The sequence below is a fragment of the Bos javanicus genome, chromosome 5, assembly GCF_032452875.1.
Source record: "Bos javanicus breed banteng chromosome 5, ARS-OSU_banteng_1.0, whole genome shotgun sequence".
Classification (NCBI taxonomy): Eukaryota; Metazoa; Chordata; class Mammalia; order Artiodactyla; family Bovidae; genus Bos; species Bos javanicus.
This window is the reverse complement of record NC_083872.1, coordinates 113,979,619-114,034,644: the sequence shown is the minus strand read 5'-3', so window position 1 is coordinate 114,034,644 and position 55,026 is coordinate 113,979,619. Positions and strand designations below refer to the sequence as shown.

At 49.6% G+C, this 55,026-nt stretch overlaps 2 protein-coding genes and 1 long non-coding RNA gene across 15 annotated transcripts; 1 reads left to right on the top strand and 2 right to left on the bottom strand.

Moving 5' to 3' along the window:
- Positions 1-2,912: 2,912 nt before the first annotated feature.
- On the bottom strand, positions 2,913-8,361 carry LOC133248485 (large ribosomal subunit protein uL22-like). The gene has a single exon (XM_061418765.1). The coding sequence runs from the start codon at positions 8,274-8,276 to the stop codon at positions 7,707-7,709; it is 570 nt and encodes a 189-aa protein (XP_061274749.1). The 5' UTR covers positions 8,277-8,361; the 3' UTR covers positions 2,913-7,706.
- Positions 8,362-11,634: 3,273 nt separating this feature from the next.
- A4GALT (alpha 1,4-galactosyltransferase (P1PK blood group)) lies at positions 11,635-36,873 on the top strand. 13 transcript variants are annotated; one of them, XM_061418759.1, is made up of 4 exons: positions 13,069-13,149; positions 18,363-18,440; positions 33,416-33,490; positions 35,014-36,873. In XM_061418759.1, exons 2-4 carry the CDS (start codon positions 18,367-18,369, stop codon positions 36,119-36,121), a joined length of 1,257 nt encoding a protein of 418 aa, XP_061274743.1. In that variant the 5' UTR covers positions 13,069-13,149; positions 18,363-18,366; the 3' UTR covers positions 36,122-36,873. The 13 variants fall into 13 exon arrangements, with proteins under 13 accessions (XP_061274747.1, XP_061274738.1, XP_061274746.1 ...); XM_061418751.1 differs by lacking the exon at positions 13,069-13,149 and adding an exon at positions 15,197-15,321; XM_061418760.1 differs by lacking the exons at positions 13,069-13,149; positions 18,363-18,440 and adding exons at positions 30,574-30,667; positions 33,165-33,261.
- A 1,727-nt stretch (positions 36,874-38,600) lies between these two features.
- On the bottom strand, positions 38,601-54,512 carry LOC133248486 (uncharacterized). Its single transcript, XR_009736728.1, has 3 exons — positions 54,320-54,512; positions 43,792-43,886; positions 38,601-40,293 (listed from the first exon to the last, which is right to left on the bottom strand). It is a non-coding gene; the product is annotated as an uncharacterized LOC133248486 (long non-coding RNA).
- Between the last annotated feature and the right edge of the window lie 514 nt (positions 54,513-55,026).

Sequence of the window (55,026 nt, the reverse complement as noted above, 5' to 3'; positions counted from 1 at the left end):
ACTTTTCACTTTCCTGCATTGGAGAAGGCAATGGCAACCCACCCCAGTGTTCTTGCCTGGAGAATCCCAGGGACCGGGGAGCCTGGTGGGCTGCCATCTACGGGGTCGCAGAGAGTCGGACACGACTGAATCGACTCGGCGGCGGCAGCGGCAGCGGCATAGTCCTCCCGTGTAATTTCGCTGTGCTTTGTTGCTCAGTCGTATCCGACTCTTTGCGACCCCAAGGACGATAGCCCGCCAGGCTCCTCTGTCCATGGAGATTCTTCAGGCAAGAGTTACTGGGTTACTTGTCCACAACTGCTGCTCTTTCTTTGACTGAGTATGTAGAGCACTTGGGTCTTATCGCTTCTCTGGGCCTTTTTGCTGTGAGGGCTCCCACTTCTATGTAAATAAAACTCGTCTGCTTTGCTACTGTTACTGTTTTATGTCAGTTCGGCTGGCAACCTTAAGAGGGTAGATGGGCCATTCTTACTTTCCCTACACTACAGACGGAATGTATTTCAACATGGCTCGTGTATTTCAGAATGTGTTTCAAAATGGTTGGTTTCCTCTCTCCCTGCCCAAAGCGCCGTGTGAGTTCCTTTGAGTCTTTAACTCCCAGGCTCGGCTACGCTGAGCTCCCTGCAGTGTAATTGTCTGGCTCCAGCTGCGGGCTTCTGTTCAGATACAGCTGTGATCCTCTGCATCCACCTCTCCCTCCGGTTTTCAGGCCGCTGCTTTGCCCTGCGACCTCAGTTCTCTGACGGATCTGAGAAGAGTTACTGATTTTCAGCTTGTTCAGATATTTCTTCTTATTGTGAGAATGGGAATGATGACTTCCAAGTTCTTTACATGCTTGACCCCCAAACTGGAAGTTCTCATTATTTCTAAGAGAGAAAGAAAAAAACCAAGTTACCACCCTGATGGCAAACATCCGGCAACTCTCCTGACGGACCTTGAACCTGATGTCCCTTAGGGTTAGGCCCAGATGTCCATCACTCTAAGCCAGTGACCTCTGACAGCCCAGACCCATGCGTGGGGCTCTACACCAATGTCCCTCTGCCTTTGCCCCCCACCTGGATGGCACCGGTGCCTCAAACATGCCTCACACACGCGTTAACTCAAATTCACCAGCTCTCTCCCCCAAACTAATCCACAGCTCGGGATTCCTGTCTCAAGCGGCCGGCACAAATCCCAGCTTCCTTTTGGATGCTCGTCTCTCCCCACCCCCACAGTACCTGTGAGCCACCGGGTTTCATGGAGTTTGCAGAGGCTGGTTCGCCCCCAGCCACCCCCAGGTGGCTCTCTTAGAGTCCTCAACGCCTCTTCAGTGGGTCGTCTCAGACACCTCCTCATCGACCCCTCTCAGACATCCTCTACTGCTACTCACTGCTCCCTTCAGAGAGGGGAGATTTTCAGGGTAGATCTGCCCCCCACAGTGTTCACTGGGAGCCTCTCCTGCCTGCGCACAGCCAGTGGCCTCCAAGTGTATGCGGGATGAGCTCTGTTTCTCCTGGCTGGCCACACAAGGTCAGGTGACCCTTGCACCTGCTCGGTCCTCCCACCAGAATCCCTTCTGCACTCCCAGCATTCTTCTCCTCTGAAACCTCTTACTTCCTTTCTAGGATAGACCAAGGGTTCTTGCTCACTTTTGAGTGAGCTGTAAGCAGAAGGCAGGTCGAATGTTCCAGATGAAGCTAACATTCACCCACCTCTCCCCCCACTCATTCTGCCAGGGTCAGCTAGGAAGTTGTCTCCTCCAGGAGGCTGTCTCCATCTCCCAGACCTGGGTGAGCTGCAGCCGCGTGTTAACCACTTGCTCTGCAGGGAGTGCTGATTTGCAGCGTTTGCCAATATCCATGGTGTAAATATTCCCAGCATAGCCAATTTCACGCTACCAATGTGGTGTCACTGAACTTGAGCTGGGAAGAGATGCTGACATCCGTCAGCTCAAGCTCGTACCAGGTGGATAAGCCTCTTGGGGGTTCACATCACACCTTGTATAACCCTCCATCAAAGTAGGGCTCACTGGCTTCCCAAGTGGCTCAGTAGTAAAGAATCCTCCTGCAGTGTAGGAGACCCTGGTTCCATCCCTCGGTTGGGAAGATCCCCTGGAGGAAGGTATGACAACCCACTTGTTTTCTTGCCTGGAGAATCCCACGGACAGAGGACCCTCGCAGGTTACAGTTCATAGGGTCGCAAAGAGTCAGACACGGCTGAGCAAATGAACATACATGCGTGCTAAGTCGCTCAGTCGTGTCTGACTCTTTGCAACCCTGTGTACTGTAGCCTGCCAGGGTCCTCTGTCGATGGGATTCTCCAGGCAGGAATACACACACACACACACACACACACAAGTATGGCTCACAAGAAAATGCTCAAAAACAAAAACTCTGGTGGTCCAACAGAAGATAGGTCGAAAGGCTTAGCTCTAATCCCCACTCAATGCCTTCCTGGCTGTGTGACCAGAGGTAAGTGACCAAGCCTCTCTGAGCCTCAGATTTGTTGTCTATAAAATGGACAACATAACATGCTCTTCCTAAACCTGTATAGAAATTAAATGAATGTAAACATGTAAAATCCTAAGAAGTTAGAGGGTCAGTCGAGGAATAGGGAGGGACATTCATGGGGTGACGCCCTGCAGGAGAGCAGAGAAGCAGGATGTACTATCTTAGTTGGAGCCGACCTGGGAACCCTGGGTGGGAAGGCAGTAGGGAAGCCTGGGAGGGTGGTCTTTGGAGGGCAGTGTAAAGGGGCTGGGATTCATCCTCAGCCCTGGGAGCTTTGGGAAGCTCAGAAGAAAATTAAATCGGCCGTCTTAGAAGCAGGAGACCATTCGGGAGCTGCAGGTGGGCGAGGGGCACGGGGCTGGCCAGGCCAAGGCCCTTTCAGAGGTTGGGGTAAATACCATGAGAGGGAAAGGGGTTGAGGCCGCTGCGCTTTTTCTTCTCCGGAAATGGGGTAAAGGCCTCGCACATCTTAGTTATCAAGTTCAGGAGGCAAGAGGCTCACTAAGCATCATGGGAAATTCCCCTACCCAGCCAGGAATAGGAGAAGAACCCTGTCCTAGGGAAGATCATTTGATGAAAGAACCCAGATGACTGCATTTGTCCTGGAGACCTTAACTGTGTCAGAAGAACTCTCCACCCTGGGCCCTCCATGGCCCTCTGCCTACACTCTTTGGCAAGACTCAAAACCCCTGTGTAACCTGGGACCTTGTTAGTCAAAGAATAGGTCTGGAATCACTAGCAGCAGCAGCAGTACCTGGGAGCCTCTTAGAAATGCAGAGTCACAGGCCCCACCTCAGACCTGTAGCACCAAAATTTGCATTTTAACCTGTCCCCAGGAACTGGTGTGCTCAGCGAAGTTTGAGAAGGGCTGGCATAGGCTCCGAATGGCAGGACCTGGTCCATCTTGTGTTTCTAGGACCTTAAACACTGTGAGGGCTCACAGAGTACCGAGGGATGGACTGACAGCTGTCTGAGGGCTGTTGTAGGGGGACAGAAAGGAGAAGGCTTGTTTGAAAGAGTGAGAAGGTGAGTTCAGTGAGACTGAGTGAGAGACGAGGGCCCAGGGGGTTGATGCTGCCTTTTCACGAGGCTGACCAAGCGGATGCTCTGAGTACCTACAACTCCTTTGCGGTCTGAACAAGGTTTCAGCTTTGGAAGGAGGCCGGGGTGAGATGGAGGTCCGGCCACAGCTGTAGGAGACACCTGGCCAATGCGCAAGGCCAAGGGAGAAGGGGCCAGAAAAGGGCCCAGGGGCTCCGGTGTGTGGCAGGGGTAGATTGAGAAAGAAAAGTCCACCAGAAGATGACCAGTCCAAGGGGCAGGAGGCCAAGGGTACAGAAAATTCATGGTCAGCTATCAAATGCCACCAGGAGAATCAGAGAGGCAGCCTATAAACCACCCACTGCATTTATTGATGCAATTGTTGCTATCAAGACGTCTCATTCCCCAGATCTAGGCAGACGTGAAAGCTCTTCTATCTCACAAATAAAATTTAAAAATCCAATTTTTCTTGGGTATCAAATATGATTACAAACTCGAGTAAGTAACCCTCTGTCGATTTAAAGTGCAATTACACAATTTTTTATGGCTGCATCCAAGAACAACACTGTTATAACAATTATACTTAAAACTCTTGTAAAATGTCAAGACCACGAGCATCATTTCCATCCTGGCTTTTATTTCTTCCTAGGGATTTTGCCATACTTGTGGTTTCTCTCCAGGGCTTTGTTGATGAAATCTGGATACCCTCTCATGTTTGTGATAATCTTCCAAAACTAACTGAGGTCACTGTACCCAGATGTTTGACCTTGGTCTTTGGCTGGGACACTAGGGCTTGACTGCCTTTCCTGGAGAGTGTGCATGTGTGTGTGTGTGTGTGTGTGTGTGTTTGTGTTCAGTTGCCAAGTCATGTACGACTCTTTGCGACCCCATGGACTGCAATATGCCAGCCCTCCCTGTCCCTTACCATCTCCTGGAGTTTGCCCAAGTTCATGTCCATTGAGTTGGTGATGTCATCCAATCATCTCATCCTCTGTCGCCCTCTTCTCCTTCTGCCATCAATCTTTCCCAGTATCAGGGTCTTTTCTAATGAGTTGGCTGTTTGCAATAGGTGGCCAAAGTATCGGAGCTTCAGCTTCAGCATCAGCCCTTTCAATGAGTACTGAGGGTTGATTTCCTTTAGGATCAGCTGGTTTGATCTCCTTGCTGCCCAAGGGACGCTCGAGAATCTTCTCTAGAATTCAAAAGCGTCAATTCTTCTCCTCAGAGTGACACTTGGCTAATTAATCATTGTGGATATTTTCTGTGAACCTTTCTTTCCCGGGGCAACTGAGACTGACCCCATGTTGTGAACCTAAAGGAGCCTCACCTGTCTGAGGTTCTGTGCGGTCACATGAGTTACCCCTGTTTCTGTGGTACAGTTCCTGCCTCCCATACTCCTTCAAGATAATTACAATTACCTTGTAATTGCACATACAAAGTAAACATATCTCTCCAATTAGTTAACACTAATAAAAGAAAGAAGATACACAAAGTAACACATCCCAACTTAATAAGCTCCATAAAAATCCAAACAAGTCATACAGCAGTGTTACAGTCATGTTTCACTTTAAAGTGTCATTATAGTCCTGGCTTTTCAAGGAGTGAATTTATTCAAATTAACTATAATTATTTCCATTAACAACTTTGATGCCTGTATTGCTATGGGTTGACTAGCATTGGGGGAGACTTCTAATTGTTCCCTCATCTTTCCGTTGCTTCCCTAATATTTCTGAGAGTGGCCTTCCTTCCTGCCACTACAGGGCATTCTGGATCATTAATATATACATATATATATGTATATATTTATTTATTTGGGCTTCGCTTGTGGCTCAGCTGGTAAAAAATCCTCCTGCAATGCATGAGACCTGGGTTCAATCAATGGGTTGGGAATATCCCCTGGAGAAGGAAAAGGCTACCCACTCCAGTATTCTGGCCTAGAGAATTCCATGGACTGTATAGTCCATGGGGTTGCAAAGGGTCGGACATGACTGAGTGACTTTCACTTTCATATATTTATTTATGTTCCAAGGAATCCATTTTCCTTTGGTGGAGAAGGTCTTAGAAACCAAAGTCTCACCATTGGGGTGCCCCCTGAGACTTGGGGGTGGCAGACCAGAGGCTACTGTGGCTTTTGGGTCATTCTTGTCAGAAATAAGCCTGGAAATATTTTTTAATTTTGAGATCTAATTTGACAGTCAGTTCTTTCAGCTTGTTGTTTTGTGAACAAAAGTTAAGGATACTGTTGTTGATCCTATCTTGATGGGACTGGGCTACAAGCAGGAACCTCCATCCTTAGTAGGAATTCAGTTCAGTTCAGTCGCTCAGTTGTGTCCGACTCTTTGCAACCCCATGAATCACAGCACGCCAGGCCTCCCTGTCCATCACCAACTCCCGGAGTCTACTTAAATTCATGTCCATCGAGTCGGTGATGCCATCCAGCCATCTCACCCTCTGTTGTCCCCTTCTCCTCCTGCCCCCAATCCCTCCCAGCATCAGAGTCTTTTCCAATGAGTCAACTCTTCACATGAGGTGGCCAAAGTATTAGAGTTTCAGCTTTAGCATCAGTCCTTCCAAAGAACACCCAGGACTGATCTCCTTTAGAATGGACTGGTTGGATCTCCTTGCAGTCCAAGGGACTCTCAAGAGTCTTCTCCAACACCACACTTCAAAAGCATCAATTCTTCAGCGCTCAGCTTTCTTCACAGTCCAACTCTCACATCCATACATGACCACTGGAAAAACCACAGCTTTGACTAGACAGACCTTTGTTGGCAAAGTAATGTCTCGGCTTTTGAATATGCTATCTAGGTTGGTCATAACTTTCCTTCCAAGGAGTAAGTGTCTTTTAATTTCATGGCTGCAGTCACCATCTGCAGTGATTTTGGAGCCCAGAAAAAGAAAGTCTGACACTGTTTCCCCATCTATTTCCCATGAAGTGATGGGACCGGATGCCATGATCTTCGTTTTCTGAATGTTGAGCTTTAAGCGAACTTTTTCACTCTCTACTTTCACTTTCATCAAGAGGCTTTTTAGTACCTCTTCACTTTCTGCCATAAGGGTGGTGTCATCTGCATATCTGAGGTTATTGATATTTCTCCCGGCAATCTTGATTCTAGCTTGTGCTTCTTCCAGCCCAGCGTTTCTCATGATGTACTCTGCATAGAAGTTAAATAAGCAGGGTGACAACATACAGCCTTGACATACTCCTTTTCCTATTTGGAGCCAGTCTGTTGTTCCATGTCCAGTTCTCATTGTTCCTTCCTGACCTGCATACAGGTTTCTCAAGAGGCAGGTCAGGTGGTCTGGTATTCCAATCTCTTTCAGAATTTTCCACAGTTTATTGTGATCCACAGAGTCAAAGGCTTTGGCATAGTCAATAAAGGAGAAATAGATGTTTTTCTGGAACTCTCTTGCTTTTTTGATGATCCAGTGGATGTTGGCCGTTTGATCTCTGGTTCCTCTGCCTTTTCAAAAACCAGCTTGAACCTCTGGAAGTTCACAGTTCACATATTGCTGAAGCCTGGCTTGGAGATTTTGACCATTATTTTACTAGCGTGTGAGATGAGAGCAATTGTGCGGTAGTTTGAGCATTCTTTGGCATTGCCTTTCTTTGGGATTGCAATGAAAACTTTTCCAGTTCTGTGGCCACTGCTGAGTTTTCCAAATTTGCTGGCATATTGAGTGCAGCACTTTCAAAGCATCATCTTGTAGGATTTGAAATAGCTCCACTGGAATTTCATCACCTCCACTAGCTTTGTTCATAATGATGCTTTCTAAGGCCCACTTGACTTCACATTCCAGGATGTCTGGCTGTAGGTGAGTGATCACACCATCGTGATTATCTGGGTCATGAAAATTTTTTTTGTACAGTTTTTCTATGTATTCTTGCTACCTCTTCTTAATATCTTCTGCTTCTGTAGGTCCATACCATTTCTGTCCTTTATCGAGCCCATCTTTGCATGAAATGCTCCCTTGGTATCTCTAATTTTCTTGAAGAGATCTCTAGTCTTTCCCATTCTGTTGTTTTCCTCTATTTCTTTGCATTGATCGGTGAGGAAGGCTTTCTTATCTCTCCTTGCTATTCTTTGGAACTCTGCATTCAGATGCTTATATCTTTCCTTTTCTCCTTTGCTTTTCGCTTCTCTTCTCTTCTTTTGTTTTTACTTTTATTTGCATTTATTTTTTGCGGCATTTATTCCCAGCCGTAAGTGTTTGTTTCTTCAGTTTCTTCTGGGATGTCTTTTTCTTCTGTGCAACCTCCTCTTCTGGTTTAGGAACAATCTGTTCTTTTTCAGGAAGGATCATCTCAATGTGGCAGGGAGAGCTCCTGTAGGGGTTAATCCGACCATGAGCTCTGTAAGTCCTGCGCCGCATCCTGGGGGCTTTGTTCACTTGGATGTGCTCAATGACCAGAGAATCTACATCTAAGCCCTTAAGTTCAGCATTACTCTCTGCATTTTTGAGCATGCGTAGTAAAAATTCAGCACTCTTTTTGAGCCACCGACCCTGCGTCCAGCCCCGCTGTTTGGCCTGTGCACACCCACCAACTCCACCGTTGTAGCGACAGAATGGCACACATTGCTTCTTTAAAGTGGCATCCTTCGGATACTTGGTGGCTTTTCGGATATGCATACCCTTTATGGCCTGGGCAGTTTCACGAGTGTTCTTAAAGTGAACACGAAGATTTAAACCTCTGGATTTGCATGATTTTGTGGGGTTTTCTGGATCAAGTGAATAGCGCACCATTTTTAGGGGTCACCTCAGGCCGCTTACCGGAAAAGGCTGCTTTTCTTCTTCTCACAGCTATTTGTAAGGCCTTCCCAGACAGCCATTTTGCTTTTTTGCATTTCTTTTCCATGGGGATGGTCTTGAGCCCTGTCTGCTGTACAATGTCATGAACCTCTGTCCATAGTTCATCAGGCACTCTGTCTATCAGATCTAGTCCCTTAAATCTATTTCTCACTTCCACTGTATAATCATAAGGGATTTGATTTAGGTCATACCTGAATGGTCTAGTGGTTTTCCCTACTTTCTTCAATTTAAGTCTGAATTTGGCAATAAGGAGTTCATGATCTGAGCCACAGTCAGCTCCTGGTCTTGTTTTTGCTGACTGTATAGAGCTTCTCCATCTTTGGCTCCAAAGGATATAATCAATCTGATTTCGGTGTTGACCATCTGGTGATGTCCATGTGTAGAGTCTTCTCTTGTGTTGTTGGAAGAGGGTGTTTGTTATGACCAGTGAATTTTCTTGGCAAAACTCTATTAGCCTTTGCCCTGCTTCATTGCGTATTCCAAGGCCAAATTTGCCTGTTACTCCAGGTGTTTCTCGACTTCCTACTTTTGCATTCCAGTCCCCTATAATGAAAAGGACATCTTTTTTGGGTGTTAGTTCTAAAAGGTTTTGTAGGTCTTCATAGAACCGTTCTACTTCAGCTTCTTCAGCGTTACTGGTTGGGGCATAGGCTTGGATTACTGTCATATAGAATGGTTTGCCTTGGAAACAAACAGAGATCATTCTGTCATTTTTGAGATTGCATCCAAGTACTGCATTTTGGACTCTTTTGTTGACTATGATGGCTACTCCATTTCCTCTAAGGAATTCCTGTCCACAGTAGTAGACATAATGGTCATCTGAGTTAAATTCACCCATTCCAGTCCATTTTAGTTCACTGATTCCTAGAATGTCGACGTTCACTCTTGACATCTCCTGTTTGACCACTTCCAATTTGCCTTGATTCATGGACCTGACATTCCAGGTTCCTATGCAATACTGCTCTTTACAGCATCGGACCTTGCTTCTATCACCAGTCACATCCACATCTGGGTATTGTTTTTGCTTTGGCTCCATCCCTTCATTCTTTCTGGAGTTATTTCTCCACTGATCTCCAGTAGCATATTGGGCACCTACTGACCTGGGGAGTTCCTCTTTTAGTATCCTATCATTTTGCCTTTTCATACTGTTCATGGGGTTCTCAAGGCAAGAATACTGAAGTGGTTTTCCATTCCCTTCTCCAGTGGACCACATTCTGTCAGTAGGAGAGGAAGCAGAAAACAAGCAAGGGAGACTGGGAAGGGCAGGATCAGAAACAGCACGTGGAGGTGACTCTGGACAAACCTGGTTGGAGGCGGCAGAGAACTGGAGGTAATGGGGTAAGGGGCGGGGGCAGACTTGGCTTTTTGTTTTCTTGTCCTTTTTATTAAAATGGGAGAGGCTCCAGGTGGAGCGGAATGTGCTGCAATTAAGAGCTCTCCTAATTGAGAGCTGTATCAGTTAGGATTCTTCTGTGTTCAAGTGGGAAAGAATCCAGCCCATCTGGCTAAACCAAGCTGTATAAAGGGGAAGCCGAGGGCCAATCAGATCGAGCCCTGAAGGACGCAGAGGCTTCAGGGATGTTCCCCGGCCTGTGTCTAGCCTCCCTGGGGATGGGCTCTGTTCTGAGATGGACCCTCCCTTCTTGTGGTGGCCAGGCAGCAGCACAGCTGTGGTCTCCCCACTCCTTCTCCAGAAGAAAGAGAGTACACCCCACACCCACACAGAAGAAAGGATACCCTTCTCTCCCAGACTTCAACAAAAGCCCCTGGGGGGCCAGGCTGTACTTCTCAGGTAGCACTTTATAGATGGGTAAACTGTAGCCAGCCCTCTCAAACTCCCCCAACAGCTGCCCCAGCAGCCAGGTCAGATCAAATGAGAAGAGACTTGGCCTCCGAGGCCACTGAGGACTTGGGATCTGGCAAACTCAAATTCTAGTCTCTGTCCACCTTAATATGCTCTGTGAGCTTGGGCTGGCTTCCACCTCGACCTCAGTGTTCTCCTCTATAAGATGAGGGGGGTGATGACGGCATGATCTCAGAGGGCTGTTGTTCAATTAGTCAAGCTGCAAGGCGGTAGATTCCCTGGGGACATCTGAGCACGGCACTGGAGATGGCTTCCAGGAGAAAGCCATTGCCTTCTCGAGTCTGGATTTTTTTTTTTTAATTCTCTGCTAAGGTCCAGGTCCAGAGTTGGTGTCTACTAGGTGCTGGCCTGCCTTCACCGCCTTTCTACACCTTGTGAACCTCATTTTTTCACAGGAAGAGGGCAGGAAGTGGCTCAGCCCTTAGACAGGCGATGGGACCCCCAGAGCCTTAGAACACTGTTATTCTCATGTTTAAGCTAGTGATAGAAAGCATTGGCACCCCACTCCAGTACTCTTGCCTGGAAGATCCCATGGATGAAGGAGCCTGGTAGGCTGCAGTCCATGGGATCGCTGAGGGTCGGACATGACTGAGCGACTTCACTTTCACTTTTCACTTTCATGCGTTGGAGGAGGAAATGGCAACCCACCCCAGTGTTCTTGCCTGGAGAATCCCAGGGACTGGGGAGCCTGGTGGGCTGCCGTCTATGGGGTCGCACAGAGTCGGACACGACTGAAGCGATTTAGCAGCAGCAGCAGTGGTGCTCCACCTAGGGCAGTAACATAAAGTTTCCTTTTAAAATACGTTTATTAGAATCAAAAGGGGCTTTCCAGGTGGCGCTAGTGGTAAAGAACTTGCAGGAGACATAAGAAACACAGCAGATTCTATCCTTGGCTCAGGAAGATCCCCTGGAGGAGGGCATGGCCACCCACTCCAGTATTCTTGCCTGGAGAATCCCCATGGACAGAGGAGCCTGGCAGCTATAGTCCATGGGGTTGCAAAGAGTCAGACACAACTGAAGCAACTCAGCACACACACAAAGCCAACATAAAGGAAAAGTATTATAATAGCAGCGGTGAGGGGGTACAGGTTGATCCATTCCACAGACATTTGCTGAGTTGCCCAGTTACTGTTCCAGACACCGTTTCAGGAGGAAATCACAGCAGGGAACAAGTATAATAAGTCAGCAGGAACCCCCTGCCCTGGGAACTCACATTCTAGGGCACGGGGTTGGCAATAAAATAAGTGCAGGAGAGAAACAGGAAACAAGTGTCACACGGTGGTGATGCTGATACGGTGGTGATGCTGATACGTGTGGTGGGGGGGAGTCAAGGAAGAAGGCAGTGGGGAGTGCAAGATAGGTGTGTCTGGAGGTCAAGGAAGTCTCACAAAGGAGCTGAACACGAAGCTTGAACATGGAGAGAAGTAGCTGCAAGGATATGTGGTCAAGGCTGTTCCAGGCAGAGGAGTGGCAATAGCAAAGGCCCTGGAGGGGAGAGAGCCAGCAGGGAGGCAAGTGTGGCTAACCCGACCCATGGAGAGGAAGGGGATGTGGCTAGAGGACAGGGGTAAGGTGCTTCTTCGGAGTTCAGTGAGGAGCCTGAGGTGGACTGAATTCACTGGAGGGAGTGGGACAGAGGAGAGATGTGAGCTGGATCTGGTTCTGCCATCATCCCTCTGGCTGCTGTTTGGACAGGGGGCTGGGGGAGGCAGGTATAGGAGTGTGAAGAGGCCCCTGCACTGGGCCTGGGGAGGGGCAGGTGGCTTGGACAAGAGGGTGGGGCGAGAATGTCAGCTTCTGGGTGTGTTTTCAAGGTGGAGCCCATGGGATTCGCTATTGAGTGGATGTGGGGTGTGTGGTGGTGGGCAGAGCGAGGAAGCCAGGTTTTTTTTGCCAGTTGTTTTGTTGTTCAGTTGCTCAGTCGTGTCCGATTCTTTGCGACCCCATGGACTGCATGCATCCCTATCCTTCTCCATCTCCTGGAGCCGGAGTACCTAGAAAATGGGCTTCCCAGGTGGCTCAGGGGTAAAGAATCCTCCTGTCAATGCTGGAGATGTGGGTTCAATCCCTGGGTTGGGAAGATACTCTGGAGAGAGAAATGGCAACCCACTCCAGTATTCTTGCCTGGAGAATCCCATAGACAGAGGAGCTTGGTGGGCTCCAGTCCACTGGGTCACTCAAGAGTTGGACAGAACTTAGCGATTAGACAACCGCCACCTAGAAAATGGAGTTTTCATTAACTGAGAGGAAGATGCAGGATGCCAACTCTGGGGAAAGAAGACAGGGAGGTGGGATGGAGCAAGATAAGGGAGGTCTGCAGCACATGGATCTTTGAGCTTCGGAAGAGGGCCAGGCCGCCGGGCGTCCTCAGCAGCTAGAAGCCGCTGGTTGGGGTGACATTTAGAAGCTGGGGGCTGCTACAGAGGAGAATGGGGGTCACCGAGGAGGAGGAGGACAACCAGGCAAGTGTGGTGTTAGGGCAGCCAAGAGAAGAGGGTGCATCAGAGAAGAGGGAGTGGGCAGCAGGGACAAATCCTGCTGGAGGGACCACACGGCGATGGAGGAAGGGGGTACAGAGGCAACAGGCAGGCCCGAGTCCAAATGCCGCTACTGCCCTTGCCCAGCTGCTTGACGTGGAAGTCACCGCTCTGAGCCTCGTTTGGCTCATCTGTTAAATGGGGGAAAGGCAGGGAGGCACGGGGAGTGCTCCATACCTGTGGGCCCGCGGGCTGATGGGGGTCCAGCCCCGGGCGCTGGGAGCGGTGTGGACTCGCAGGACCCCCTCGGGGCGGGGCGGGGCGGGGCGGGGCAGCGCTGACGCAGCCCCGGGACTGAGGAGCGGCGCTCCTCCCGCAGGCCTCCCTGCCCTGCCCGTCCGCCGCCTGCCGCCCGCCGGGCCCGCGGGGCCGCGTTGTCCGCCGGCCGGAGCCGCAGGAGCCAGAGGTACGAGTGGCTGGGCTCCGAGGCACTGACCGGGGCCACTCCGGGCCCGGGCGGGGAGGCGCGCTCCGAGAGAAGGAAGGGGTAGGGGCTGCGGAGGGTTCGGCCGCCGCCCGCCGGGACCACCTGTTCGGGAGGGTCGCTCTCGTGCACACCGACTGTGCGCGCTGGTTCCCGACCGCCGCCTCCGCCCCAGAGGCACCCGAAGTTGAGCGCGGCGGCTGGGCTGGGAGCCCAGCCCGAGAAGGGAGCGCGCGCCCCGCCCGGGAGCCCTCCAGGCAGCGCCTCCCGGGCCGTGGTCCCCGCGGCAGGAGCAAAGTGGCCGTGGGGGCGAGAAGCCCGGGTCCGAGGGCCGGCTCCCCTGGCCCGCGCTGTGCCCTTGGGCGAGCCGCGCCGCTCTGCCTGGGGGCGCGTAAAAGTCCCGGAGGCCTCGCCGCCCGCCGCGATCGCCCTTGGCCCCGAGGGGCGCCGCTGGGGAGAGGGGTCAAGGGGAACGGCCAGCTGCGGGGCAGGGAGTAGTGGGGCGGGGGGTAGTCTGCCGGGGGATGAGAGGCGTCCCCCTGGGCCTTTGAGGATGCTGAGGCTTTGGACGGCGAAGGGGGGAAGGGCTCTCTCCAGATGGAGGGACCACCCGGGTCGGAGCTGGGAAGTGGGGAGAGCAGGGTCTAAGCGCTCCGTCCTGGGGATCCAGATCCGCAAACCACCCCCTCTTTCCGGCGTGCTTCTCTCCTCCAGATGGGAAACGTCGAGTCCCAGTGGGAGCTGTGGTGCCCTGGCAGAGGCTCTTTCCGGGAATGTCCAGTCTCAGTCCACGCCCCTGGGCTCTAGCCGAGTCCCCGGCCTCAGTTTCCGCTTCTGACACGTGCGGGGCAGAGGTTCCCACCTCCCGGCCGGACGCAGCCGAGCCCCCAGCTCTGAGAGGGTTAGGACCTCCCCTGACCTCGCTGCCCTCTCTCTGGAGGACACCCTTTTGGTCTCCGCCAAATACGGAGTGAGCGACGGCTCCGTGGTGGCCCTTTGGGATGCCCTCCTCCATCAAACCCCCCGGGGCACCTGGTGTGCTACCCCTCTGGCACCCCCTCCAGCCCCACCCCAGCTGCCCAAGGACTCTGCCTTTGTTACCACCTCCCCAAGATGGGGGAATCACCCTGCCCAGAGGGACAAAGCAGGGCCCAGGCTGGCGGCGACTGTCCCCTCCTGCTCGCATCCCTGTTCCCACAGCCAAAGAGCCCAGCAGACAAATCAGTCCCAAATAAAAAATAAAAAAGGAGAGTCAAGATGGAACCTTCTCAGTTGCTCCTTTTCCTTCCAAGCCTGTTTCCAGTGCCCCTCATGCCTGTCCCTGCTTGTCCGCTGTGGCCGCCCCGTATTAGAGCACAAACACCGAAGTGGAAATTCTTTACCATTTTGTTTTGCTTCCTTGTACCCGTTGAAGCCCTAGAGCTGCCTAGGCTAGAGGACTTGCTCCTGCTGTGTGCGAGGGCTGGCAGCGTCTTTCAAAGTGACTTGTGCTTGGTTGCTCTTCCGGATCCCAATTCTTTGAGACCCCCATGGACTGTAGCCCACCAGGCTCCTCTGTCCGTGGGGATTCTCCAGAAAGAATACTGGAGTGGGTAGCCTATCCCTCTCCAGGGGAACTTCCCAACCCAGGAACTGAACCAGGGTCTCCTGCATTGCAGGCTGATTCTTTATCAGCTGAGCTGCCTTGGGAAAGTGACTTACTTGGAACTTAAGGAAGTTGTGACACACCGCATCATCAAGTTGGCCCCCTTCAGCCCCTTCCATGGGGCCATGGAGGTCCAGCTCTTCAGGGACCCAGGGCAGCAGAGAATGCTGTTCCCTGTGGGTCTGAGTTGGTACCAGGGCAGAGTGAGACAAGGTGGCTGCCGGGGGCATTTGTAACCAGATGGGAAGAGGAGTGGATGAGAAAAGGGGAGCTTAATCTGTGAAAATAGCTCTTCCCCGCCCCGAACCCCTCCCCCTCACCCCACCAGCTGCTGCACCTCCCAGCGGGGATGGTTCCACCTTCAATCTGGCCACCAAAGCTGTGCTCATTACTACGCTCAGAGGTGCGCCCTTACCTCCTGTTGACTGACCTGCCCTGCATTCCGTTGCCTTCCTCCTCCTCTCCAGATTGGAAGCTCCTGGAGGGAGGAAACTTGCAAGCCTGACATAGTAGGTGTTTACTGCCTTTTGCTTGAATGAATGAACTGAAAGTTGGGGGGAAAATTCCATATTCACATCACTTGGAGATATGCTGTGCTTAGTCACTCAGTCATGTCCGACTTTGTGACCCCATGGACCATATATATGCCAAGCTCCTCTGTCCATGGGGATTCTCCAGGCAAGAATACTGGAGTGGGTTGCCATGCCCTCCTCCAGGAGATCTTCCAACCCAGGGATCGAACGACCATCTGAGCCACCAGTTATCACCTGGATATAACTATTGTTAAAATTTGCCAGACTTTTTAAAAAACACATTGGTACATATTTGAATGGGCTTCCCTGGTAGCTCAGTGATAAAGAATCTGCCTGACAATGCAGGAGACTCAGGCTCCATCCCTGGGTCAGGAACATCCCCTGGAGAAGGAAATGGCAACGCACTCCAGTACTCTTGCCTGGGAAATCCCACAGACAGGGGAGCCTGGTGGGCTACAGTTTATGGGGTAGTAAAGAATCAGACACGACTGAGCGACTAAACAACATATTTGGATACCTTGTTTATACAAACGTTGCAAATTCCTCGTCTTTCTCTAATTCTTTTTTCATATTTTTCAATGCTTAGACATTGTGACGTCATATTTAGTCAATGAGTTTCATTTGACATTTAGGTTTTGTTGGGTGTTTTTTTAATATTTGGCTCTTTTAGATTGTGTTACATTGAGTTCATAGATAAATTTATGCATTGCCAGATATTTTTTTCTGGAGAGGGAATTACCTGGTAGTCAGCGTCGCATCAGCTGGCTCTCCAGAGGAACTGTGCCATTGTGTACTTCCTTAGGCTGTGAACGTGCATTTCCTGTTATTTCCTGGAAATGAAATTACTGGGGTCAAAGAGTATGAACATCTAGTATCTTTGGGTGATTCCTGTTCACTTGTTTGAGTTCATCAGTGAGACGTTTGCCCCTTGTCTGGTCTCTTGGTGGCAAAGATCTTCTCCCAGGTTATGACTGGCTATTACTATTTTTGCTGCTGATGGTGTGTGTATTTGAGCAACACATTTTAAATTTTTATTTTACTGTATCTGTGCTTTTGGATAAGGGAGACTTGGCTGCATTTATAAGCTGATGGGAAAGAGCCAGGCGAGGGAGTGGCTGAAGTCCCTGAAGAGGGAGGGGCAGGTCAGGAGATGAAGTCCCAGAGGATGCTGGAGGCGGGAGAGGGCTGGAACTGGTCCAGAGGGGGTCCTTCTGAGCGGGTGAGGACAGGGGGTGTGAGGGAGGGGCTGGGAGGGCATCTTATGAATCGGCTTTGATCTTCCCAGAGAAGAAAGTAAAAAAAGCATCATCGGCGGATTCTGGACCTGAGGCCCCCAGCACCCTATGCTGTTTGCCAATCTCATTTCCCTTGAGTCCTCCTTGTTTCCCTGGGAGGTAGGAGGTGTTATCACCCCCATCGACATTGAGGGAGGAGAAGTGCCTTGAAGAATTCCCCCTGCACTCACCACCTGCCCTTGAGAGTCCTCCCCGAGCCTCCATCTCTAGTAGCTAGCGAGAAACAGTTCCCATCTTCCTGTGTCTAGAGCTTGGTGAGTGAGCATCCCTTCCTCTCCTGCTGCCTCTGTTTGTCTTCCCTCTGGACAGACCCCAGTGGGGCCAGGACCTTCCAGTTCTGCAGAGCTGGCCACAGGGACTAGGAGGGCCCCTTCCACTCCGGGCAGTGCCCCAAACTCTCCTCTCACCCAGCAGGAACCAGGTGCTGCAGGGGCAGCAGGGCCTTCTGGATATCACACCTGTGCAGAGTCTGAGTTGCTGGGTAGACGTGAAGGTAAAACAGAAAAGTAGTCCTTACAGTCCATGAACAGCTTGATTTCAAAGTGCAGACGCCATCGTCCCAGATACAGCTATGGAGCCCAGAGACACCCCCACCCCACCCTGGGTGTCTGCAGTCATCAGTTGCTTTTTTCCAGAAGCTTCCAAGGCAATCTCCTGATTTGATGGCGGGCTACTGTCTCAGACAGTAAAGAATCCGCCTTCAGTGCAGGAGACCTGGGTTCGATCCCTGAATCCAGAATATCCCCTGGAAAAGGGCATGGCAACCCACTCCAGTATCCTTGCCTGGAGAATCCCATGGACAGAGGAGCCTGGTGGGCCACAGTCTATGAGGTTGCAAAGAGTCGGACACGACCAACACTTTCACTTTTCTTCCCATTGATCAAGCCCCCACCTGATTCCAGGGCTTTTGTTAACCTGATCTTTTTTTTAAACCCCCTCAGCCCTCTTGAGCTGTCAGTCCCATCGTACAGATGAGGACCTGAGAGTCAGCTGCCTCCTCTTGACCACAGCAAGATCTGAGCCCCTGGCCACAGTGCAGTCCCAGCTGAATGGGACTGGGCTACAGACAGAGTTATTTCACCTGGCAGAGGGTGTTTGAGTCCCAGCTGGGCCTAGGTTTCCAATCTTAAACTGTAATCGATGATAAGAGGACCTGCCTCACGCAACTACTGGGAAGATTACGTGAGTTACTGAAGGAAAAACCACTCTAACCGGTGGCTGTGCATGGTAAGCCCTCAGGAAATATACACCATTGTTATTATTAAACCACATAGCTCCATTCCTGACGGGGAGCTTTTAATAAATGCTAACTCGGCCACACCCGTCTCTCTTCTGATGAGAGGATGGGAAGGAGGACCAGCCGTGACACTGGAGAGAACTTGGACTTTTTAAGTTCTTGAGACCAGTGATGACCTGTATCGAGAACAGATTGGCATTTCCTTTGACCTAAGCAGTTCATTTCTAGGAAGGGTCCTGCAGAAGTAATTAAGGATGTGTTGAGAGATCTAAGTGCTAAGATACCACAGTGTTGTCTGTAAAAGCAAAAAGAAGCCACATTTCCAGCAGTCAAAGTGCAAAGTGAAAGTCGCTCAGTTGAGCCTGACTTTCTGCGACCCCATAGTCCATGGAATTCTCCAGGCCAGATTACTGGAGTGGGTAGTGTTTCTCTTCTCCAGGGGATCTTCCCAACCCAGAGATCTAACCTGGGTCTGTGCATTGCAGGCGGATGCTTTACCAGCAGAGCCACAGGGGGCTCAGCCACAGAGGGGCTCACAGGGGGAAGCCCCTCCAGCAGTCAAGGTGGGTAACCCTGGAGAGGTAGGGTGTGGAGCTGTGTCTACTGACATAATAGAGGCACAGCGTGTATTTCCAAAGGGTTTAATTGAGGTAGAATTTACAGCCCATTGCGTGCGTCCAGCTTGATGAGTTTTAGGAAATGGGTCTGGTTGTGTAACCACCACCGCCTGGTTTTAGGAGACAGGGGCCCCGCATATTTTTAAGTGAAAAATAAAACAAGGTGTAGAACCGTGTGGGTAAGGATCACTTTCTGTGCACCTCCTGGACACAGCCTGCGTAAACACTGCTCCGTGTGAGTGGAGGTGGCAGAAAAGGACTGGAACGCATATGCCAAAATGCTGACATGCCACATACCCTCACCTCAAACCTTCAAGATAAAGAGCAAAGCAAGAGCTGTTCACTGAGAGTGGTGACTGGACGTCCCCTCCCCTGCCCCCCAGGCATGCACGCGCACACACACACATACACACACATCCCTCTAGAAAAACTGGGAGCCCCACCAACCATGATCCCACTGTTGGCTAAGTGTCTGTGTATACTCGCTGTGGAAACACAGAGGCAATACTCAAAGGTATGAAGAAAACCATGACAGTATTTTGATGGATTCTTGGCAAATGGCAGCTCGTCTTCCCCACGATGATTGAGAGGTTGGTGGGTCGGGAAGGTGGAGGGACATTTTGGGAAGAAGGAAGAGCTTGTTTCAGAAACTTGGTGTTCCCAGAGCCTGGTGCCTTGAGCAATAGAGAAGAGCTGGGTTTTCTTGCATGTTTTTAACCATCATTTTCAAAGGCATTGAGGATATATCGGGATGGCTGTCCTGTATCCCTCACCACTGTCAGGCATCACGCACTTATCGTGCACCTGCTGTATGCCAGGCCCTCCAGGATTTAATATCAGGCTGAGTGGGCAGCATCTGGCTTGGTGCCCACTTTCCTGCAATCCCAGTTCACTCCAAGACCAAATTCATCCCGGTGGTTCCCCCATATGACTTGCTCAGGGGCTCTGAAGGTCTGCCAGGGGTCTGGGCTATGGGGGAGCACAGGGTTTGTGGTGAGTGCTGTTCACACTCCTTTGGAAGGTAGCCACGAGCTCCTCCTGGTGTGGATGTGTGCAGAAATGGGGGCCCAGCCACAGTAAGCGTCAATGTCTGGGTGGCTTCCTAGGTGAGGAGAGACGTGGGCACACATACCTGGGTGGTGCCTATCCCACCTCCCCGCTTCACTAGCCCAGCAGCCCCTTTGCTCTGCACCTGAGTTTTTCATTTGTAAGAGGGGCCACTGCGGTGGACATGGAGACCCAGGGCACGTGGTGTTCAGTGGGGTGCCTGGTAGGCGGTGTGTTCCAGACAGATGGCGAAACTTCCTTCGTACCTTTTCTGCTCAGGAAGTTCCTGGGCAGGGGAGCATGGAGGGATGTTTTGGGAAGAGGAAAGAGTGGGTTTCAGAAGCTTGGAATTTCCAGAGCCTGGTGGCTTGAGCAATAGGGCAGACGTCAGCTCGGCTAGTCTGGAGGTCTTGCGCCCGAGCGGGCAGGGCTGGGGAGGCAGAGCTTGCAGGATCCCAGCACTGTGGGGTCTGCGGGCTTGTGTGGGGCTGCAGCGGGAGGCGGCCACGGGAGGTGGCTGCGGTGGCGCGTCCCAGACCGAGAGATGGAGAGAGCTGGGCTGGGCTGGGCTGGGGAGAGGGAAAGAGGGGTAGAGGGGAAATCTGTTTAGCGGAGCTGTGTCCCCACTTCCCTCTCTCTACTTCCCTCTCCCCGGATTATCACAATAGCCCTGTGACACATTCCTGTTGCTACACATCCCCTGTGATTTAGACTCAAAAAGCAGCCAGATCTTAAAGATTTATTTAAGACATTAGTCACACTAGGGAATTCCCTGGCAGTCCAGTGCTTAGGATTTGGGGCTCTCACTGCCAAGGTGGGGAGCTAGGATTCCACAAGCCACACAGGGTGACCCCCCCAAAAAAGTCAAGCTATAACCCTTTCCTCTTCAACATTGCCCAATGGCACCCCCTGCCAATCAGTTGTCAAGTCCTCCCTGTGGCCCTCAAGCCTGCTCCCCACCCCAGCCCAGTGTCCCCTCTATCTCTCTGGCCTCTCCTGGTACTTTGGTGACTCCACGGTCAGTCCCTCAGGCACACATGCCTCAGGGCCTTTGCACTCGCTGACTTTCTTCCCTGGGCACCCTTTCCCCAGAAATCCATCCAGCTGGTGCCTCACCTCCTTCTGGCATCTGCACACATGTCAGCTTTTCAAGAGAAGCCAACCATAACCATCCTGCACCCCCACCCCTGGTCCTCCCAGTCCAGGGTCTCTAAGAGCAGATGTCTGGGTGTCCAGATCCGTGGTGAGTTACCATTCCCTGCACTGAGCAGAAGGTGACTTCACCCTGATCCTGAGAGCTGGAGCCCAGGCTCTACTGCAGAGTGACCCTGGGGGGCTGGGATGGCCTCAGGGAAGAAAAAAGCCTCTGAGACTTTCAGATGCAGACATACCTGAGAGTAGATCCTGGCGCCACCCCCCTCGACCCCTCCCCCCGACAGGTACTAGCCATGTAGTGTTGGGAAGGTCACCTTTCTCTCCTGGGACAGGTGCATACTCAGGCACTTGAATATGAAGGGACACGGCATGCAACCATATTTTGTGCCCTTGGATGGTGAGGCGGGATACGTCAGTTACACATCCTGACCGTTGTCCTCTGCGGGCTCAGGGTTTGCCGGTTTGCAGATGCCACTCCCCTAGATCAGTTGCTCATCTGATCCTGGCTTTCTGGGCAGTTTAGGGATCATTCATGCATTCTTTCAGAAAATATGCATTAAGCACCTTTGATGTGCTAGGGTCTGTGCTGGCCATGTGATGAGTCAGAGTGGCCTTGTTCCTGGCCCCCTGGGAGCGGACATTGTTTTCCAAGATACCAGGGTCACTGTGTGCTTAACCAGTTCCTTCAAGGAAGACCTTGGGTTGTTTCTAATCACTTGCGGTTGCAAACAAACTTGTGACTGGTACAAATACCACTTATCTGTAGGATAAGTTCACAGAGTGGGACTGCGAGGCGAAAGGGTACGTGAACGTGTAATTTTGATGGATGTTGGTCCCTTACCCTCCACCCCTACCAGCACTGTATAGATGCCCGTTTCCTCAGAGCCTTGCCTGAAGGATGTGTCGTGGAAGTTTTAGATTCTTGCAAATCTGATGGGTGAGAGATGCTATCTGACTGTTTTGACCTGCATTTTTCTTACTTACGAAAAGCTCCCCCATCTTGCTTATCTGTTTAAGCATCAGCGTGTGTGTGGGGGTGGGTGTGTGTGATGTGACCTTGGCACAGTTTCTTTTGGATTGTTCATTTTTCCCCTTGATTTGTGGGATTGCTTTCTAAGTTAGAAAAATGAGATGTCTGGGATCTGAGAGAAACAAAAGCCATCCCAAGCTGTCACTTGTGTTTTTTACTTTCTCGGTATTTGGCGAAAGGTTGCAGGGAAATTTTTTCTTTTCATGACTTCTAGATTTCATGCATAATTAAGAAAACCTTCCCAACTCTGTTTATTAAGGAATTCACTTGTGTTTTGTCTGAAACATTTATTATTACATTTGGGATTTATCCTGGGCATATTCTGAGATATCAACTCATCTGGTTCTTTTTCCCTGCTGGCTTCCCTGCTTGCCCAACAGCTGTGTTAAAAGGTCCATTTTTACTGACGCATTTGTAGATGCTGCCTGTGTTGGATATGCAAATACCATACTCTTTCTGTGCTTTGTTTCATTCCCCTATTTACATGCAAAAACTAGGTTCTTTTAGTTATTGGTGCTTCATCTGTCAGTCTCTGAAAGACCAGTCCTTCTTCATGTCTTCCTTTCCTCAGAGTTTTCCTGTAGGTTTTTTGCTTACTTTTCTTTGTTAAATTTTATTTTATTTCTCTATTTGGCTGTGCTGAGTCTTCGTTTCTCTAGTTGCAGCGAGTGGGGCCTACTCTCTAGTTGCTGGGCTCAGGCTTCTCATTGCAGTGGCTTCTCCTGTTGCAGAGCACAGGCTCTAGGTACATGGGCTTCAGAAGTTGTGGCTCACGGGCTTAGTTGCCCTGTAGTATGTGATCTTCCCAGGCCAGGGACTGAATCTATGTCCCCTACAAGAGCAGGCAGATTCTTTACCACTGTACCACCAGGGACGTCCCTTGCTTATTTTTTGATAAACTTTAGAATCAGTTTGTTGAACTGCAGAACCGAGTGCAGTTTATCCATCGGCTAAGATAACATCGACATCTTTAAAAAGCTGAATCTTCTGTCCAAAAACATGGTGCAAGTTTCCACTTGTTCACGTGTACTTTGTATTGTCAGCGGCTTTAAATTGTTGTTCACATGAATGTTGAACACCTTTTGTTAAGTGTAACCCTAAGTATTGTGACGGTGGTTGTGAGTAGGAGTCTCTTCATTGTATCTTCTGCTTCTAGCTGCTTTTTTATATTTGTGTATGTGTCTGTTTCCTATCACCTTATGGTATTTCTTTATTAGCAGGAGTTTTTCAACAGTTTCTCTTGACTTTTCTAGGTATATAGTAGTATTGTATAAAAACAGCAGTAATTTTAGCTTTTTCTATTTGAGGTTTGGTGAGGGGGTTGGTTTGCCCCCTGTTTGTATCATAGCTTCACTGGTAGCTCAGACAGTAAAGAATCTGCCTGCAATGTCAGAGACCCAGGTTCGATCCCTGGGTCAGGAAGATCTCCTGGAAAAGGGCATAGCAACCCACTCTAGTATTCTTGCCTGCAGTATTCCATGGACAGAGGAGCCTGGCGGGCTGCAGTCCATGGGGTGGCAAAGAGTCGGACACAACTGAGCAACTTCCACTTTCATTCAGTTTTTATAGCTCTAATTTCTCTCTCTTGTTGAGTTGCTTTGATGAACACCTCCAGTGCCCGTGAGGGTGCTGGACACTTTGTCCTTTTCCTATCTTCAGCTAGAGTTACCTCTAGCTGAGTGTTCACACTCCTGTATGTATGTATGAAGCTGAGTGTTCACACTCCTGTATGAAGCTGGCTCTTGGCTTTGATGTTGATATACATAATTTTCTTAAGGAAGTATCCACTGATTCCTAATTTATGCAGGAAGTATTGGAAACCCTGTCAAATTACTTTAGCATTTCTGGGGGATAGTATGGTTTTTCTCCTTAGATCTATGAATATGGTGAATTATATTAAAGACATCCTAATATTGAACCATCCTTGAATTCCAAGAATAAAACCCACTTGGTTTGGTTTTGTTTTGTTATGGCATGTGGGATCTAGTTCCCTGACCAGGGATTGACCCAGGGCCCCCTGCGTTGGGAGTGTGGAGTCTTAGCCACTAGACCACCTAGGAAGGCCCAACCCACATGGTTTTGATTTTTCATTGTTTTGATGTGCTGTTGAATTCTGTCTGCTTTTTTTATTTAGGATTTTTACAGTAGTATTCATAAGTGATATTGGTCAGTAGAGTGTCTTGTGCAATCTTTGTCAGGTTTTGATGTCTATATTATACTAATTTAAATTCTTTATACTTAACTTAGACTTCTCTGGTGGCTCAGTCAGTAAAGAATCCATCCATCTGGCAATGCAGAAGACCTGGATTCAATCCCTGGGTCAGGAAGGTACCCTGGAGAAGGAAGTGACAATCGACTCCAGGATTCTTGCCTGGAAAATCCCGTGGATGGAGGAGCCTGGCGGGCTACAGTCCATGGGATTGCAAGACTCCGATATGATTTAGTGAATAAACCACCATACTTAAAATTTTTAAAAGTGTTCTTTCTTATATTTTACTATTTAACACCTTTAAAAGCATTGAGATCTTCTGTTACGTAAATTCGTAAAATTCCTCTCTAAAAATGTCTTGTTCCTTTGTTTCTTAATGATCTTGTATAATTCTATTTCTTATGTAAAAGTTGGCCTGTCTAGACTGACTGTTCTGGGAGCAGTCTTGATTTATTACATTTGTCTAGAAATTATTTTTTTCAGGTTTCAGATGTTATTTGCAAAGCACTATCTTACGATTAAAAAAAAAAAGTTTTCCTCTGCTTCTTTGGTTCCTTTGCCATTTGGCATGACTTAGTTTGCACTGGGTGCTCACTCATCTCCTCAGTTCTCTTGTCTTCTTAATTAGGTTAATTGTGATTTATATATTTCATTGAATTTTTTCCCAAAGAGCCTGTTTTTTGGCCTTATGTCTTAGTTCTACTGCTTATCTGCTTCCTGACTTTTTTCTACTGTAATTTTTCTTTCCTTAGTCTTCTTGTTTATTTTCTAACATTTTAAGGAAATGTTTAGGTTCTTTTTCTCCCATTTTTCGCCTGCTGCTTGCTTTCTTCTTATCGGCCCTGTGTTACTTGTCACATGATTGGAGGCTATAAACATTCTTCTGATAAATCTGCAGCTGTGTCTTGTAGATTCAGATTCTTGGTATCTTGATATGGTTGTTTTCTAGAAATGCCACAGATCCCGTTTGTACTTCCCTTTTGGCTCAAGAATTGTCCAAGAGAGAGGTTTTGTTTTTAAAAAAAAGTTCCTAACTTTCACGTTAATTTCTCATCACACACTGCTTTGCATTTATAAAATGTATTTTTTATGTTTATGGGTTTTGTTGAGGTTTTCAGTTTTCATAAATGTTCTCTTGAAAGTGAATTATTTATTATTAGGATCAAGAATTTGATATAGAGTAGTACTTCTTGATTATTTTGTAGATCTGAATTATTTTGTGTTTGATCTACTTGTTTCTTAGACTCAGAAAGGTGAATTACAGTCTGTTACTAGTGTGTTGCTGTCTGTTTATCCTGACATCCCTGTAATTTCTTCTGAAAATTGCTGCAGTATGTTTGACGCCTTGTGGATTATACCAGTTAGCACTATAAGTGGCCTTTCTTTGGCTCATTTAGAGATTCCTGGCTTTAACTCCCATTGTCAGATACTAAGATTATGGCTTCAGCTTTGTTTTTGTTTGTATGTGTCTTTAAACGTTTGCTCATTCTTTTACCTTCTAAATCACTTTTTTGATGTATGTCTCTCAAACACAAGATAGAGTTGGAATTTGCTTGGATCTAAACTAAAAAAACCTTTTCCTTTGTATAGATAAGTTAAATCTGTTTATATTTATTGATATGGCTTAGGTCTATGATCTTCCCAGTCATGCTGTGTCCATATGTATGCGTGCCTTTGTGCTTGTGGGAGGGCTACATTCCTTTTTGTATATAATATATACACATATGTATTTACTTGTTTGGCCCTACTGGGTCTTAGTTGCATGAGAGATCCTTCGTTGCAGCATGTGGGATCTTTCGTTGTGACATGTGGGATCTTTCGTTGTGACATGTGGGATCTAGTTCCCTAACCAGGGACTGAACCCAGGCCCCCTGCCTTGGGAGCACAGTCTTAGCCACTGGACCACCAGGGAAGCCCCTGGGAGGGCTATATTCTGATGAAAACAAACAAACAACCCAAAACAAAAAATAGGAATCTTTCTGATATTTGGGAAAGCTTGTAATTTGTTCGAGTGGCTCCATTTTTTTTATATTTATCCTTCATATAATCCTCTTAGTCCCTTCTTTCTTTAGATGGTGTCTATTGTTTCTCTTCTATGAATAACAATACATTTAACTTGCTTCTTCTCCATCCTCCCCTTTCTCTAGTCACTACTCATTTCAGCCGATACTGTGCTGAGTAAGGCGTATGTTGTTTCCATCCAGTGCTTCTGGAAGCTCTCAGTCAGGCAGTGTTCCTGACATTTGCCACTTCCTGCTCATTCGGTGACATGACCACCTGAAGAGATGTCCGCAGCTCGGAAAAAACCTCTTGAGGCACGAGTGAAGCGCTCTGAAGAAGTGTTGTGCCACCCACAGTTGATGGAAAGTGTGAGCCAAAGATTAATATATGGTTGCCCCTTAGTATCCATGCAGGGAGCCCCAGCAGCTACCAAAATGCTCCCCCACTCAAGTTCAATCATGTAAACTGGACCGATGCTGCCGTGTGGGAAAGCACAGACAGTGACACTGAGGTGAAATCGTTCAGAAGAATCGTGTTTTACGTGTGGTGAACTTCCAGTAACGCCTTACTCAATTTATTTCACTTATATTCCTTCCTATGGAATTCCTTCCTTCATACCATTCCTTCCTTCCTTCCGTCCTATGTATACACAGATGTGATAGGTGATTTAAAAATCTAACTTAAAAAAAAAATTCTTGCAAAAGAAAAATCCTACATAATAAGAAAGCAGAGTGGTTTTGCTTAATTGGCAGCGTTTTTATTTTTTAGTGGTTCATGACGGTTCATCTTATTAGATGCAATAACATTGGGTAGGATTATCCTTCTTTGTATCACCTTTGCACTCTAAATGTGCTCAAACTTTTACCGCTTTAGTTTTTACCCCCTAGCAGTTAGAGATGAGGCAACCAGAACTTGTTCTACTTTCCACCTTCTTTTTGCCTGTCCTACCAATTTTTTTTTACATTCTTACATCGTCTGACTAGACACCACTGTCGTTCCATCCTGGCATCCTTATTCCTGCCTTTTGGGGGGATGGAGAGGAGCTGAAGTTAAATATATTCAGTGCTGTTACTAAAGTTAGCCCAGTCACCATTCGGTTTGCTGTGCTTATTACTCATAATACATTATTGCCCAAGTCCTTATACTTTGAAACTTGGTGTGTAACCTTTATATTTAAAGAACAGCTTGGCTATACACTCAACCCTCCAAATCTCTGGGTTCCACATCCACAGATTCAACCAACTGTGGGTCTAAATTCTTAAAAGGAAAAAAATTCCAGAACATTCCAAAAAGGAAAACCTGACTGTGCTGCACACTTGCAACTATTAATGTAGCATTTACATTACTGAGCGACTGACACTTTTACTTTTCACTTTATATTGGGTATAATAGATAATCTAGAGATGATTTAGAGAATTTAGGAAATGTGTCTAGCTTATATGCAAATACTACACCATTTTATGTCATGGACTTGAGCATCTGTGGATTTTGGTGGCTGTGGGAGTCCTGGAACCACTTCCCTTCGTGGATACGAAGGGATGCCATATATTACTTTTTGGCTCACAATTTCTTTCCTGGAGGATATCCTGTAGGTGTTGCTCCACTATCTGTCCTTGAGTGTCTGCTGAGAAATCTGATACCAGCCTGACTCTGTTTCCTTCATAGGTCTTTCTGTGTGCATGCTCCGTCACTCAATCGTGTCTGACTCTTTGTGACCCTACGGGACTGTATCCCGCCAGGCTCCTCTGTCCCTGGGATTCTCCAGGCAAGAATACTGGAGTGGGTAGCCATTCCCTCCTCCAGGGGGTTTTACCAACCCAGAGTTCGAACCTGGGTCTCCTATGTTGCAGGCAGATTCTTTACCATCTGAGCCACAGGTAGCTGCCCAAAGATTTATTCTTGTGTCTTTATAAAGTTCATTCATTTTGCTAGAAAATGTCTTGAGACTTACCGTTCTGGGTCACTGATCTCCAGTACTACATGGAGTACTGTTTCGATTCATGAAATGAAATCTTCCCTTATTTCAGAAAAGTTTTCCTGAATTATAATTTTAAATGTTTCTTCTGGTCCATTGTTTTCATCTCCTTCTTTAGAAACCCTAGTTATGCATTTGTTGTATCTCCTTACATCTTTTCTCCATCTTCTTGAATTCTTTCATCTCTTTATTTCTATCTGGTTTTGTTCCCTTTTCTCATTTTAAGCCCTGTGCCTCTCGCTGTACTTCATGTCTGCTCTCCCTGGGTTTCGTGTAGTTTGGTCTTGATTTCTGAAATGTTTTTGTCTTTTTCTTCTAGTTCTTTCCTGAGGTCTATCAGTTCTCACCTGTTGTCTTCATATCTTTTTCAAGAACTTCCCCAGTTCTTGTATTTCTGCTTTCCGGTCTTCCTTCAAGTAGGAATTACTTTTTTCTCAGGGTTTTTTATTTTAATTGTTTTCAGTTCATGCTGCCATTTTGGATTAGAATTTTTGTTTTGTGGCGATATTTGTATAGTGACTCATCTTTTTACATAAGGGAACACCAGTGTTCCTTTCCCTCTTCATTCACGTAGCATCTTTGGATGGATGTTGTGTTTATGCCTTTAACAATTTTTTTTTTCCCTCTATTTGAATTAGCAGAATTTTCCTGGACCAGCAACTAACAGGAGGTTTTGATGGAAATTGGGAGACAGGCCAGGATCGTTCTCTAGATTTCTCTACTGAAAGACTCCTTCTGTTTTTACAGGAATGGATTGTTCCTTTAATATACGATCTTCCTCTGCAGCTTCCCTTCTGTTGCCTCTCAGAACCCAGCCTGATTCAAGAGGCCACCACCTCCAACCTTGAACCCTCCTGGTTCATTAAGCCCTTGGCTCCTGTCTTATTTGTCTTCCTTTTTTTAATTTGTTTATTTTTTGGTCACACCGCATGGCATGTGGGATCTTAGTTCCCCAACCAGAGATCACACCCATGCCCCCTGCATTGAAAGCAGTCTTAACTACTGGACCAACGGGGCAGCCCTCGTCTTCCTTTTAAAAGTGGCGATTGCTATGACCCAGCACTACTGGGCACCCCCGGTACCACACTCCTCCCCACCCCCACTGCCATATCTGCTGGTCTCGGGTGCCTTGTGCAACACTTACATGTGACTTGAAGTTTATGAGTTTGTCCTGCTCCTGGTCTCTTTCCCTAATGCTGTAGCTTGTGGTTTATTTTTTTCCTTTCCCTCATGGCTCAGTCTGACATCAGTAGAAGAGGGAAGACTCAGAACTAAGAATGTGCCTCGTTCCTCTTGGAAACAGAGGGCTCCTCCTCCTATTTTTCCATCTGTCGTAACCCCCCAAGAGCAAGACGCTGCCTGCTGGAGTCTGGCTTCAGGAATTTCTGTCCTCGGAACAACTTAGGGGCTTTGGAGGGGGAACACTTTGTAACCTCCGCTCTGAAAACAGCCACTTGTACCAGGATCACTGCCTTTTAGTATCCGTCAGTCTTACTTCTTGAGTAGAAATCATTTATGCCCTGAAAGAGTGGGGATGGGGTCCGCGGGAGGACTGGACAGCAGATCCTCCAAGTAGGGTTTGGAAGCTGGAGATATTGATTTTTCACACCAAGGAGGGTCTGAATTCTAGGACCAAAAGCCCACCCCCCTCAATTTTATTAATGTAAAGGGCATAGGGGCAGGCCCAGGCCCAAGGTCACAGAGCTAATCAGTGGCAGAACAGAAGCTGTCAGCAGGGACCTGGGTTTGAATTCTATACTCCATTTCCTAGCTGGGTGACCTGCCCTGGGATCCCTCGGTGTATAGCCTCCATATCTGCTCAGCCATTAACTTATCAGGGAGGTAGATCAGCACAGGCCCCGTGTTCCCACAGTTAGAACTTTCGGTCAGTCCGGCTCTCCCTTCCCCGTGGTGCAGGAGGAACCTAAGGCCCAACAAAGGAAGGGGAGTTGCCTGAAGTCACAGAGCAATTCGAGCGGGGCTGGGCAGGCCTGCACGCACCCTCCCGCCCCAGTGCCTCTAGAATGGCCCCTTGGACAAGTCCCTTTCATTTTCTGAAGGTTAAACAGGGGAGCGGGTGCAGGAATGAGCTGGAATGACCCTACAGCCCTCACTGGGGATCAGGCTGAACTGAGAAACACGCTGGCCCCTGGTCTTAGGGTGACCTGTCGGGGACTTCCCTGGTGGTCCAGTGGCTAAGACTCCACATTCCCGATGCAGGGAATGTGGAGAGGGGCCCAGGTTTGATCCCTGGTCATAGAACTAGATCTCACAGGCCACAGTGAAGATCAAAGACCCCACGTGCTGAGACCGAGACCCAGCACAGCCAAATGAATAAATGAATAAAATAAATTAATAAAAAGAAGAGAGGACTTCCCTGGCAGTCCGGTGGTTAAGACTCTGCACTTCCACTGCAGGTGGCTCAGGTCCGATCCCTGGTTGGGGAACTAAGATCCCGCAGGCCATGCGGCAAGGCCAAAACAAAGTATTTAAAAAATTTTAAATCATTCTTTTTAAATTAAGTGACTGTCACAGAAGTGGAGGACAGGTAGTCGCTTGCATCTGCTGAGTCCAGATCTGCGTCCTGGCTCCCAGGGCCAGTGGGAGGGAAACACTGGAGAAATTGCAACCCTGATGTCTAGTTGCATGTGGGCTGGTGTGAGAGCCGAGTTCTAGTCCTGCCTCGACTGTGATTCTCTGCGTGGGACTGAGCATCACTAAGCCTCCATTTCACCCCCTCTTGTGTGAGGGGCTGGGTGAGTCGCCTCTAGTTTGGGACAGTCGGTGGCTCCTAAGCCCAGTAAGTGCCAGAGAGCTCCCATCCCGCATTTACCAGGTCTTGTCCTCATCTTCCCCCGATGAGCAAGCCACCAGCATCCATGGCGCCTTCCGCACTCTGGGAGCAGAGTGTGGGGCCATCACTGTGGCTGGCGAGCACTGCACAGCCAGTGCCCAGACCCAAATCCCGTGTCCACCCCCAGAGTTGGGAGTGGAGTCTGTGGGGCAGGGGCGGTTCCCCAAAGGAAATCGGGGTGCAGTTATCAGAAGTGGGAATGGATGCTGGACCACCCAGACCAGCAGACGGCCACCCTGTCTCCCCTGGGGACCCCAGTTATACATGACTTATAACCCTTTTCTCTGCCACGGGCTGGACGCAGGAGCCCAGCAAGGGTCAGAGGTGGAGGCTCCCTACTAGGGGGCAGAGATGGGTGTAGGCCATGGTCAGGGGTGATGAGCACCAGGTCCCAGAGCCTTTTCTAGACATATGAGCCTGATGCCATGCTCCTGAGGTAGGAGCCACAGAGCTGGTGCCAAGGGCCAGCTCAGATGGGGACTGGTCGGACCTTCAGCCTTCTGTCTCTGCCAGCCCTGCATTTCTTACCCTTCCTTCCTCCCTGACCTGGACCACACTGGGTCTTGATGATGGAGAGCCACAGAAGGACTTAGAGCTGGGGCATGACTGCAGTTAAGTGCTAACGGGGAATATCTCCCCAGGGCAGGGCTGGAGGTGGCGGCCGGGAGACAGGAGAAGGTGGCAGGAACTCGCCAGGCAGGACTGACAAAGGCCAGGACTTGGGCTGTGAGGCTCTCCCGGGGACTGGAGAGTGCTTTGGGCCTGAGGTCACACGGCTACTGGGCTGTGGCCAGCTTCTCGTCATAAACGGTTTCCATTCCCGAGTCTTGGGCTCCGGCACCAAATACGGTACTGCTGCTCGAGTCTGGCTCCTCAGCCACAGCCAGCACATCCTGCCTCCTCGACAGGCTCCTATCCCCACCCCGAAAACACACCCCATGGGAGAGCCAGGACCCTCCGGGCCCCCACACAGCCCCGGCCTCGCTCCATCCGCCGCCCGTCTGTGTGCACTCAGCAGTGTGGTTCACAGAGGATTAAAAATACTCAGGACCAAAATAGCCTCTCTCCCTGTAGGGGAAAACCAGGGCCCGGGAACACAAGGTTACGGGTTGACGTCAACGGCTCCGCCACTCACAGCCCAGCTGGGGGATCCCAGGCAGCTCTCTCTGACCCCCCAGTTTCCTCCCCTCATGTGCTCACTGACTATTTCCTCACTTGTTGATTTGCTAACTCATTCATCTGTTGATTCATTCATTCACTGATCACTCATTGATTGGCCCCTTCATTCACTCGCTTGCTCTTTTACATAGGTACACACCCACACGCTGAGTCACTCACTTACTCAGTATTTATTTATTACATACCAAGACCCAGGCAGTATTCTAGACACTAAAAAAATAAATAAACCTACACCAGACATACGAAAATACCTGTCCTCATAGGGGTTATGTTCCAAATAAATAACCAAACTGACAAGTACACAAAAGTACCGTATATTAGAATAAGTACTAGGGAGAACAGACCAGAGGAGGAGGCTGTGGGGTCGGGGGGAAGCTGGGATCGTAGAGGGGCCAGGGCGGGGAGGACGTGGGAAGATGAAGGAGCCAGCCCTGTGAACATCTGCAGGAGAGCATTCCGAGCAGAGGGAATAGCAGGTGCGGAGGCCCAGAGTCAGCAGTGTGGGGGGATGGGTTTGAGGAAGAACCAGGAAGCCAGGTGGTGATGGGGAGAGAAGTGGGTGTGAGGTCTGGGTTGGGGGACGTGCCACCCCCTCATGAACTAGGCCTCCCACCTTACTCATCATCTGAGCAGAGAAGCAGCCTGGCCACACTTGTGTTTTTAAATCGTCCCCCTGGCTGTTGCCTGGAAAATCCCATGGACAGAGGAGCATGCTGCTGCTGCTGCTGCTGCTAAGTCACTTCAGTCATGTCCAACTCTGTGCGACCCCATAGACGGCAGCCCACCAGGCTCCACCATCCCTGGGATTCTCCAGGCAAGAACACTGGAGTGGGTTGCCATTTCCTTCTCCAATGCATGAATCTGAAAAGTGAAAGTGAAGTCGCCCAGTCAAGTCCGACTCTTAGCAACCCTATGGACTGCAGCCTTCCAGGCTCCTCCATCCATAGGATTTTCCAGGCAAGAGTACTGGAGTGGGGTGCCATTGCCTTCTCTGACAGAGGAGCATAGTAGCTTACAATCCAGGGGGTCGCAAGAGTCGGACACGACTTCACTTTCTTTCTTTTCTTATCTGGCTGTTGAGTGAGTGAATCAGCCCATGAGTCCGTTTCCTGTGTGACTTCTGTGTACCCGACGCTGAGCCGGGCCCTGGGGAGAGAGGTGTGCAGGTCTCCTCCACGATCATGGCTGACTCCCTTCTCATCAAGTGTCACCTCCTCCAGGAAGCCGCCTGCTCCCGCTCCGCTGTCAGTTCCGCCATCATTGGGTTCATTGCCTCTCTCCACGTGATCTCCCCTTGAAGCCGAGCACTCCTCCACGGTAGAGCTACACCTAACTCTTCTCTTCTCCCCAGCATGTTCCCCCAGGGGCCAAGCGAGTGGAGGACCGAATGAACAAGTGAGCTGCAGGCCCGGCCTGCCTGGCCCCTGTGGCTGGGAACCAGCCTCACTCTGTCTCTCGCCATCTTTTGCAGATGGATTTGCGGGCATGGAGAGCATGGGGAAGGACCCGGTTCCTGCTGGCAGAGAAGGCTGGCTGCTGACCCAGGGTGTGTCTCCAGGAGGCCGGCCAGGCTGCCCGGTTCCCCATCTCGCCGCCATGGGCCGCCCAGGCTGGTCAGTTTCCAGCCCATGCCATAGCCGTGGTTCCTGGCCTCAGCCTTGGGGAGGGACGGGCCCCACTGGGCAAGTCACAGCCTCCTGGGACCCCGCTGTGACCACAAGACCCCTCTGTCCTGGGGAAGGGTTGACTGTGGCTCCCCCAGGCTGCACCCAGTGCCCTGCCGCTTGCACCCAAGCTTCCTGGCCTCTAAAGTGGAAACTATACAACTGCGCCCTGGTGTTACTGAGGCCTGGATGGCTGTGGATTCAGGACAGTAAGCGCTGGCCAGGATTCTGTTCATAGGACTGTCCGGGTCGACATGTACCGAGTCCCCAGGCGCCAGCACATTCACATGGCCGCACCATCTCTCTGCAGGGCAGCACGTCTCAGTGGTGAGAGCACAGACCTGGAGCCAGGTGGACTGGGTTCAAACCCCCTGCCCTGCTACCGGCCAAGCAGAGGACTCTGCATGAGTTATCGGACTTCTCTGTGCCTCAGTGTTCTCACCATGTAAAAGAAGGATGATTCCCGCCCCGCAGGGTAGCAGTGTTTAGTGACTTAATATGTTTGAAGTGCTGAGAAGGCCCCCTGACATGTGCATGGTGGGCAGTCAGTATTCGCTGAGTGAATGAATATAATCCTTGCTCCAGTGTGACCGTCCTGCAGCTGGTTCAGGCAGACACAGGTCCCATGTGTCCCAGGATTCACACGATCCCACTGCAAGCCTCTCTTGTTCCTCCCAGCCTCCTGCAAGACACCCAGGAATGTTCCTCCTGCCGGCCAGCCACAGCCTGGGCATCAAGAGAGAATGAGGGTCCGAGGGCAGCGGTGCTAGTTAGGTGACAGAGTGACAGCTTATATAGCACAACCTCCCTGTCCCCCTCCCTCCAGGTGAGGGCTGGGAAAGCCAGGGGCCCAGGAGACTCTGTCATGCCCACTCCAAGGGCTTGGGGACCCAGCAAGCATGCCCACGTGCCTAGAGTCTGCCTGTCCTGCCTCTGAGTGAGCTTGCATGCCGGCATCTAGCCCCCCAGGCCTCCTGCTGAAAGTCCCTGTGGCTGCGGGCAGCCCTTCCTCTTAGACCAAATCCAGGCCCAGCTGGTGGAACCGAATGGGGCTGAGAGATGCCTGCATTGGGTCTCAAAACAGAGGCTGGCAGTTCAAAGGGGACAGACCTTGCAGAGAGAGGCCAGAGCCTGCGCTGGGCCCATGCTGGCCTCACATTGTGGGTGGCACTGGCCCAGCCCTTGGGGAACTCACCAGTATATCAGAGTGGAAGGGCCTCTGCCCAGATCGCAGCCCATGGCCTGCTGCTCCCACTGTACAGCTGAGGTCAGACAGGGGGCCCTGAGCATCTGGCCAGCCCGTGGGGTCTGGAAGCCCGGGTCAGCCATGGCTGGTGTCTGTGGGCAGTGTTCTTGGGCCGGGGAAGCCAGCAGGCTGCCTGAGTGTGGTGCTCATTTCTTACAGACCAGCTGAAACCTGCTGGAGGCTCCTGACATCTGGGGAGATGACTTCGGCGCCCCCCGACTGCCTGCTGCGGCTGCTCCGGGACACCCCGAGGCAGCGGGTCTGCACCCTGTTCATCATTGGCTTCAAGCTCACCTTCTTCGTCTCCGTCATGGTCTACTGGCACGTCGTGGGAGAGCCGGGGGGCCAAGGACAACTCTCTAACCTGCCTGTGGACGTCCCCTGCCCCCACATGGTCCCCCCGACCCCCCCGCCCTCCGGCATCCCGCCTCCAGGCAACATCTTCTTCCTGGAGACCTCTGACCGGACGAACCCCAACTTCCTGTTCATGTGCTCCGTGGAGTCAGCTGCCAGGGCGCACCCCGAGTCCCCAGTGGTGGTCCTGATGAAGGGACTGCCTGGCGGGAACGCCTCCCGCCCGCGGCACCTGGGCCTCTCGCTCCTGGGCTGCTTCCCCAACGTCCACATGCGACCCCTGGACCTGGGGGAGCTCTTCCGGGACACGCCCCTGGCCGCCTGGTACGCGGCCGTGCAGCGGCGCTGGGAGCCCTACCTCCTGCCGGTGCTCTCGGACGCCTCCAGGATCGCGCTGCTGTGGAAGTTCGGCGGCATCTACCTGGACACGGACTTCATCGTTCTCAAGGACCTGAGGAACCTGACCAACGCGCTGGGCACCCAGTCGCGCTACGTCCTCAACGGCGCCTTCCTGGCCTTCGAGCAGCACCACGAGTTCATGGCGCAGTGCATGCGTGACTTCGTGGCCCACTACAACGGCTGGATCTGGGGTCACCAGGGCCCGCAGCTGCTCACGCGGGTCTTCAAGAAATGGTGCTCCATCCGCAGCCTGAGCGAGAGCCGCGCCTGCCGCGGCGTCACCACACTGCCCCCCGAGGCCTTCTACCCTATCCCCTGGCAGAACTGGAAGAAGTACTTCGAAGACATCAGCCCCCAGGAGCTGACCCGGCTACTCAATGCCACCTTCGCGGTCCACGTGTGGAACAAGAAAAGCCAGGGCACACGCTTTGAGGCCACGTCCAAGGCCCTGCTGGCCCAGCTCCATGCCCGCTACTGCCCCACGACGCACAAGGCCATGAAGATGTACTTGTGAGGGGGCCTGCCAGCTCACCTCCCTGCACCTGGCAGAGAGGAGCTCTGGGGCCCGCCTTCCAAGGGGAGGTGAGATGGGAGGGCTGGAGACGGGGAGGCTGGGCCGCTGCAGCCCCAGGGTCTGGGGCAGGTGGTGGGGAGGACGGGGAACTGTTGGCCAGAGAGCTGTTATTGGAGGGTGCGCTGCGGCCCCTGGGGCCTGCTCTGGTGAGCCAGAGCCCTGGGCCCATGTACCGTCACAGGGTTGAGACAACCAGGGGTGGGGGAAGCGTCTCCAGACAGAATGAGCTGGAGTGGGCCGGGTGAGCACACCTGGGTCTTGTTCACAATGGGCAAGCCCGGTGGATATGAAAGCACCTTGCAGGGTGGCAGGCTAGGCTGAAGTGCCCACGAGGTCAGGGTGGGGCGGGGGGAGCACGGAGAAGCGGGTAGGAAGGAGGGGGAGGAGGCAGCTGGTAGCGGGGCTGGGCAGCAGACCCAGCTTCAAGAGCCCATGGGGTGGGGTGCTTTGGGGTTTGGTTTCTTTTTTCCGGGGTGGGTGGGCAGCCGGCAGAGTTGGCCTGGGGAGCTCTTGGGGAAAGCCCTGCCTGCCCACCCCGTCCTTTCTCCCAGAGACGTTGCAGGAGTGACTCGGGCCAGCTGCCCACTCAGGGGCAAGGGGCCTGGAGTCCTTTTGGCTCAGGAAAAGCATTTTAAAGAAAACACCCCCTACCCTGCCCGCAGTAAACAAATAAAGTGAGTCACCCACATCCAGCGCTTTCTGGTGGCTGAAATGCATTCATTCGCATCGCTCTTGTGAGCCCCACCCTGCAGCTGCGGGCAGGCATCTGGGCGGGCGTTGGTGGTGACTCGCCTGAGCGTACACAGCCTGCCTTGGTCAGAGGGGTCCGGGGGCCTGGCTGCTGGGTGGGCTCCGGGCCTGGGTGCTGAGAGTGACTGCGGTGGGCAAGGGGAGGAGACTGTCTTCCCACCTCATTTTTCAAGGCTCAGACAGCCTCGGTTGGGTCCCCCCAGCACCCCCACCTCCACCCCATAATCAGCCTGATTCTGTTCTGGCCTGAACTGAGCCAGATGAGGAACCCACCACCCGGGCATGTGCCTCCTAGGTTAGAGGAGCCCCAGGGAGAGACGTGCGAGGCCTATGGGTTCCTTCCTGGCTCACGCTGGCTGGCTGGCTGAGAACCTTGGAGAGACTGCAGTGCCATGCTGGCAGCTCCAGGGATGGGCCAGAGGAAAATCTCGCAGGGTGAGGCCCCAGCTGGTTTGTATTGAGGAAGAAGGCTTCCTGTGAGAGCTGGGCCTTCCAGCAGGCTGGAGAAGCCTTCCCTGTAGGACAGAGGACTGGAGATACTGTCAGGAACTCGGGCTCAGCAGGCTGCTCTTTGGCAGCCAAAGCAGAGGTGTTTAGAGGCCTCTGGATCCTGCCAGTAGAAGATCGTGGGCAGCCTGGTAAGGAGGTGAGGTCCCTGGCTCTAGGGGTAATCAAGAGCAGGTGATTCTTTTTTTATTAAAACAATGGATGTATGAGGTAGTTCTCCAGCCATCATCTCACCTGTTTTTAAAATCTTTTGAAAATGAGTAGATTTTACTTTTAATAGTACAGCCTGAGGTGAGAGCTTGCTTGCCCTCCTCATCACCTGTGGGTGCAACACCCACAGTCCAGAGCCCTTCCTGGGCCCCTGGGCCTGGACTGGATTCCAGAGAGATCCTCTGCTTCCTTCTGCCCATCCCAAGTTCACCATCGCCTGAAATCGACAGCGTCAGTCTGCTGACCCTGTCAGAACTTTTGTTGGGCATTCGCTCTTAAATTCTCAGAAAGGAGAAGGAAGGGAGGGGTGGGCTCCCGTGGAAGGCCGCCCTGGCGACAGTAATCAGATCCTAGGAATCCTGTTGTTTGTTTCTGGCCGATGTTTTTACAGATAATTTTGTCTGGGGGAGATGAGGTCCCATCCCTCCACTGGGGGGCAGTGTGTGGTCCAGCAGGGGCCCGAGTCAGGTTTCCTGTCAACTGTTTAATGAACCCTCCAAGCAAACCAGTCACAGGCAAGCAAGGAGGTAGCATTTCCAGCAGCTCTGGGGTAGGGGAATAATTCCCCCTTGCTGCTGTATCAATATTCGACTCGTTTAAACATTCAATTGGAATGTCCTCTATCTGAGAAAAAAGATGGGGGATAATTTAGGACTCTGTTCCTGGAAGTCTGGTTTCATGGTTTACTTGTTCCTAAATTTCTGTTTGTCCTAAAGTGAACCAGCCAGAGCAAGGCATGCTGGGAAGTCTGCTGTGGACCAGCTAGTGCAAGGCATGCTGGGAAGTCTGCTGTGAGGTGGACAGGGCCAGACAGGCCTTCAGGACCTGACAATGGACAGAAGACTCAAGTGCAATCTAGGCTCTGCAGTGGGGGTCGGGGAGGTCATCCCCTTCCCTGGGCTGGGAGCAGAAGCAGGAGGGAAAGGTGGTAGGTGAGACTGCTGGGATGTCGGGAAGAGGCACCCTCAAACAGGAAGACATTCCTTGCAGATGTAGTCCACCACCAACAAAAACTGGAACTCAGCACCAGCACCCACCAACTTCCAAGGAAGAAAGATCAGAGAGGAGGTCCTGGCTGCTAGAAACAACGCAGGTGGCTGAAATCAGGAGGGCACTTTTTTTTTTGCACAGTGTTTATTTATTTGTTTGTTTGGCTGCATTAGGTCTTAGTTGCAACACGAGACATCTTCGTTGTATCGTGTGGGATCTTTCTCTGCAACACACAGACTCTCTAGTTGTGGTACACGGGCTTAGCTGCTCCAAGGCATATGGGATCTTAGTTCCCCGACCAGGGATCAAACCCAAATGCCTTGCATTGCTAGGTGGATTCTTAACCACTGGACCACCAGGTAAGTCCCAAGAGGGCATTTATTATCCCACATGATATATTGGCTAAGGTACTTGAGAAGCTACTGTAACAAAAAGACCCCAAAATAAAGTCACTTAAATAAAGTAAAAGATTGTTTCTCTCTCAAATCATTGCTCCAAGGTGAGTGTGCCAAGGCCGATGGGGCTTCCAAAAGACTACATGTATGCTAAGTCGCTTCAGTCAATGTCTGACTCTGCGTCCCCATGGACTGTAGCCCACCAGGCTCTTCTGTCCATGGGATTATCCAGGCAAGAATAGTGGAGTGGGTTGCCATTTCCTCCTCCAGGAGATCTTTTCGACCCAGGGGTCAAACCTGTGATTCCTGCATTGCAGGCAGATTCTTTACCACTGAGGCTCCAAAGGACTCTAGCTGTTGCAATTTTCCAGCTAGTGGGAACAAGGGAAGAGAGTGCCCAAGGCAAATGTCTGTTTTTTTAAAGTATAGTTGGTTTACAATGCTGTGTTACTTTCTGCCTGCTAAGTCTATTCAGTGGTGTCTGATTCTTTGCAACCCTATGGACTGTAGTCCTCCAAGTTCCTCTGTCCATGGGATTCTCCAGGCAAGAATACTGGAGTGGGTTGCCATTTCCTCCTCCAGTGGATCTTCCTGACCCAGGAATCAAACCTGCATCTCTTATGTCTCCTGCACTGGCAGGCGGATTCTTCACCACTAGAGCCATGTGGGAAATGTTAGTTTTACTGCACAGCAAAGTGAATGAGTTGTATACATAAGCATGAAAAGTGAAAGTGATTCTTTACTGTCTGAACCACGAGGGAAACCCACATATACATATATCCACTCTTTTAGATTCTTTTCCCATGTAGGTCATTACAGATTATTGAGTAGAGTACAATAGGTCCTTATCAGTTGTCTATTTTATATATAGTAGTGTGAAGGCAAACATCCTTAAGGAAATAATACAGAAATTGTAGGAATCACTTCTGTGTATGTCCCATCGGCCTGGACTTAGTCACATGACCACACCCAACTGCCAAGGATGCTAGAAAGGGTAGTTTGCAACTGGGGCTCCCAGATGTCCAACTAAAACTCAATACGTTTTATTACTAGAAGGATGACAGGAAGAATGGTCACGAGAGGACAGTTAACAATGTCAACCACAAGCAACAAGGAGTCTGGTGATAGGGTTTCTCCAAGGTTGATTAATTCAGTAGCTCACCAATGTCTTCATGTCTTCAAGGATCCAGTATAGTCTCAGGCTTGTTCCCTCATGGTCTCAAGATGGCTGCCACTACTCCAGCATCACACCCTTAGGCACTAAAGCAAAAAGGCAGAAAAGAGAATGTTCCTTCCTTGCGTCTATGAAAACTCAGAAATCCCCTTCTCCAACTGACTTCCTCTAACTCTCCTTGGCCAGAATAGCATTACGTGTCCATTCCTGCTCCAATTACTAGCAGAGGGAGTGGAATGACCAAATTGACCTATAAGACCTGTTGAGAATCACCCTCAGGGCATGTGATATTTCTACTTCTAATCATTTCTAAGAATGTAGAGGACAACTTAACTAAAGGAAAAGCTGAACTGTGATGCAGTCCCTTTACAAGGCTCAGGCAACACTCTGATGCTGAGATGGACTTGCAGAGCTGTCCTGAGCTGGGGCAAGTTTCTAGGTCCTTATGGTCCACATTGATCTGTCACTGGAGACAGGCTGTCCCTGAAGAAATGACCTGGGATGAGCTAGTTTCTTCAGCCCAGGCAAATGAGCTCTTCTGGTGTTTCTGCCTCAGGAGCTTGGAGGAAGGATCTCATTGACTCAGCCCCAGGCCTCTGAAGATGGGCCGCCAGTCAGCTGAGGCCAGAGTCTGAGGAGGTGGGATGCAGAGTTTGGAGAAAAATCTACAACTGGGACTAAGCGTCACTGCTGCCTGAAGAGCCCAGAAATAAACCCTTATACTTATGCTCAATTACTTTTACATGGGTAGCAAGACAATTCAATGGAGGAAAATAGTTTTCTCAACATGTGGTGCTAGAAAACTGGATATCCACATGCAAACGAGTGAAGTTGGACCTCCCCACACACATCATATTTGAAAACCAATTCAAAATGTATTGTCATGTAAGGGTTAAAACTATAAGACTCACAAGAAAACAGGATTTAATCCTTACCAGTTTGGATTAAGCAGTGGTTTAAATATGACACTAAAAGCACAAGTGACTAAAGAAAAAAAATAGTTAAATTGGGCTTCATTAAAATTAAATTTGTTCTTATGTTTCAAAAGGACACCATCAATGAAGGGAAAAGATCAAACTCCCTGGCAGTCCAGTGGTTAGTCAGGACTCTGCACTTTCACTGCTGAGGTCCCTGGTCAAGGAACTAAGATCCCACAAGCTGCCTGGTGCAGCAAAAAAAAAAAAAAAGAGAACCCACAGAATGGAATAATTTATTTTTTCAGTGGAGGGGGGCAGGGCTTGTAGGTTCCTACTGCATGGCTTGTAGGATCTTAGCTCCTCGGCCAGGGATGGAGCTCTGTGCCCTGTGCGGTGGAAGCACAACCACCGGACCAGCATGGAATTCCCTGGAATCGATTATGAATTTTTATCAATCATATATCTGATAGGGCACTTGTATCTGGAATATATAAAGAATTCTCACAACTAAAAAGCAACAATAAAAAGCAATTAAAAATGGATAATGGAATTAAAACATTTCTCCAAGGAAGATATACAATGACCAAAAAGTACATAAGAAGATGTTCAACGTCATTAATCATTTGGGGAATGGAACCAAAGCCACAGTGAGATACCAGCTTCACACCCACTTCAGTTCAGTTCAGTCGCTCAGTTGTGTCCGACTCTTTGTGACCCTGTGAACCGCAGCACGCCGGGTCTCCCTGTCAATCACCAACTCCCGGAGTCCACCTAAATCCATGTCCATTGAGTCGGTGATGCCATTCAACCATCTCATCCTCTGTCGTCCCCTTCTCCTGCCCTCAATCTTTCCCAGCATCTGGTCACCTGATGTGAAGAACTGACTCATTAGAAAAGACCCTAAGTATTGGAGTTTCAGTTTCAACATCAGTCCTTCCAATGAACACCCAGGACTGATCTCCTTCAGAATGGACTGGTTGGATCTCCTTGCAGTCCAAGGGACTCTCAAGAATCTTCTCCAACACCACAGTTCAAAAACATCAATTCTTCAGTGCTCAGCTTTCTTCACAGTCCAACTCTCACATCCATACATGACCACTGGAAAAACCATAGCCTTGACTAGACAGACCTTTGTTGACAAAGTAATGTCTCTGCTTTTTAATATGCTTTCTAGGTTGGTCATAACCTTCCTTCCAAGAAGTAAGCATCTTTTAATTTCATGGCTGAAGTCACCATCTGCAGTGATTTTGGAGACCAGAAAAAGAAAGTCTGACCGTTTCCACTGTTTCCCCATCTATTTCCCATGAAGTGGTGGGACCGGATGCCATGATCTTCGTTTTCTGAATGTTGAGCTTTAAGCCAACTTTTTCACTCCTCCTCTTCCACTTTCATCAAGAGGCTCTTTAGTTCCTCTTCACTTTCTGCCATAAGGGTGGTGTCATCTGCATATCTGAGGTTATTGATATTTCTCCCGGCAATCTTGATTCCACCTTGTGTTTCCTCCAGCCCAGCGTTTCTCCTGATGTACTCTGCATAGAAGTTAAATAAGCAGGGGGACAATATACAGCCTTGACGAACTCCTTTTCCTATTTGGAACCAGTCTGTTGTTCCATGTCCAGTTCTCACTGTTGCTTCCTGACCTGCATATAGGTTTCTCAAGAGGCAGGTCAGGTGGTCTGGTATTTCCATCTCTTTCAGAATTTTCCACAGTTTATTGTGATCCACACAGTCAAAGGCTTTGGCATACTCAATAAAGCAGAAATAGATGTTTTTCTAGAAACCCCCTAGGATGGCTATAATCAGAGAGATGAGACAATGACAAGTGTCAGAGAGATGTCATACATGGCTGGGGGACATAAAACAGTGTAGCCACTTTGGAAAACAGTTGGGAAATTCCCCAAAAAGCTAAGCATGGAGGCACCTCATGACCCAGAAACTCCCTTTACCTGCATATACCCAAGAGAGCTGAAAACATGTATCCACACAAAAACACGTATATGAGTGTTCTTTTTTTTGGCTGTGCCGGATCTTAGTTGCAGCACATGGGATCTAGTTCCCCAACCAGACATATAACCCAGGCCCCAGGCATTGGGAGCACAGAGTCTTAGCCACTGGACCACCAGGGAAGTCCCACATACATGACTGTTTATAGCAGTATCATCATTATAGCCAAAGGTGATAACAAGCCAAATATCCACCGACTGATGAATGGGTAGGTCCATACAATGGAATATTATCCTGCAATAAAACGGAAGGAAGTACTGCCACATGATATAACACAGATGAACTTTGAAAACATGAGGAGTGAAAAGAGCCAGACAGAAAAGGCTTTAGAATCGTTATGAATAGATTCATACGATTCTAATAGAATCATATGATACTGTTTATATAGAATGTACCAAATAGGCAAATCCATAGAGACAGAAAATAGATTAGTGGTTGCCAGGGGCTGGAGGGAGTAAGGAAGGAAAGTGACTGCTAATAGAAACAGTGGTTCTTTTTGGAATGATGAAAATGTTCTAAAATTAGTAATGATGGCTGCCTAATTCTGTGAATATACTGTAAAAAAGAAAAAACAATGGGGCAAATGCTAAGGTAATAATAATACTATTTTTAGGTATATAATTTATGTTTTATATGTTATATATATTTACTTTATCTGTTTACCTTGGTCTCAGGGATGAGACTAGCAAGGCCTTGTGGCAGTCCCAGCTTCCAATTCAGTGAAACCATTGATCTGTCCACTGTTGGAAACACTCCCCCTGCAAGTTGTAGGAAAAGCAAACAAAAATTCTGTGAGCGATTGCCAGCTATAGTCATGATTCCTGACTGTGTGTTTTGTTACAGGATATGTTGGTCTCTGATTCACAGACAGTGTAGCCTCTAAAGTCAGGACCCCGTTTTTCAGGGGTTGCTTCCCAACTTGTCATCCCTTGAATCTTCATGGTATGGGTCATGCCCCACTCTCTTTGACCAGCTGTTTCTTTTATATTTAAAAAAAAATTTTTATTTATTTATTTTTGGCCATGCTGGGTCTTTGCTGCTGTGCTCGGGCTTTCTCTGGCTGCAGAGAGTGGGGTCTTCTTATTGCAGAGGCTTCTCTTGCTGCAGAGCACGGGCTCTAGAGCATGCAGGCATCAGGAGAACATGGCATACGGGTTTAGCTGCCCCTGGGATGTGGGATCTTCCTGAACAGGGATCGAACCTGTGTTCCCTGCATTGGCAGCTGTATTCTTAGCCACTGGACCACCAGGGAAGTCCCGAACCAGCTGTTTCTGAGTGGCAAAGTATCTTAGAGACAATAGGTTACTAAGGGCCCAGTCCTCCCTGGCTTGTAGATGAAGCATGCCCAGTCTTTCTCGCCCAACTATCAAGCAGGACAGGGGCAGAGGAGCAGCAGCTGTGACCCCAGCTTGCTTTAAAGTCATGAGTGAGACGGGAACCCCATCCCCACCTCACTCCCACCCCCACCCCAGCTGAAATGTTTAGGAAGAGTTCATTTTACTGGAAAGGAAACAAGGATTGAATAGTGATGGCTGAGAGAGAGAGAATTTTACCATCAAGATCCTGCAAGATAATATTCAAAATGGAAATGATGATGAACCAAAACAATGTGAATGGACTGAAAAATTATTGTTGTTGTTCGGTTGCTGAGTCGTGATGAGTCTTTTGCAACCCCATGGACTGACGCCCACCAGGCAAGCTCCTCTGTCCATGGGATTTTCCAGGCAAGAATACTGGAGTGGGTTGCCATTTCCTTCTCCAAGGGATCTTCCTGACCCAGGGATTGAACTCGAATCTCCTGCATTGGCAGGTGGGTTCTTTACCACTGAGCCACCTGGGAAGCCTGTACCAAACATCACCGAACTTTATACTTAAAAATGCCTGAGAGGGGACTTCCCTGGTGGTCCAGCTGTCAAGACTCCACGCTTCCAATGCAGAGGGAGTGGGTTCAATCCTTGGTCCAACTAAGACCCCATATGCCTTGCGGCCAAAAAAAAATTATTTTTAAATGTAAAAACATACATTATATGTTATGCATATTTTACCACAATTAAGTTTTTAGAAATGATAATAAAAAAGGTGATGGGAAGTGTGAGGCCAGGTCAGGAATTTGAAAGCCATCCAACAGATATGTGTCAAGGCTGACTTGTGCTTAAAGGCCAGAAGTCCCAAACCAGAAGGTCCTCAAACTTCAGGGAAATCGAAACAGCTCACTATTTGCCTTTAGCAATTCACTGTTTTTAAAGCAGCATGGAACTCTCTCATGACAAAACTTTCTTGGTCTGAAAGACCACAGCTGACTCCAGTGAATAACTGTCTGTTTAAACAGGGGCGGGGGAAGGAAGGATGATGACAATGATAATGGTATGATTGATGACGGTAGTGGCAGTGGCTGCTAACATTTTCCAGCCCTTGTTCTCAGCCAAGCACTATCATGGCATGCTAAGTCACTTCAGTTGTGTCTGACTCTGCAATTTATGGACTGTAGCCCTCTAGGCTCCCCTGTCCATGCGATTCTCCATGCAAGAATACCAGAGTGGGTTGCCATGCCCTCCTCCAGGGGATCTTCCCAAGCCAGGGATCAAACCCGCCGTCTCTTACGTTTCCTGCACTGGCAGCAGCTTCTTTACCACTAGCGCCACCTAAGCACTTCTTATACGCTAACTCATGTACTCCACATTCAGCCTTTGAGGAAGGGTGTATGTTGACCCCACTTCGCAAGATCTGGAAACACCTTCTAAATCGGGATGATTCATTTGTAGTCAATGTCATTTTGACATTCGTCTTTCCACTTCCGTGTTTGGCCAGTCTGACTCCTGATGAAGCATGCGAGGTGAGTCCCCCTGGATAAGATCAGAGAAAGGCCAGCATGGGGACTGTGCCCCTGGAACCAGCTACCTGGCTTCCCTGCCCTCAGACCTCTGTTCTCAGCCAATGCTGCCGTCACCCTCTCTTCCATTTCTGCCTCTGCCTTAGCCTCACCATGCTGCGGCTCCAGGCTCCATCTCCTGGCAACCCCACCTCCCCTTTCACATCTGCATTCGTCTCCCCCAACCCCTGAGCCTCCCCATTCTGTTCCCTGTCCCAGGAAAGTCCCCACCTAACCAGAAACCTAAGAGAAGCCAAATAAACCTGACTATTTCTTCACCAGGAAACTCCACATCCTAGCCATACTGGAAAAACAAACTTTTTTTTTTTTTTTAAATCAGAGTTCATGAAACCTCCAATTACTTTGCAATGTTTTGGCAGAGAAAAAAACAAACAAAAACCAGCATTTCACAAAATAGATTTCTGGCTATTGCAAAATGATCATCAACTGTCCCTACTTCCCAGAGAGACTGAAAGGAAAATTCATTTGCAAACAGCTTCTTACTTTCCATTTGGGTTTTAAATATACTCCAACCCCTAGTTCAATTACAGAAGGTCAGAACCGAGGTTGAGAGAAAATATTCACACCAAGAAAAGGAAGACAAGATCAGCATCCAGTCCAGAGCCAAGAAACTGCTGGAAGCCTTCAGCCCAGCCCAGCCCTTTCTCATCAAAAAGCCACAGAATTTCAAGACTGAAAGTTACTGTAGACCTATTGGCCCAGCTGTTACATCCCTGGACAAGCATTTTCCCTTCCATTTGGATTGTCTATAAATTACCATGATTTGATATGTGAAAAAAAAACACTGGCGTTAACAATGGCTTAAAGAAGGTAAACTCTTGAGAAACCCTTAGACAGCAAGGAGATCAAACCAGTCCATCCTAGAGGAAATCAACCCTGAATATTCATTGGAAGAATTGATGCTGAAGTGGAAGCTCCAATACTTTGGCCACCTGATGTGAAGAGCTGACTCACTGGAAAAGACCCTGATGCTTGGAAAGATTGAGGGCAGGAGGAGAAGGGGACGACAGAGGATGAGATGGTTAGATGGCGTCACCGACTCAATGGACATGAGTCTGAGTACACTCTGGAAGATGGCGAAGGACAGGGAAGCCTGGCATGGTGCAGTCCACAGGGTCGCAAAGAGCTGGACACAACTGAGTGATTGAACAACAAAAGAAGGCAGATTTTTTTCTCTTAGGTAAGAGGCCAGAGGTGGGAAGTTAGGGCTCAAGGATTTACCCACTCCCCAAATTCATTCAAACGGCCCAGGCTTTGGCTACTCTGTCCATTCACACTCAGTTTTCATCTCGCGGTCCAAAGCAGTTGCTCCAGCTCCTGCCATTGCACCCATACTCAGCCAGCAGACCTGACCCAGAGATCAGTCTCATCACTTCTGCTCTCAAGGGGAACTGGGGGAAAAAAAACACAAAAACAGTTGTTAGTTGGGAAGCCAGGTGCCCAACCAAAAAATCTGTTGCTATATAAGATAGAGAAATGGGTATTAGGGAGGAACTGGCCATGTCTGCCACAGAGGGCTCCTATGGAAAAATGCAAGTCATTTTATGACACAAATGTCCAGAATTCATTGTGCTGAAGCATGAAGAATGTCACATTTTGTTTTATTTGGAATTCGCTAGCATCTTGGGCACAGTTCCACTTTGTTGTTAATGCCAAAATCACATCTCAAGAAAAAAATGTAATGGCTTTTGGACTTGGCTGTTGGTGGACTCTGGACTGCTTCGGCTTGATTCTGCGCTCTCCTCTCACAAGGCAAATGGCTTTGGGCAAGTTACCTACCTGCTCGTGACTCAGTTTCCTCATCTGTAAAATCAGAGATGTGGTAGTCTCCAAAGATGACCCCAAACAGTCCCAGCCCCCAATACACACAGGCCCCTCCTCCATCAAGACCTGAAGCTTACATCTAACCCTTGAGTCTGGATGGGACCAGGACCCAGCAGAAGCTCTGGGCGTGCCACTGTGGGCCTGACGTTTAAGAAAACAGGCAGTTTCTACTTTTCCCCTCTTGTACCTGAATGCCATGCTGTGAGGAAGCCTAAGCAGCTGCCTGGACAAGCCCGCACGGATGATAACTAGGCTCCTAGCTCATCCAACAGTCTCCACTGAGCTCCCAGCCTCGTGAGGGAGCCCTGTGGGAAGGGGATTTTCTGAGCTATCCCTGTTGATGCCATGTAGAGCTGAGGGATGATCCTGCCGAGTCTATGAAATTGCAAACTGTGAGCAAGAAATGATTGCTCTTTTAAGCTGCTAAATTTGGGGTGGTTTTTAATGCAGCAACAGATGTTGTTGTTTAAGCACTAAGCTGTGTCTGCCTCTTTCGTGACCCCATGGACTGTAGCCCGCCAGGCTCCTCTGTCCATGGGATTTTCCAGGCAAGGATACGGAAGTGGGTTGCCATTTCCTTATCCAGGGCATCTTCCTGACCTAGGGATCAAATCCCCATCTCCTGCGTTGTAGGCAGATTCTTTACCACTGAGCCACCAGTGAAACACATAGCAATAGATGACCAGAAGGCAAATTGATATGTACAACTAGGATGCTGTTGAAATAAAAACTTTAAACATGTGGCACTGGTTTGGGAACCAGATGGTAGGAAGGGCCTCGAGGAAACTGTTAGTGAAGCTTAAAGAACCGTGAGGAGATTGCTATTGGATGCTGAAGAAAATAGGACCCCAAGAAAAACAAACATCATATATTAACACATACATGTGGAATCTAGAAAAAGGATGTAGATGAACTTATTTGCAAAGCAGAAACAGAGGCATAGACATAGAGAACAAACATATGGACACCAAGAGGAAAGGGAGTGGGGGAAAGAATTGAGAGCTTGGGCTGACATACATACAATAGTACATATAAAACAGTAAGAACGGCCTGTGCAGCATGGGGAACTCTACTCGGGCTCTGTGGTGACCTAAATGGGAAGGAAATAAAAAAAACAGGATATAAGTATAATATGCAGAGCTGTACAGCAGAAGCTAACACATTGTAAAGCAACTATAATCCAATAAAAATAAAAATTAATTAACTGAAAATAAAATCTGAAGAAAAAACTAGGACCCCAGTAGGTAGCCAAGGTTGGATAAAAGCAGACACTTGTGAGTAGACTGAGTGAGTAGGTGGCCTCAGTTTCCTCATCTGTGGAATGGTGGTAATATAGCCGTCTTCCTCCCAGAGTGGTCGAAGGAATGGATGAGTTAAGGTATGTGCACAGTGTCAGGCAAATAGCAAACATTCTCCTTTCATCATCAGCCGAATCATCTAATGAACAGATGAATGGGATTCATTGTAAAACCATAAGAAAAGGCTATAATTAACCTCATTTTACAGATGAGAAAATTGAAGCTCAGAGGTATTAAAAAGGTTGCCAGAGACAGAATGGGTACAATTATTCTCATTTTACAGGTGAGGAAACTGAGGCTCAGGAAGTTAAGTAACAAACTCAAGGTCAAAGGCAGTGTCAAAGGCAGGCCCAGGCTTTCTCTCTGTCCTCAGTCACATCCCCCTCTTTAGGATTCTGCCCCAACCCAGCAGGATTTCACAGAAGGCACAGGTGGCCGCTGTCACCAATGGCCAGGAGGACAAGTGGCCTGAGATGATGGGAGGTTCTGCAGTAGCTTGAACCTTCTGGCTCAGGTCTCACCTGTTCAAGTGTTGCAGTGAGTCCCCTGGGAAATGTTGGTTCAGGAACGCCCCACCCTCCCAGTGGGCTCGGCACCTGCACCTGCCTAGGAGGATGGAGGTGGGGGTAGAGGGGGAGTGCGGGGGCAGGGGGGAAGGCTGGACTTGGAGACCCTCAGGACCTCACCCCCAGCTGGCTGGTGCACCATTATTGGGTCCTTTGGGTTTAAGGTGCTATATGGCTGGAATTTCGTCAAGAAACAGAAATTGCCGGGAAGGGAGTGTTAAAAGTTCCTAATGGGTAGCAGACAGCAAGGGCTGGGTGTCTTTTCTGGATTTTTTAGTCAAAGGATGTAGTCTGTTTGGAAGGAAGGGAAGTGGAAAGGCACGGAAGAAAAGTCCAGAGTGTGGAAGTCAGAGGCGGGGTGGACTGGCACCTACGGGAGGTTTTGGGGCGGGGGGAGATTGCAATTCGGAAAGGCTCACGCGGATGAAGAACGTTCTTTGTGTCCGGCTCTGAGCTACATGAACCCGCCAGGTGGGGACGCCCAGCGGCGAGCCGTCCACAGGTCCCGCCCCGCGGACCCCAGCGCGGCCTCCGTGCAAGCTCTCCATCCCACCGACCTCCGGAGAACCAGGGGCGCAGAACTAGGGGGACCCGGCTAGACGAGCTGAGCGCAGCGGGGCAATAAACCGGAGAAAGGCCGACGCGGGAAGGCGCTGGAGGGGGGACAGGACGAGGATTTTTGTCCTGAGCGCCGGGGGGCTCAGTGCTGCCTCCTGGGAGGCAGATGAGGGGTTTCGGAGGCGCCTGCGGGAGCCCTCGACGACGGCCGCGGGGCGGAGGACGCAGGCCTCGGCAGGAGGACCCCTGCCCCTCATCGGCGCCCCAGCCAGCCTCTCCCGCCCTGGTTTAGGGCCCCCCGACCCCCAGATCTCGCAACCTCAGGGCTGTTCCCCCGGCCTGGAACCCTTCCTCCACGTATTTAACCCGCGTCCTGCCAGGCCTCCTCAGCAGCCCCCTTGGCCGTGCACCCCTCCCGGGGACAGTTTCCCCAGAGCCCCACAGCCCTCGGGTCCAGCGTCCTCTCCCCTCCCCATCGAGAGGTCCGCAGGCTCCGACAGACAGACGCTGAACGAACCGGAACAGCTGGAGCGGCGGGGACCTGGGGCGCGGCGGGTCAGCCCCATCCCCCCTATGGACCCCCCACCCCCCGCCCGCCCCCAGGGGCGGCCACGTGGGTGGAGGCAGAGACCGCAGGACCCGTGTGGCCGCAGGGAGCCCTTTCCTGGCCCGAGGCCGCCCCCTGCAGGCCAGAGCCTCCCAGCGAGCACGTTCCCTAGCTCGAAGCGCCCCTAAGTCTGATCACTGGCCGGGTGCGCCCCTGAGAGCCCCCCGCCCAACCTCTTCCCAGAATCCACGACTGTAGGTCTTGAATCAGACCGGGCGCCTCCTGGTGAACACTGGAGAAGGAGCGGCCGACCGGGAAGGCAGATGTGAATCCGCCAAGATCCGGCCTTTTGTCTCTGACCGCCCCCCCACTCCCCTGGGTGACAAGGGCACACTCTGGGCACCCACGACAGGCGCCCACACACATTCACCTGTGCCTGCTCAAACGCGTCCACAGCGCCCTATCTGGAAGTATGGCCCACCCTTCTGCCCACCTCACCTCGCCTGGGTCATCCCCAGATGGTGGTCCCCAGGCCTTGCCTCCCCCCTCAATCCTTCTTGCTGCTCAGGTTAGCTGCAGGGCAGGGGTGCGCGCCTGCTCAGTCCCTCTGTCCTGTCTGACCCCAGGGACTGTAGCCCACCAGGCTCCTCTAACCAGGGGATTTCCCAGACAAAGATACTGGAGTGGGTTGCCGTTTCCCCCTCCAGGGGAATCTTCCTGACCCAGGGATATAATCAGAGTCTCCTGTATCTCCTGCATTGGCAGGTTCTTTACCCCTGAGCCACCTGGGAAGTGAGGGCAGGGGTAGTATTGGTATTTCCCAGAATCCTCCAGGGATGCCCACCTTGCAGACTAGGCCCTTCCACTGCCTACTCACACATAACCCACTCATGAGCCAGGCCCCTGGCAACAGACTAGGGAATAAGTTAGCACTGCTGTAAGAGTGGGGTTGATAATGACTAGCGTGACTGCTCCCTCGTCCCTGGCATTCTCCAGGCAAGAATCCAGTGTTCTTGCTGGAGAATCCCAGGGACGGGGGAGCCTGGTGGGCTGCCGTCCATGGGGTCACACAGAGTCGGACACAACTAAATCAACTTAGCAGCAGCTGCAGCATGACTGCACCTTAACTCAGCGAGAAGGGGCTATGTTGGGTGGAATTTTAGGTCATGTGACAGACTGTGGTGGACTCAGTAATGTCCCCCAACCTCTTTATTGACTGATTCATCATCTTTCCTCCTCGATTTGAAATGCCACCTGTATCCTTTGTTCTGTTTCTGGACTCTCAGATGGTTCCATTGATGTCCACTCTGCACTGGACAGGCCTTCCCAGGTGGCGCTAGTGGTAAAGAACCCACCTGCAATGCAGGGGACATAATGAGAGGCAGGTTCGATCCCTGGGTTGGGAAGATCCCCTGGAGGAGGACATGGCAACCCACTCCAGTGTTCTTGCCTAAAGAATCCCAGGGATAGAAGAACGTGGAGGGCTACAGTCCATAGGGTTGTAAAGAGTCGGACACGACTGAGTGACTGAGCACACATACACACACATAAACACAATTTACAAGAGTCCACAATTGGTGTTGCACAGTGCTGAGCTAGACAAATGCGTGTCAGGGGTCCACCATTATGGAATCACACAGAACACGTTCACTGCTCTGAACATCCACTGTTCATCCTTCTCCCTGCTCCCCTAGCACCCTAGGCCTTGATCTTTTTACTCTCTGTGTAGTTTTGCCTTTTCCAGAATGTCATATAGCTGCAATCATACAGTAAATAGCCTTTCCAGACTGACTTCTTTAACTAATTGATAGTTTGAAGTTACTCGACATCTTTTTTTGCGGCTTGATACCAAAATTTCATTTTAGTGCTGAATAATATTCCGCTTTATGGATGTATATTTCACTACCATTCACCTATGGAAGGACGTCATGGCTGCTTTTTAGGTTTCAACAATTATGAAAACATTATGAAATTAACAATTTAATATTAATAAATTATGGAATCATAACACTGCTATAAATATCCATGTACAGGTTTTTGTGTGGATATAAGTTTTCAAGTCCTTTGAGTAAAACCTTGGCATGTGATCGCTGAGGCTGCTTTGCATTCCCTCCAGCAATGAATGAGACTTCCTGTTGCTCCACCTCCACATCCGTGTTTGGAGCTGTGGGTTTTGTTTTGTTTTTCTGTTTTCTTGGATCTTAGCCATTTGGATTTTAATAGGTATGTAGTGGTATCTCACTATTTTAATTTGCAATTGCCTAAACTGAGGGACTGAACTGAATATGTATTATATTGGCCATCTTTTCCTATGCTTACGTGCTAAATGTGTATCGTCTTTGGTGAGGTGTCTGCCTAGATCTTTAAACCATTTTAAACTGGGTCATTCTTTTTTTTTTTTCATTGCTGAGTTAGAAGCGTTCTTTGTATATTTCGCATATAAGTTATCAGATATGTGTTTTTCAAATATTTTCTCCCAGTGTCTGACTTGTCTGTTCATTCCCTTGATGGAGTTCTACTTTAAAAAGCCCGTGGTGGCTCAGTGGTACAGAACTGGCCTGTCCATGCAGGAGACACGGGTTCAGTTTCTGATCTGGGAAGACTGCAAATGCCGTGGAGCAACTAAGCCCGTGTGCCACAGCCGATCAGCCTGCGCTCTCGAGCCCAGGGGCTGCAACGACCGAGGCCACATGCCCTAGAGCCCCGCTCCATAAGAAAAGCCACCACAGTGAGAAGCCTGAGCACCTCAAAGAAGGGTGGCCCCCACTCGCCACAACTAGAGAAAACCCATGCACAGCAACAAACACCCACCACAGCAAAAAAAATCTTAAAAAAAACAAAAATGCAGAGACTTCCCTGGTGATCGAGTGGCTAAGACTCCATGCTCCCAATGCTGCCTGAGTTCAGTCACTGATCAGGCAACCAGATCACATATGCCAAAACTAAGGCCCAGTGCAGCCAAATAAATAAATATTAAAGAAAAAAGAAGCCCATTGTTGGCCCTGCCTCTGCCTTAGCCTCTAATCCAGCTTCTATCAGTAGTAAGGATATATTGATCCCTGACTTCCTTGTCTTCTCAGTGGATCTGAACCTTTGCAGGAGAAAAGGGTCGCTGTGTTAAGCCCCTACTTCCACAAGTGTTGTAATGAAGACCGAATGCTTTTGTCTTTATAAAGCGGTTGGAACAGGGCCTGAAACATATTAAGTGCTCAATTGCTGTGGAAAATTATAATAACAAGCATTGCATCTTTTAACAGCGAATAGAGTCAGTCCTTCCCTTCCTCATTACTCTTCCTTTTCAGAATTTTCCTAGCTGTTTTCACACATTTACTCTTCTAGATGAGTCATTTGACTAATTTTTAAATATCCTGTTTGGATTTTTTAAATGAGTAAGTGATTCAAGAAAAAAAAAGGGCATTTTAATGATGTTGATTAGATTTCTCATTCAAGAATAAAGCCTGTCTTTTTACTTAAGTCTTTCTTCACATAGGACTTACACAGTCCTTACCTGGGGTTATCCACGGGGGTGGTGGTGAAGGAGGAAACAGAACAGGCTCCCTCCTGAAAGCAGGACTCCATCTTGGGCTGGACTGTGGACTCTGAGCTATATGCCCAGTATCCGTGGAAACGACTTATCAACCGGAAAACCAGACCCCGCCTCTGCCCCCCAACATGGAAGAGCCCCAGGGCTCATACCTAGACCCTCTGTCTCCTATAAGAATACCCTAATCATCTGTGTAACCGAATAGAATCATACATTCTATTATGGTTATTGGGGTATGACCACAGGCCTATTGATAATTGTCCACTGTTAACTACCTAGGCTTAAGGCATATGAATCATGGATTAACTTTGTATCTCTCTTTTCTTTTGTTCAGACTAGTTTCAGGGAATTTGGGGAGGTGGGTTTGGGCACATACACTTAGGATATATAAGCTTTTTACAAAAACTGGTCGGGGTCCTTGGCTAAGAGGAGACTCTGCCTTGGGCCTGCCAGTGTAATAAACTGCACTCCGCTATCTGCATTGTCCTTCTGAGTGAGTTTGTTTCCCGGAACACATGGCTACAACAGTGTCAGGGGTGTTAGTATTCCAGCCTTCTGCAGACTTTCTGGGACCTGAAAGGTCACATTTGTCATCCTGTCCACACCAGTGAAAACACGGTGTCGGGGCGGGTGGGGATAGCCAATTAGCTGATGAATTCCTGGGATTGAAT

What these genes read in the sequence shown, in the direction of transcription:
- LOC133248485 (XM_061418765.1), bottom strand. Translation starts at nt 8,276, where the DNA reads ATGGTGCGCTATTCACTTGATCCAGAAAACCCCACAAAATCATGCAAA.
- A4GALT (XM_061418759.1), top strand. Translation starts at nt 18,367, where the DNA reads ATGCTTTACCAGCAGAGCCACAGGGGGCTCAGCCACAGAGGGGCTCAC. An exon ending in AAGCCCCTCCAGCAGTCAAG is followed by an intron (nt 18,441 to 33,415) that starts GTGGGTAACCCT and finishes CATCTTTTGCAG; the next exon opens with ATGGATTTGCGGGCATGGAG. An exon ending in AGGCTGGCTGCTGACCCAGG is followed by an intron (nt 33,491 to 35,013) that starts GTGTGTCTCCAG and finishes CATTTCTTACAG; the next exon opens with ACCAGCTGAAACCTGCTGGA.